General features: G+C 39.5%; 3 protein-coding genes, 2 long non-coding RNA genes and 1 pseudogene across 5 annotated transcripts; 3 read left to right on the forward strand and 3 right to left on the reverse strand.

The window, feature by feature from the left end:
* The first annotated feature begins 8,104 nt into the window (after positions 1-8,104).
* Positions 8,105-18,442, forward strand: LOC104243184 (casein kinase II subunit beta-1-like). The gene is made up of 5 exons (XM_009798340.2): positions 8,105-8,596; positions 15,307-15,525; positions 16,986-17,095; positions 17,284-17,449; positions 18,082-18,442. The coding sequence occupies exons 1-5, from the start codon at positions 8,359-8,361 to the stop codon at positions 18,234-18,236; spliced, it is 888 nt and encodes a 295-aa protein (XP_009796642.1). The 5' UTR covers positions 8,105-8,358; the 3' UTR covers positions 18,237-18,442.
* Positions 18,443-27,510: 9,068 nt separating this feature from the next.
* Positions 27,511-27,906, forward strand: LOC104243188 (uncharacterized). The gene has a single exon (XM_009798344.1). It carries the CDS (start codon positions 27,511-27,513, stop codon positions 27,904-27,906), a length of 396 nt encoding a protein of 131 aa, XP_009796646.1.
* Positions 27,907-31,955: 4,049 nt separating this feature from the next.
* On the forward strand, positions 31,956-35,768 carry LOC104243185 (uncharacterized; annotated as a pseudogene).
* A 695-nt stretch (positions 35,769-36,463) lies between these two features.
* On the reverse strand, positions 36,464-39,994 carry LOC104243186 (large ribosomal subunit protein eL43). The gene is made up of 5 exons (XM_009798342.2): positions 39,877-39,994; positions 37,349-37,388; positions 36,992-37,080; positions 36,816-36,898; positions 36,464-36,728 (listed from the first exon to the last, which is right to left on the reverse strand). The coding sequence occupies exons 1-5, from the start codon at positions 39,877-39,879 to the stop codon at positions 36,665-36,667; spliced, it is 279 nt and encodes a 92-aa protein (XP_009796644.1). The 5' UTR covers positions 39,880-39,994; the 3' UTR covers positions 36,464-36,664.
* A 23,071-nt stretch (positions 39,995-63,065) lies between these two features.
* Positions 63,066-64,023, reverse strand: LOC104243187 (uncharacterized). Its single transcript, XR_011401525.1, has 2 exons — positions 63,775-64,023; positions 63,066-63,567 (listed from the first exon to the last, which is right to left on the reverse strand). It is a non-coding gene; the product is annotated as an uncharacterized lncRNA (long non-coding RNA).
* Positions 64,024-71,490: 7,467 nt separating this feature from the next.
* On the reverse strand, positions 71,491-71,818 carry LOC138874499 (uncharacterized). Its single transcript, XR_011401463.1, has 3 exons — positions 71,764-71,818; positions 71,626-71,679; positions 71,491-71,557 (listed from the first exon to the last, which is right to left on the reverse strand). It is a non-coding gene; the product is annotated as an uncharacterized lncRNA (long non-coding RNA).
* Positions 71,819-72,089: the final 271 nt, after the last annotated feature.

Genomic DNA, 72,089 nt, shown 5'->3' on the forward strand with positions numbered 1-72,089 from the left:
AAAAATTGCTGGCACATCAGTATCCAGAAATGGGTACTTCTTCTATTGCATTTATTTTAAAGTCAACTTCCCACTTGGTTTATCTTGAAAAGAAGTGGATTTCGTACTCTGCTTCTTGCTCACCTTCGTTGTGAACTTCACAGGTGATGTGTTGACATTCACAGCTTCTTTGTTTTCAGATCTGGGTACAAACTTGCTCCATTTCCTGACTTCTTGCTTGTCGCTCCCTTGGCGAGGCTCATAGATAGGAAGCCTTTCGTTTCTAGCGGAGTCCATGCTTAACTCCATGTCATGGGCACGATTCGCAAGTTCTTCAAATGTGTTAGGCTTAATACCTTGCAAGATGTAGTGGAGTCCCCAATGCATGTCGTGGATGCACATCTCTATGCCAGAAGCTTCACTAAGCCTCTCTTTGCAGTTGATGCTTTCATTTCTCCAATTATTGATAACATTGATAACTGGTTCACCCTTTTGTTGACGAGTATTTGTAAGTTCTATCATACTCATAGTACGTCTCATGCTATAAAAGCAATTGAGGAACTCTTGCTCTAGCTGATCCCAACTATCAATAGATCAATCCTCAAGGTCTGTGTACTAGTCAAAAGCATTTCCTTTTAGTGAGCGGACAAACTGCTTGATGAGGTAATCTCCACAAGTCCCAGCATTGTTGCACGTCTCAACGAAGTGCGCCATATGTTGCTTTGGATTACCTTTTCCATCAAACTGTTGAAACTTTGGAGGTTGATAACCATCAGGCATCTTCAACATATCAACCCCTGCAATGTACAACTTTGCATATGTAAGGGAGGACTTGGCAACAACTTCATACTTGTTCTTTATGGTTCCTTCAATAAACTCCTTCAGTTGATCGATTGGAATCATCCTTAAGATGAGATGGGGATAGCCTTAGCGGATGCTACTTGTCTAGGGGGAGAATCACTCTCTGGAACTTCTGGGAGCTTGCCAGGTGCATGGGTGGATTCTTCTTCCATCAAGATTCCCACCCTATCTGTTAGCTTGTCAATTCTAGCATCTTGATTTTGCATGCACTTGGTCAAGCCAGCGATTGCTTCTGTCAAGTTTCCCAACTGCTCCTCTACAAATGAAGTGTTTGTCACCATGGCTTGCATGATTGTCGTGGACGATGGAGAGTAGCATGTATTTTCACACAAATTGATCCTTGATTGGATCACTCTATGTGGTGTAAGTGGGGAGGATCCATCACTTGAAGCATCATCATCTTCCTTTACAGCAGAGTGCTTGGATCCAAAGAAGTCAAGTAGAGCAAGAGTTTTCTTGATCTTTTCAGCAACATTGCTTCCTCCTTCAGGTGCGTTTGTGGAAGATCTTGCTCATTTTGAGGATGAAGATCCAAAAATATGGGTTGATGCGAACGACACTTGGGGTGCTTGTTGTCCTAACGAGCTTGCTTTGCTCCTTGTAACTGGTCCAAAGCTTTCAAAGGTAACATCGAGGATGCTTTCCACATCAGCATAGAACCTGGAATTAGCAGCCTTGGTGGAAGTTGAACTGGAGTTGATTTTCTTTGAAGCCATTTCAATGTTCTTGAACTTTGGTGATTGAAAAGTTGAGATGAGAGGTAGAGATTATCCCGCTAGGCATGCCAGAATTTGTAGACAATAAATTGCGTCGAGAAAATAAAATCAAGATCGAAAAATATCGCAACATCGTAGTATTTTATTTCAGATATTTGAGTGTTACAATCTCTATGAATCCTCTGATTCTTCTTTTTGATTTTAAATAAATTCAAAGGACTTGATCTTGATCTTGAATCTATAGTTGTTGCCATGAACAATGATCTTGTTCTTGAGCTTTAAGTTGATTGCTTGATCTTGACCTTGATTTGTTCGTCGTTCTTGAGTTTGAACTTGATTTGTTCTTCGTTCTTGAGCTTGAACTTGATTGCTTGAAACTTGTGGAAGAATTTGTAGTGTTTGATCCACGAGCTCTTTTTTGCTTCTTGTTATAACTTCTGTTGTTTTTTCTGGGTTATGAAGACCCCTATTTATAGTTTTGGGATGGAGAGTTGTGATGAGAACAAACTCTTTCCGACCAATTAGATTAAAGAGTGACAAGGCCCCATTTGATTGGTCAGAACATGTCACTTGTACACGTGGCATGATTTTATTGGCCTTTTAATTTGACTTGGCATGTGTTGTCATTTTGACACGTGACATGATCCCATTGGCTCTTCTGTTTGACTTAGCATGCCTCGTCATTTCACGCATGACACCAAACTGGGCCTCTAGGAAGATGATATCTTGGGCATGATGAAGTGGGCTTAATGAAGTGGGCTCATCACTTTAGCTCAATTAAATGGGATAGCCCAATGGACTAAGACTTATTTATTTAATCCATATACATTATATTTATATAATTAATTCAATTATATTCGCCAATAATATTTATTTGGCCTAATATATCTTGCATTTAAATATAGTCCAAATTCTTTAATAAATTTAATTCTAATAAAATTTATATGCCAACATAACCATAGAATCATAAAGTATAATCACTTTCATATATAGAACACTTACCCCAATTCATATGGTGAAAATCGCTTCAATCCGAGCGCTATAACTCCAAATATGTTAAAAATGGCCGAAACCTCGAAATATGGCTTCTGCCCAGGTATTTACTTTTCGCGATCGAGGAAAATGCTTCGCGATCGCGAAGCACAACTTTTCTTAGCCCAAAATTTTCCCTTCGCGTTTGCGAAGAACAAGTGCCCAGCTCTTCCAGACAACCTCTAGTATAATGGTCATAGCTTTTTGTACAATACTTCAAATTGCAAATGGTTTAACTTTTTGAAAACTAGACACCAAGGACTACAACTTTCATGCTTTGCTCATCTCTCAGTTCTTTATAAATTACGAGATATAAGCTTTCAAAATAAGCCATGTGCAACACAAATTTCTTCTTCGTGATTTCCAAAGTCTTCCCGAATAGGTTGTAGTGTACCAATTATAACTTTTCGTACACAAATCCAATATCTAAATAGTTTGATTTTCTGAAAACCAGACACAGAGGGCTACAATTTTTATTTTTGAATCATCTCCAAATTCCTTATAGATTGCGAGATATAAGCTTTTAAAATCAGGTTAGTGCAGTAGAAAGTTCCCTCTACGCGATCGCGAAAGGTCTTCCACGATCGCGAATCACTGGCCAATTTCTCCCATTTTACTCATCGTGTTCGCGTCCAATTCCCCACGATCGCATAGCACACTGTTGTAGCCAAAAACCAGCAACTAAAAATGGTCCGAAACCACCCTGAAACTCACCTAAGCCTCTTGGGACCCCGTCCGAACATACCAACAAGTCTCAAAACATAATACAGACTTAGTCGAGGCCTCAAAGCACACCAAACAACGCTAAAAATATGAATCACATCCCCAGTTCAAGCCTAATGAAACTAAGAAATTCTAACTTCTACATTCGATGCTGAAACCTATCAAATCACGTCCGATTGACCTCAAATTTTGCACACAAGCCACATTCAACATTACAGACCTACTCCAACTTCCGGAATCGGAATCCGACCCCGATATTAAAATGCCCACTCCTGGTCAAACTTCTCAAAACCCTTCAAATTTCTAACTTTTGCCAAATGACCTCGAAATGACCTACGGACCTCCAAATCCACTTTTGGACGTGCTCCCAATACCAGAATCACCATACGGAGCTATTCCCAGACTTGGAATCCCAAACGGACATCGATAACATTGAAATACACGTTAACCCAAATTTATGAAATTCTTCCAAAATGCTAACTTTCCATAATAAGCACTGAAATGCTCCCAGGTCACCCAACATCCGATCCGGACATACTTCTAAGTCCGAAATTATCATACTAATTTATTGGAACTTTGAAATCTCGATTCCGAGGTCATTTACTCAAAAATCAAACCTTGGTCAATTCTTCCAACTTAAAGCTTTTGAAATGAGAAATTTCTTTCTAAATCAACTCCGAACTTCCCAAAATTCAATTCCGACCACGCGTACAAGTCATAATACCCGAAGTGAAGCTTCTCATGGCTTCAAACCGCCGAACGACGTGCTAGAACTCAAAACAACTGATCGGGTCATTACATAGGAAATATTTGTTTGATTTGATAATATTTAGGTAACTTGTAAGTTGTTATATTTCACTTCCCGAAATCTAATTAATAGGTTCGAATACAAGGCTACCTTTCTTTGAGCCTTGCATGGAGTGAATCTAATTAATCTGTTCGGGAGTACCTGCCACATACAATAAAAAAGCGTTATTATTATTATTGTCGTCCTAAATTAGTTGTCATATTCGCTTCATACAAGTCAATTTGACTAATCTTCAAATTAAATTGGATAAGATTAATTTAATATATTAAAATTAAAATTTAAATATTTAAAAATCGCATAAAATATCAGCAAGTGGGCGGGAGCGTACAACTACATCGAGCACAGCAAATCAGCCACAGGTTTTGTTATCGGGAATTGGTACCTCCTGTTTTACTGTTTCCCTTTTGGTGTTAGCTAAATTACTGTTATTTTACTTCGCAATAGTTAAACCTTTGAACTAGGATACTAGCTACCACGTGTTTCCTTCAAGTTTGATTTGTGTACGTTGTACACTAGCGAGACTTCTCTAGATTGTTGTAGGTGTAGTGGATGCAGTCTGGGATGATAGAATAAGGGCATGTCCTCGGGTGGGGAAGAGTGTGGGGTGGGGTTCAGGGGGTGGGTCGGGTAGCAGGGGAGGTAGAGGGGGCAAGGGAGCCTATAGGTTGAGAATCGGGTCATGGAACATAGGTTCACTAACGAGTAAATCCATAGAGTTGGCGAAAATCCTGCAGAAGAGGAAGATTAATATAGCGTGTGTCCAGGAAACTAGGTGGGTCGGATCGAGGGCGAAAAACGTGGATGGGTATAAGTTGTGGTACTCTGGTGTCCTGAGGGGTAAGAATGGAGTGGGTATCCTGGTAGATAGCCATCTTAGGGAGTCCGTGGTAGAGGTCAGGCGGGTGAATGATAGGCTAATGACTATAAAGTTGGTGGTGGGTGAGGGTACTTTAAATGTCGTTAGCGCGTACGCACCACAAGCAAGCTTGGATGAGGATATTAAAAGGCAATTTTAGGAGGGGTTGGATGAGATTGTTCGTAGTATACCGCCTTCTGAGAGGTTATTCATAGGAGGAGATTTCAATGGTCATATTGGGTTATCTGTAGGTGGGTACACTAAGGTGCATGGCGGATTTGGTTTTGGAGAGCGGAACGGAGGAGGCATTGCGCTGTTGGACTTTGCCAAGGCTTTCGATCTAGTCATTGCAAACTCGAGTTTTATGAAGCGGGATGAACATTTGGTTACTTACCAAAGTTCGGTGGCGAAGATTCAGATTGACTATTTACTCCTCAGGAGATGCGACAGAAGGTTGTGCGAGGACTGCAAGGTTATCCCAGGTGAGACCCTCTCAACGCAGCATAGGCTTTTGGTAATGGACATTTGTATTAGGATAAGGAGGAAGAAGAGGTCAGTACAAGGACACCCCAAGATTAGGTGGGGCGCCTTAACTGAGGATAAAGCTAAAGAGTTGGAAGGAACGTTATCGGCAATGAGAGCTTGGAGAAGTAGTGGGGACGCAAACACAATGTGGTTGACGACGACGGACTGTATAAGAAAGGCGGCGAGAGAGGTGTTAGGGATATCTACGGGACACTATGGTGGACACAAAGGAGATTGGTGGTGGAATGCAGTTGTCCAAGGTAAAGTGGAAGCAAAGAAGGCGGCTTACCTAAGGTTAGTAGGGAGCACTGACGAGGAGGAGAAGAGAGAGAACAGTCAAAGGTATAAGGTAGCTAGGAAGGAGGCGAAGATGGCAGTGACAGAGGCTAAAATGACAGCTTTTGCTCGTCTGTATGAGGAGCTAAGGAACAAAGGTGGGGAGAAGAAGTTATTCCGACTCGCTAAGGCGAGAGAGAGGATAACTCGGGATCTGGACCAAGTGAGGTGCATAAAAGATGATGACGGCAAAGTTTTGATGGGAGATGACCAGATTAAGAGGAGGTGGCAGACCTACTTTCATAAACTTCTAAGTGAAAAAGGGGATCAGGATATTATACTTGGGGAATCGAGGAATGCCGACAGTCACCATGAAGTAAGTAATTGTAGGGACATTGAGATCGATGAAGTCATGGAGGCAATGCGTAAGATGAGAAGGGGCAGAGCTACCGGGCCAGACGAGATTCCGGTTGAACTGTGGAGGTGTGTGGGTCAAGCAGGCTTGGAATGGCTTACTGCATTGTTTAGTGTTATATTCAAGACTAATAGAATGCCTGAAGAGTGGAGGTGGAGTACAATGGTCCCGTTGTATAAGAACAAAGGTGATGTCCAGAGCTGTAACAACTATAGGGGCATCAAATTACTAAGTCATACCATGAAAGTTTGGGAGAGAGTGGTAGAAATGAGAGTGCGAAGGACGGTGTCTATTTCAGACAACCAGTTCGGGTTCATGCCGGGACGATCTACCACAGAAGCTATCCACCTTATTAGGAGGATGGTGGAACAGTACAGAGATAAGAAGAAGGATCTCCACATGGTGTTTATTGATCTGGAGAAAGCGTACGATAAGGTTCCTAGGAAGGTCTTATGGAGCTGCTTAGAGGATAAAGGGGTCCCGAGTAACTATATTAGGGTGATTAAAGACATGTATGATGGAGCTAAGACTCGGGTTAGGACAGTAGGAGGCGACTCTGAACACTTTCCAGTTATTACGGGGTTGCACCAAGGGTCTGCGCTCAGCCCATTCCTATTTGCCCTGGTGATGGATGCACTGACTCATCATATTCAAGGGGAGGTTCCATGGTGCATGCTATTTGCTGATGACATTATTCTAATTGACGAGACAAGAGGCGGCGTCAACGAGAGGCTAGAGATTTGGAGACATGCTCTTGAGTCTAAAGGTTTCAAGTTGAGTAGGACGAAGACGGAATACCTCGAGTGCAAATTTGGAGTTGAGCCGACGGAAGCGGGAGTTGAAGTGAGGCTTGACTCTCAAGTCATTCCCAAGAAAGGTAGTTTCAAGTACCTTGGATCGGTTATTCAGGGGATCGGGGAGATTGACGAGGATGTCACACACCGTATAGGGGTGGGGTGGATGAAGTGGAGGTTAGCGTCGGGAGTCTTGTGTGACAAGAAAGTGCCACCGTTACTAAAAGGTAAGTTTTATAGAGCAGTGGTTAGGCCTGCCATGTTGTATGGAACTGAATGTTGGCCGGTAAAGAACTCACACACCCAGAAGATGAAAGTAGCAGAGATGAGGATGTTGAGGTGGATGTGCGGGCATACAAGGATGGATAAGATTAGGAATGCAGATATTCGAGAGAAGGTGGGTGTGGCCCCCATGGAGGACAAGATGCGGGAAGTAAGACTCAGATGGTTTGGGCACATTCAGAGGAGGAGCACTGATGCACCGGTGAGGAGGTGTGAGCGACTGGCTGTAGTGGGCACGCGGAGAGGTAGAGGGAGACCTAAGAAGTATTGGGGAGAGGTGATCAGACAGGACATGGCGCGACTTAGGATTACTGAGGACATGGCCCTTGATAGGGAATTATGGAGGTCGAGCATTAAGGTTGTAGGTTAGGGGAGAGTGTGAATATTTCTACAGCACAAGTGAGAGAGACTATCTAGTTAGGAGTTAGACTAGGAATGTAAGTGGTCGTCTATTGATGCAGGGCTTTACCTTCTAGTTGTACTATACCAGCCATCTATTTTGTATTTTGTATTTCGTATCCTGTATTTCATATTTCGTATCTCTTATATATTGTTGTTATTTTTATTACGCATTTTTATGGTACTAATATATTATCTCCTATTGCTTTTTTGAGCCGAGGTCTCCTGGAAACAGCCTCTCTATCCTTCGGGGTAGGGGTAAGGTCTGCGTACATATTACCCTCCCTATACCCCACTTGTGGGATTATACTGGGTCGTTGTTGTTGTTGTTTGTTATGTATAAAATATTACTACAAATTATAATGTGCTTGTTATGTTAATATAATAAAAAATAAGTCCATGCAAACAGGCTTTAAAAGAGGAAACCCAAATAAAAGAAGAAAGAACTGAAGAGGAGCTCGTCGTGTCCTTTCCCTTTTCCCCTAGCTAATGTAGACGAAATGAAACCCTAGTTATATCCGTTTTTCCAACTCACTCTCTCCCTACACACGCACACAAATAATAAGAGCTTGGCCTTGTTCTTCTCTCTCGATTTCCCCAATTTCCATAACTTTCGGTGGTTGTTTTCTGTAATCGAATCATTCATTTCTCAGAACATATATACACATGAATTTAGAAGCATAGATATAGAAATGTATAGAGATCGAGGAGGTGGTGGAGGACCGTTGGATCGGAAGAGAATAATCAACGTTGCATTAGATAAGCAATTGGAGAAATCTTCAGCGGCACCTACATCCAGAGCGTTGAAGAAGAAAGCTGTTCCGTCCAACTCAGCTGTTATAACTGGAAAATCGCATCATCGTAATATTAATCAGCATATGGATACTCTTTCTTCTTCTACTCTCATCACCAAAACCAAGTGCTCTGATGGTATGTACAAGTGTTACCCTTTCCGTCCCACTTTATGTGACTGTGTTTGATTGACCTTGGAGTTTTAAAAAAAGATTACTTTAGAGATTTGTGACCTAAAACAATCATAAATATCTCTGTGACTGTAAATAATCTCACTGTCTGTAAGTTTATAGTTACAGAAATGTTATTTTTTTTGAGACCGACTAAAAAAGTAAAGTTTGCTACGTAAAATGGGACAGAGGGAATACTTGTTTTTCGTACTGCTACAACCAGCTTTTAAGTTTTTGAATGCATAAGATTTTGCTCTTTGCAGGTAAAAATTGGTTAGTTTAGTAGTTAATCATTCATTTCTTTTTATGATCTTAGAAATAAATAGCTGGAGATGAGTTTTGGGCTTTAGGTTTGGTTAAGTATTTTGATTTTCAAATATCAGCGGAGGCAAAAAAACTTCTTTCCATCTGCCTAAGCCTTTGTTGGCAGAGTTACCCGGTATCGGTGCTAGTGGGAGTTAGCATGTAACAGGTGGCATAATCGATGTGCGTGCAAGCTGGTCAGGACACCGGACACCACTGTCATAAGAAAAGAAATTAGGCTTAAGCGATTTCTTCCCATCTCCGACAGAGTTATAGGTACCCGATGGAATAGTCGAGGTGCGCGCAAGTTGGCCTGGACCCACCATAGTTTAAAAAAAAAAAGAATTTTGATGTCAACTGTTGGATTACAATTTTCTTTACTCGTGTCTACCCGATGTGCTGATATGTTTCTACATCATTTTTGTCTTGGTGGTGGCGGTAAATTTCCTTTCAGAGTTCCAGTTGGCTATCATTCTTCCCCTTCTAAATTACATATCGAAAATGGTTCTAAAATTGATCCAAAACTAAACAAGCTTCTTCCAAAGCATATGGCTTTCTGGATGTAGATGATGATATCTATGCATATGGATCTTTATATATATATATATATATATATATATATATATATATATATATATATATATATATATATATATATATATATATATCGTATAATGAAGTATCACATGTGTGGATATTATATGAATCCAAATCTGCCGAATCACTCATGTTATGATTTTCTATATCCCAGGTATTCCCTTTTCGTCATATGGCTTATGTTTTTCATATAGCATTCAGACCGAATGAGACTATGAAATTACATTATCTGCATGAATATTTAAAGGGGGCTCCTTTGGCACTTATTGTCAAAAAGGGACTTCTTTGGCACTTCTCAGCAGTGGCGGAGGCAGGATCTCCACGAAGGGGGTTCAAAAAAGTTTTTTTGTAGCTAGTGGGAATTGAATCTATGACCTTATGAAGATTTTGAACCCCCTTGAGCACTAAACTACACTTTTGGGTTGTGCTAAGGGGGTTCAAAACTTAATATATAAAGGTAAAAAACAGATTTTGCCTTATATATATAGTGTAATTTTTCGGCGTGAACCCCCTTCCGCCCCCCTAAATCCACCCCTGCTTCTCAGTAGAGTCTTAGATGGATCTATTTTCCTTAGTTAAGGTTTTATTTCCTGATAGAATGCATTTAACTTGGCTGGAATAATAAAAATTCAATTTCTCCTAATAAGCATGTAAATGAGATGTGAAAAAAGTTCTGTCAAGTATCAAAGGTGGAACGTGGCTGGAAAAGCTATTACTGGAAAAGTTCTGTCAAGTATCAAAGGTGGAATGTGGCTGGAATAGCTATTACTGGAATGTCATTCTATTCTGCGTCTGCTTCCTTGTGTATCTTATGAAGTTACATTGTAAAAAGTTCATAGATTCTCAAGACGTTCAAGGTAAAATGATATATGGTTTTATAGAGTATCCTGGTTCTAAGCATGATTCATTGTTGGTCATGGCTTACGATATTATGTCTTCTTTGCAATTGCTTCTTCTTTGGGAATCTTGGGACCTGCTTACCAGGCATTGTAAGAGGTGGATTCACTGTATATGGATCTACTGATGAATACTCAGCTGCAATATCTTGCTATTATGGTTTAGGGTGGTACGGGTAAATAGATTATATTAACTGATGGTTTCATTTGGTGTCTCACGGAAATTGAAATCTAGAGTATTTATCAATTTGTTTCGAGTTACTACCTATAGTTACTTGGAGAGCTAACTCATGTTTCCTCTCTATTTTCAGTTTTTCACTGCTCTTTTGACATCAACCTTGAATTTTGATTACCGGTATCTTCTAGTGCTATATCTTAGAGAGGTAGACTTATAGATTTGAGTCTTTTGAGTTACTACCTATAGTTACTTGGAGCTAACTCAGGTTTCCTCTCTATTTTCATTACTCTTTTGACATCAACCTTGATTTTTGATTACCGGTATCTTCTAGTGATTTATATTATAGAGGTAGACTATTATTGATTTGAGTCTTGGAAGCAAAGGCTCAAAATCTCTCTACTCTTCTCACTCTCTAACGTTTTCTCTAACGTTCACCTGCTAACGGTGCTCATCTCCATCGCCGCTCAATTGCCGGCGAGTCACAGGTAAGTCCCCCCTCCTTTCTCGTCCCTTCTCCCTTTCTTTTCTCTCTTTCCCTCTCTTGCTTTTCTTTCTCTTTCCTCCTTTTTCGTTGTCCTTCTTCTGGTGTGATCGGGCCGGCAGATTTCCGGCGAACACTGGCGACGACGATTCCCCCTTCGAGTTCTTTCCCCTCTTCTATCTTGCTCTCTTTCCCCTCTCATCTCTCCTTTCTTTCCCCTACGCCTTCTCCCCTCTCTATTTTCTCCCCTATCTCTCTTTCCCCCCTTCTTTCTTTCTCCTCTCTTTCTTCCCTGCTACCCCCCTCTTTTGCCTTCCCGTTTAAGCTTGCTGCCCACTGTATAGTGGCAGTAGAGGCAGTGGGACCATCTTTTTCTTTTTTCGTCTCCTCCTTTTCTTTGTCTAGGTCAATCAGAATAGTGCTTAGGGTTCACGGAGGCGGCGATTTCAGTAGTTGCACCTAGCGGCAGTGGTGGTGCGTGGCGGTAACCGACGTCAAGTCATATTTCCAGATTTTTTCCATCGGGAGTTGGTACCTCCCGCTTTCTTGTATCTTTCTTTATGCTAGTTAAATTGTGACTATTTAGTTAGCATCACTTCAAGCATATTATTAGAGCACTTGTAGTTGCTACGTGTTATTCCTAGTTTGGGTTTGTGTTAGTGTTTTCCGGAGTTTGTCATAGGTATAGTGGCTGTGGTCTGGGATGGTAGAGTAAGGTCATGTCCTCGAAGGGTGCCGGGGGTGAGAAGTGGGGTGAGGAGGGGGTCAGTAGATGGGACAAGAGGCAAGGAGGGTAAGGGGAAAGAGGGAGCTTGTAGATTGAGGATCGGGTCGTGAAACATAGGCACGCTGACCGGTAAGTCTATTGAGCTGGCAAAGATTCTCCAGAAGAGGAAGGTTAATATAGCTTGTGTCTAGGAGACTAGGTGGGCAGGGTCGAAGGCGAGGAATGCGGATGGGTATAAGTTGTGGTACTCTAGAGTCGTGAGGGGTAAGAATGGAGTGGGTATCTTTGTGGATAGGGATCTTAGAGAGTTTGTGGTGGAGGTTAGGCGAGTGAATAATAGGCTAATGTTTATTATGTTGGTGATTGGTTAGTGCACCCTCAATGTAGTTAGCGCTTAATCGCCGCAAGCGGGCTTGGATGAGGAGGTTAAGAGGCGCTTTTGGGAGGGTTTGGACGAGATTGTGCGCAGTATTCCACCTACTGAAAGGTTATTTATTGGAGGGGATTTTAATGGCCATATTGGGTCAGCTGCTGGTAGTCATGGCGAGGTGCATGGCGGCTTTGGCCTTGGAGTTGGGAACGGAGGAGGTACTTCGCTGTTAGACTTCGCCAAGGCTTTCGAGCTGGTGATTGTGAACTCGACTTTTCCGAAGAGGGAGGAGCATCTGGTTATCTGGTTACTTTCCAAAGTTCGGCGGTGAAGACTCAGATCAATTACCTTCTCCTCAGAAGGAGTGATAGAGGTTTGTGCAAGGATTGCAAGGTTATCCCGGGAGAGACACTCGCGACTCAGCATAGGCTCTTAGTGATGGACGTCGGCATTATGATGAAGAGGAAGAAGAGGCATGCTCGTGGCCGACCGAGGATTAGATGGGGAGCGTTAACCAAGGATAAAGCCCAGGAATTGGATGGGAGGTTATCCGCTATAGGAGCTTGGAGGAGTAGTGGAGACGCAAGCACTATGTGGTCAACGACGACGAACTATGTGAGGGAGGCGACAAGAGAGGTGCTAGGGATATCTAAGGGTTTTTCTGGCAGGCACCAAGGCGACTGGTGGTGGAATGACGTAGTCCAAGGTAAAGTGGAGGCGAAGAAGGTAGCGTACGCGAAGTTGGCAGGGAGCACGAGCGAGGAGGAGAGGAGAGCGAATAGAGAGAGGTACAAAGTGGCAAGGAATGAGGCAAAGCTGGCGGTCATGGAGGCTAAGAATGCAGCGTTTGGCCGCCTATACAAGGAATTAGGGGAGAAAGGCAGGGATAGGAAGTTGTTTCGGCTGGCTAAAGCGAGGGAGAGGAAGGCCCAGGATCTGGACCAAGTAAGGTGCATCAAAGACGAGGATGGTAGAGTATTGATGGGAGAGTCCCAGATTAAGCAGAGATGGCAAACGTACTTCTATGGTCTTCTGAACGAGGAGGGGGGCCGGGATATAGCGCTAGGGGACTTGGGGCATTCAGAGAGTCTCCGAGATTTTAGGTATTGCAGGCGCATTAAGGTGGAGGAGGTCGTGGGGGCTTTGCGTAAGATTAGTAGGGGTAGAGCGACCGGGCCAGATGAAATCCCGGTTGAGTTTTGGAAGTGTGTGGGTAGAGCAGGATTGGAGTGGTTGACTGGGTTGTTCAATGTAATTTTTAGGACGAAGAGGATGCCGGAGGAGTGGAGGTCGAGTACAGTGGTACCGTTGTACAAGAACAAAGGTGATATCCAGTGTTGTAACAATTATAGGGGTATCAAGTTACTTAGCCATACCATGAAAGTCTGGGAGAGGGTGGTGGAGGTTAGGGTGAGGAAGACGACGTCTATATCCGACAATCAGTTTGGGTTCATGCCGGGTCGCTCCACTACGGAAGCTATCCACCTTATTAGGAGGTTGGTGGAACAGTACAGGGATAAGAAGAAGGATCTGCACATGATGTTTATTGACTTGGAGAAAGCGTATGACAAGGTCTCCAGGGAGGTGCTCTGGAGATGTCTTGAGGCAAAGGGCGTGCCGGTAGCCTACATAAGAGCAATCAAGGACATGTACGATGGAGCTAAGACTAAGGTTAGGACTGTGGGAGGCGACTCAGAGCATTTCCCGGTTATGGGATTACACTAAGTCTCTGCGCTTAGCCCGTTCTTATTTGCCTTGGTGATGGATGCATTGACACACCATATTCAAGGGGATGTGCCATGGTATATCTTATTTGCTGATGACATAGTTCTAATTGATGAGACGAGGTTCGGTGTTAACGAGAGATTGGAGGTTTGGAGATAGACCCTCGAGTCTAAGGGTTTCAAATTGAGCAGGTCTAAGACAGAGTACCTGGAGTGCAAATTTAGCGCTGAGTCGAGGGAAGTAGGCAGGGACGTGAGGCTTGGATCACAGGTCATCCCCAAGAGAGATAGCTTCAAGTATCTTGGGTCGATGATCCAGGGGGGACGGAGAGATCGACGAGGACGTCACTCACCGTATAGGGGCGGGCTGGATGAAATGGAGGCTTGTATCTGGAGTCTTGTGTCACAAGAAAGTGCCACCGATTCTCAAAGGTAAGTTTTGTAGAGATGTTGTTAGACCGGCCATGTTGTATGGGGCAGAGTGTTGGCCGGTTAAGAACTCCCATATCCAGAGGATAAAGGTAGCAGAGATAAGGATGCTGAGGTGGATGTGCGGGCACACTAGGATAGACAAGATTAGGAATGAAGATATTCGGAAGAAGGTGGGCGTGACCCCTGTGGATGACAAGATGCGGGAAGCGAGGCTCAGATGGTTCGGGCACGTGCGGAGGAGAAGCCTTGATGCTCCGGTGAGGAGGTGTGAGCGGTTGGCCGTGGTGGGTACGAGAAGAGGTAGAAGGAGGCCTAAGAAGTATTGGGGAGATGTGATCAGGCAGGACGTGGTACGACTGCAGATTTTGAGGACATGGCCCTTGATAGGAAGACTTGGAGGTCAAGCATTAGGGTTGTAGGTTAGGGGGTAGTAAAGTTTTCCTTACTTCATACCGGGGGTGAGGCGGGGTTGGATTAGGGTTGATCTTAGATGGCTTGCAGTTTATGTTGAATCCACACTATTCTTGCTGTTTATCTTAGCCCCGGGCCTTAGTTACTGGTTACTGTTATTGCATGTCATTTATCTTTTGGTTGTTATGCTTCTGTTACTATTACGGTTTCTACTAGAGTTACTAATGAATTGTCTTTTCTTGTTTTCTGAGCCGAGGGTCTATCGAAAACAACCTCTCTGCCCTATCGGGATAGGGGTAAGGTCTGCGTACACATTACCCTCCCCAAACCCCACTTTGTCGGATTTTACTGGGTAGTTGTTGTTGTTGTTGTTGTTGTACTCTTGGTGTTTCACCCGAAGATACTGGAAAAGCCAAAGTATGTGGCCACTATGTTTTCATTACTCCTGGGGACATCAGCCATTTTATTTTGCTTATGCTTCGGTTTTCTTAATGATTTGACTTGTTTACTTGCATTTTAAGCAAGATATGAGTAAATGCCATGGATGTGTATTTTGCAGAGGAATCTGAATCAGACAGTGAAGAATCTGATGTTAGTGATTCTGATGGAGATGACACATCATGGATTACTTGGTTTTGTAACCTGCGTGGGAATGAGTTCTTCTGCAAGGTTGATGACGACTACATTCAAGATGATTTTAACCTCTGTGGATTGAGCAGTCAAGTTCCATACTATGACTTTGCACTTGATCTAATCCTTGATGTTGAATCCTCGCATGGTAAGTATAGTTGCTTCTTTAGATTGCCTAATATTTTTGGATAGATTGCACTAGAACTACATTTAACTTATCGTTTCAATCTAATGATGCAAGTTTTTGGTCTTCCATGGATAAAAAGGGTTAGGTTATTTTAGTCATAGTGGAAACATACTGAACATCATTAGTGTTGCCTGGTTATTGTCTTTGGCACTTCAAGGTTGTTGGAATCATGTTGTTATTTCAGGACTCCTGCAGAGCTATACAGTTACTGCATATAAGATCATTGGTGTAATCTAAGCTTCATCTCTATCTGATGGAAACAGTCGGTGATCTGTTTTAGCTTGTACGGCTGGTTAAAATATCAATCTGCCAAGTCCACCATCTAATTATTCTTTCTGTAGGACGTCTCCATTCCAATTCCAATTGTTATTAAACATATTTTCAAGATTTAACTGTGTAGTGCTTGGGCATCACTTCTGCAGGTTCCAATTTCAGGAATTCGGAAAAATTTCTTGTTTCAATAGATAAACTCTCACCTTATCAAAAAAAGAAAAGAAAGATAAACTCTCCTGGGATGGGTAGTTTCTGGTGGTGGCTATTGATAAAAAGTTAGCGCAAATAAACATTCAGTCTCTGTTGATAAGCCTGCTAAACCTCTGAAGAATAGTTTATCTGTTTTATGAATGCAACCTTAAGGAATTGGGACACCCCCCCCCCCCAACCCCCCCAAAAAAAAAAAAAAAATGAAAGAGGAAGTATGGAACTGGTCCCCAGCTTATCCCCCAAATCAGATACTTTGCTCAATTGGTTTGGGACGTCTGGCTTAACTTGGATGAAAACAGAGCCAATATCTATAGGGATTTTTTAGTTCTTTGCAAATTTCTGACTGAAAAAAGACTACTTTACCTTGAAATTAGATGCTACTATTAAATTTATGCATAATTCTGACCGATCAAAAAAACTTTGTACATAATTCTGTCTGCTTTGCAGAATATTCGATTTTCATTTGTTTCATTTTTGTGAAGAGGCATGCCGCTGTAATCACATATTGTGGTCACCGAATGAATTCTAATGCTAGGAAAATTGATGTGCTCTAACTTTGGGATTATTATTTTGCTTAATTAAACAGGCTTTTCGGTACAAACTGTTGAATCTTGTGTTAGAATATCCACATAGGTTGAGGAGATGAATTATTGTTCCTTGTATGGTCTTTGAGAATTACTCATCTCATGAGCTAGTTGTAGGAGTTGAATCAAACCAAGGTCCATTTTTCTTAACAGAATAAAATAATAACCTCTTCCTTGCTAGCTTGTCCTTGTACATATGGTGCCATACCAAGCTTTTGGATTCCTTTGTTTTTAATTTCGGCTTTCGTGTTGAGAAACAAGGCATTCTTCCCATTCAAAGTGCAAATTTTGGTCTCTATTTTACTGCAACTAAAAATGTTAATAGGAGTTTTTAATTTGTCCTGCTTTGAATAGGTGATATGTTCACTGAAGGGCAGAATGAATTGGTTGAATCAGCAGCAGAGATGCTCTATGGCTTGATCCACGTCCGATATATTTTGACCAGCAAGGGAATGGCTGCAATGGTAATGCATCTTATGTCAGGCTGTCGCCGTTTCTAGGTTTCTGGTGTTATCTGCTTTGGTTGCTTCCTCTACCGCCCCCCCACCCCCCCCCCCAAAAAAAAAAAAACCCACACACCAACCCCCGTATTTTCCTTTCCTTTGGTGGTCTTCGTTTTTTGAAAAATGATTTCCTGGTAAACGTTTTTCAGTTGGAGAAGTACAAGAACTACGACTTTGGTAGATGCCCACGAGTTTATTGCAGTGGACAGCCTTGTCTTCCAGTTGGTCAGTCTGATATTCCACGCTCAAGTACTGTAAAAATTTATTGTCCAAAATGTGAAGATATCTACTATCCACGATCAAAATACCAAGGCAGTATCCTTCACTGTTATCACTTTATGCCTTTTTCCCTAAAACACTTCCTCGTTAGCAAGTGCTATTAAAGGCAAAAGGCGAAAAAAACTGGCATCTATTTGCGCTTTAAGCCAACTGCAGAGCAAATTAAGTGCCTGACTTAAAGGAGAAAGACACAATTGAAGGGAAAGATGTAAACATATTTGTAGTTCAAAATTAAATAACTATAAACCCAAACGAATCATATACACAAAAGAATTTAGGTAAAATATTTATTGCTTGGTCACTGTCATCAAGATAGTGCCCAAGGGTAATGATGCACATGTCTTGGCTCCTTAGTGCCTGCACTGAAGGCGCCTCTCAAGTGAGGCAAATCACACAACTTGTTTCGCCCTAGTTTCAGGTTTTAAGCATGTATCTAATGATCCTTCAAACAACACTGCTCTTCTCATGTATGCTTTTCTTTTTTTGTTAGCTTGGATTGGTTGTGATTGAAGTTTCTTTTGTGATTCTGCATATTTTGAATTGCCTTAGGACATGGGATGCATATTAACATCCAGATTAGTTCTGCACACAGTTCATTTTAGTGTTTCCTCCCTTACTGTGACTAAAGTATTACTCATCCTTGGATCTGATTTCTTTAACCGGCCAAGATATTGACGGAGCTTACATTGGGACAACATTTCCTCACCTCTTTTTTATGACTTATGGGCATCTCAAGCCGCAAGAGCAATCGCAGAATTATGTTCCCAGGGTATTCGGTTTTAAACTCCACAGGACGACATTGAAGGCCCTCTGTGAAATTTGATGAGATTGCGTAGTTTCTGCCAGGAAATGGTTCTTACCTGTCATTTGTACAATTCGTCATGGTAGAATTGGGTAATGTAGAGTTAATGTCCACAATTGTTTTCATTGATGTAAAAGTAACTGTGGCCAATCTTTCAATTAAAATTTGTCCCCCAAATCTCTATTGTAATCTTATTTTTTTTCCAGTTTTATTGACGTGCTTCCTCATGTAATCCTGGCAATCTGTTAATCCCGTTTTCTTGCTGCATAATGGTAGTTAAGAAGGTACAGGCCTAATTTTTCATTGTTAAAAAGGAAAAAATAGATGTCTCAATATTTGGTAACAAAACATTACTAAAATGCTCGTTTTCTTTCTCCTTACTTGCACACAGAATGACCGAAAGGCATTTCTAAAAGTAGTTTTTCTAACACTATAAGCCAATTTTTATGAAGTTAGACCAAATACACGTTCCTGAAATAGAATTAAAGAAAAAAAATAAAATTAAAACAGAAGTGGTTGGCAATCCGACTTTCGCCTGGAGGAGGAAATACCGAAATAGTACATACATACAAGTAAAATTATTTTCCTGAATGGCTAGACAGTTATGGCAATTCAACCAGAAAAGCTCATCGCCTCATCCTCTAATAGCATTATGAGTATTTGTATTTGTAACAAAAAGAAGTATGACTTCGATTTTCACATAAGTAATAGAGTATATATAATTTTTTTTAAAAATTGAAATGCGGCAACTCTTGACCTACTCCATTGGAAAGGAAGTCAAGTCACGACAAGTTGTCAAAACTTTTAAGGGAGTGTGACTTCATCTGGAGTATATAGTTTTCAATGTTTCCTCTTCAATTTTTTTTTCGTCCGCCTTTGCTTCTTTCGTTACCTGCGTGTCAAGTATTGAAAGGTGGAAGATGCTTTTCCTAACTTTGGTAGCTTATAGGCTTTGTAACCTTCCAAATGAAGGCAGGATTTTCGTTTGAATATTAGCGGTGGAATTGCAACTTTTGGAATACTACTGTCCATGAAAGTCTAGATTCATTTGTTCCAATTCAAAATAAACGTTCAACATGAGCACAAGAGTTTCTTCATCCTTCTTTAAAATCATCCGGTATTTGAAACTTACTGGCTTTGATTAATTCGGCTTCACACTGAATAGGCTCACTAAGGAAGGCAAAATGATCCCTACTAAGAAACTTCCCATTTTTTAAATTTGGACTCAAAATATTTGGTTAAGAGTAGAGAGGATCTCAATCATCCAATAATATCCGTGCGGTTCTTCATCCTTTTCAAAATGCGATAGAGTAAATGAACAGAAAAGAGAGGCATGGAATTTGTGATAATTGTAAGGATATAAATTGGCTTAGAGTGGCTTATAAGGTTGTTTAATGTTATTTTTAAAACGAAAAAGATGCTCGGGAAATGGAGATGGAGTACGATGGTTCTGTTGTCCCAGAAAAAGGGTGATATCCAAATTTGCAACAACTATATGGGTATAAAACTGTTGAGTCATACTATAGAGGGTGTGGGAGAGGGTGGTGGAAGTTAGGGTGAGGAGGAACATGTCTATTTCTAAGAATCAGTACAGCTTCATGCCGGAACGTTCGACTATAGAAGTTATTCATCTAGTGAGGAGATTAGTAGAGCAGTATAGGGAAAGGAATAAGTACTTGCATATGGTGCTCATTGACCTTGAAAAGGCATACGATAAAGTTCCGAGAGAGGTTATGTGGAGGTGTTTGGATATTAGCTGCATTCCAGTAGCGTACACTAGGGTGATTAAGGATATGTATGATGGTGCTAAGACTGGGGTGAGGACTGTGGGAGGTGACTTGGAACACTTTTCAGTCGTGATGGGGCTGCACCAGAGATAAACTCTTAGGCCATTTTTATTTGTCTTGGCGATGGACGTGCTGGCGCGGCACATCCAAAGGGAGGTGCCATGTTGCATGCCAATGATATAGTGTTGATCGACGAGACAGGAGGTGAGGTTAACACAAGGTTGGAGGTTTGGAGACAGACCTTGAAGTCTAATGGTTTCAGGTTGAGCAAAACCAAAATAAAATACTTGGAGTGTAAATTCACGTGACTCATGAAGTAGACCTGGACGTGAAGTTTGATACTCACGTTATCCACAAAAGAGGTAGTTTCAAGTATCTCAGGTCTATTATCCATGATAACGAGGAGGTTGGTGAGGATTTCACACATCGTATTGGAGCGAGATGGATGTAATGGGGGCTCACATCCGGTCTTCCATGAGATAAGAATGTGCCGACAAGACTTAAGGGTAAATTTTGCAGAGTTATGGTTCGATCGACTATGTTGTATGGGGCTGAGTATTAGCCAATTAAGAACTCTAATGTGCAGAAGATGAAAGTAGTAGAAATGAGGATGTTGAGATGGCTGAGTGGATATACCAGGAGAGATAATATTAGGAATGAAGTTATTCGGGACAAAGTGAGAGTGGTCTCCATGGAGGATAAGATGTGAGAGTCGAGGCTGAGATGGTCCGGGCACGTTAAGAGGGAAAACATTGATACTCCTGTTAGGAGGTGTGAGAGGTTGGCCTTGACGGGTTAGAAAAGAGGCCGAGATAGGCCAAAAAAGTATTGGGGAGAGGTGATTAGGCAGGACATGGCGTTGATTCAGCTTACCGAGGACTTGACCCTTGATAGGAGGGTGTAGAAGTCAAGGATTAGGATAGAAAGTTATTAGGTAGTTGAAAGTTTCTCCTTTTTTACCAGTAGTATTAGTAGCACTCATGTTCTTTCATATTCTTTGATCTATATTACGTCATGTTGTTTAGTTCGTTTCAGTTATCGTATTTCCTTGTTTTTACTATTTGGTACTTATTCTTTTCTCCCTCTTTTTCTTCTCTCTTCGTTTTATTTCTATCTTTCTTTCATTTTTCCTTTCTTTCTTTCTTCTTCTTATCTTTTCTGAGCCGAGGGTCTATTGGAACAGTATCTCTACCTTTACTATGTGGGGGTAAGGTCTGCGTACACACTATCCTCTCCAAACTCTACCTGTAAAAATGTACTGGTTTTATTGTTATTGTTTTAAAGATATGAAAATTACGCCGCCTATTTCACCTTTAATGTCATTAATTATAGTTAGACAGATGCGTGATCAGGGCGGAGAAGTTACTAATGTAGGTCCCTAATCCTTTCCTATTAGAAAAATCAATACTTAATCAGCTATATCTCGAGACTTTAAAGAGAAGAAAAACTAGTTACCTTTGAAAAAGTAAAATGGATAATCCAGCTTTTCGTCCACGTGAAAAATCTTTTCGAAAAAGTCGTATTTTAGATTTATGTATTTATTTATCTCCTAGAGCATCTTTCAATAAATTGTATTGGTTAATTTGCGAGAGAGAACGAAGAAAGTGTAGTGCCTTTGAGGCTCCTGTTAGATATCTATTTCCACACATGTTTATAATGTCTCTAACTATATCAGTAATTGCATTAAACTTTGGATGATGCTCATATTTTGCACAAGATATTAAAGTCAAACTTAAGCAAATCTATTTTCACAATTGTTTTTCTCTATCTATTTTAACATGCTCACGGGCTTAATTTTCTCTATAACTCATAAATTCGTCAAGCTACTCTGAACTTCTTACTCACTTTGCTCCAGACCTACTTTTTAGCTTGTTGAGATATCTGCTTTCTCTTCTATATTCTACGCTCACTCTTCAATCTGTCGAACTTTTGGGTCTCTACTCCATGCCACTCTTCAATACGCTATGCATGTTTCTTGCTCTCTTTACGTAAAATGTTGAAAATAAGTTTATCATATGGTAAGCTACATTTCTCATTGATGTAAATTGTTTAAGACTAAATTTTCAAATTCTTCAATTCACATTCCTCAATCCAAACAATGAAAGGAAACTCACTCTCGCATTTCCCTTTTCATTGTTAATTGCTAGAAGTGTCGGGGCACTGTAGTAACTTAAGGAAAACTCAAACAGGTATGTTGGCTAAACTTTCTTTCTTAGAATCGAATTCCATAATGTTCCGTAAGTGGGTTGCTCAAGATTCCTAATTTCTATATTCTGGGTTATCCCCTATAAACTTGATTATTCTGAATGAGCCTTATGTCGGAAGATAGATGTTCAAAGTGTGGTTTGCATAGTAAAATGGTATGACTTTGAGTCGTGTTTTAAATGAAAACTAGTATACCAATTGGGTGAGAAAAACTCGATATGCTTAAGACTCATAATTGCTCATATGTGTACCTAAAGTCATGATTGAAAATGTCTTGTTGTTGATAATCTATAAAGATGCTTGAAAATGAAATAAGTGAATTGGGAAAATAAAGTGTGACCAACGTGCCAAGAATTTAAGTTATAATTGTGGCTAGTGATACCAATGAAATGAGAAAGATTATGAAATGAGCCTCGACTCAACTGTTTTAAAATGACTTCGAAAATAGAATTGCCTAAAAACTTTTGTACTCAATTCATGCCCATAAGTGGCTGTTTTTAACTAATGCCTTTCCTTATAAATACACCAAGTATGATTCGAGTTCTTACATACTCCGGTGTTGAAATTGTACATTGTCGTTGTTGGAAAAGAGTATTTCAAGAATAATTAGTGTATTGCTTATTTGTGACTTTGAGGTGTATTTCTATTGTTGGTTGGTATGTTCCCTTCTTTGGGAAGAAACCTTTTGTGTTTAAAGTTTCCATTACTAATAAACTTGAGGTATATGATTTCTGAAATATTCTATATGTTGGTATTTGGTGGTGATCCTTGAAAATAAAAGAGGTGAAAGTGTAGAATATGAAATACGGCCATCGTGCTAGGAATAAAGAATCTTGTGAATGGCCAAATAAGCCAAGGAAATATTGTTGTTGTGAATAACTGGAAATACTAATGAGAATTTATACAATGTGAAAGGTGTTGAGGTTAGTACAATTGTATTAATGTTACCTTTGTGGCAAAACCAAGGAAGGGTGGGTCATAAGGCCCACACCTGAAACTACATGTGCCTGTGTAGAGGTGGATTGTGATTATTCCCCTTATTTGGGATGCACTTGAAATATTGGTGAAATTGTGATTATTCCCCTTAATTGGGATGGCACTGGTAATAGCTGTGAATTGGAAAAGTCGACCCACACGGCATATGTGGGAAGACAGCCTAGCTGATCGGGTGGAGATCGGACGCCATGTTGTGCACATGATGGTACTACTCTTGGTAGGTAACAATTTTCTTTCGCATCCATGTCAAACCACATTGTTCGTGGGAAGATGACCTAGCTGATCGGGCGTGATCGGACTCTACGCTAACAAAGATGGTGGTATATCGGTGCTAATGATCTCCCAACCAAAAATATATAGAATTTTCGTATTTTGAAATTGTTATGTTTCAAATTGGGCATTTAGATATTGTTGATGATGATTTGTTGTTTCTATGGCTTTCCTTTTTCTTATATGGTCATTCTATTTTAAAAGAGGACTTTAAGCTATACATGCTAGTGCTATTCAACGATATTAACGTCCCTTTTGCTGGCGGCGCTACATCTTTAATGGATGCATGTGATTCCACATCAGACGGCATTGATCAGTGATAGTGGTACACTCTCTTCAGCTGACTTGGTGAGCCCCATGTCATTTTGGGGTCATGTATCTTTTGTTTCTCATGTACTGTGTTTTGAGGTATAGTCGGGGCCTTGTTGTTGGCATCTCCATATTACTCTTCAGTTGTACTTAGAGGCTCTGCAGATAGATTGTGGGTGGTGGTTGATGATGGGAGTCAAAACTAGAAATATTGGTATTTGGCAAACATATTTTTCATTATATTTATAAACTTGTAATATTCTGAAAATTATGAGTGAAGTTGTTAATGGACATGAAATGGATGTTGCTAATGAAATCTTATTAGTGTTTGATTAATGGAGTACATCTCCTCTTTATTGATGGAGGAGTTTGGGCAGAAGAAAATCTAACAGGATTGCTCGGCCAGGTTCACTCGGTTGAGCGCCGGTCGTGATCCCTGAGTTTGGGGCGTGACAGCAAGTTAAAGGTTTGGAAGGTTCATAGGTTTGACCAGGAGTTGACTTTGATGACATCGGGTTCGGATTATGGTTCTGGGAATTTGGACACGTCCCTTGTGTCATTTGGAAGCTGTGTGGAAAATTTGAGGTCATTCCGAGTTGATTTGATGTGTTTCGGCATGAGTTTTGGAAGTTAGAAGTTTATTAGTTCCTTAGGCTTGAATTGAGGGTGATTCGTAGTTTTGATGTTGTTTTGTGTGATTTGAGGCCTCAAGTAGGTCAATGTTATATTTTGGGATTGGTTGGTGTGATTGGACGAGGTCTCGGGGACCTCGAGTGTGTTTCGAATCATTTGGATTGAGCTGGCTTGCTGAGATTTTTGAGTTCTGGTGTTTTCGTATATGCGGATATTTAGCCACAGAAGCGGCATGGGATGTGCAGGTATGATCTTGTCTTGGCAAGGGGGAGTTCCGCAGATGTGGAATTTGTCCGCAAAAGTGGAGTTGTGTATGCGGCTTGGTGTCCGCAGAAGCGGCATGTCAGCTTTTTAAGTGAACTCACGGATACAAGATTTTGACGGCAAATATGGAACCACAGATGTAGTAATTGGACCACAAATGCGGAATCACTAGGCAGCCTATGTGATTTCGAAGGATTGGTCATTTTTTATTATTTAGAGTTGTAGAGCTCGGCTAGAGACGATTTTTGGGAGGCTTTTCACTGTAATTGAAGAGGTGAGTGATGTTTACTTAATTTTTATGTTAGATATTGATTACCCATGGATTATTACACCTATTTTATATGAATTAAAGGTGAAATTTGGGAATTTTTTACTATGATTTTAGAAAGTGAAATTGATGATTTGAGAGTCGATGTGAGGTTGGATTTGGATGAAACACATATATTTGGATTCATATCGGAATGGGTGTTCGGGATTTGTGAGTATTGACGGGTTCCGGGGTGGGGGCCCGGGGTTGACTTTGCATATTTGAACCAAGATCTTAGATTTATTGTTTGAGGTTGTTTCCTATGGTTTCTATTGATGATATTAAGTTGTTTTGACTAGATTTGAGTTGCTCGGAGGCCATTCGCGTAGGAAGGGCTTTTAGAGTATTGCTTCATGCGTTTTGAGGTAAGTAACATATCTAAACTTGGATTGAGGGTAATTATCCATGTAGGCTATGATACTTGGGATATGTTGGGGGTGAGCACGTGCTAGGTGACGGGCATGTCTGCGTACACCGGGGTATTTATGATCCGGGTAGACTTTAGGCTACTATAAGACTTATTTGGTTTCAAGCCTCATTATATCAGTATTTTATCTACTTGTATGATCATTTGAGCTATGATTCGTCTTAGAAATCATGTCTAGGCTATGTACTTATTTGTTTGAGATATGATAGGGCTATTCTTGTTGTTTTGAGTTGTTTGCCTTAATTGCAGTCCTATTCTCAGTCATAATTCTTCGTCTGCATGTTATGTCTCAGTCTTTGTACATTATTTGTATGTCCTATCACATGATGTTGTTTCCTTCTGTGTGTGATACTGTTTGGGCTGAGTTCTGTGAGATGTGAGCCATTGAAACTTGAGCAGTTGATGACTGATATGTGTCATAGAGCCGTATTGTGATTTATAGTAGATCGAGTTGTACGCCGCAACAAATTGATATTTGGATCGGATTGCACACTACAACGGTTATATTGATTATTGATTAGCACTTGGGCAAGGATCCGCCCCTTCGGAGTCTGATATTACAGTGACCGCAGGCATAGGGTTGTATATGTATTTTATGAGGGGAATTTGTGCTAGGCACCCGTACATTGTTGAGTATGGTTGTGTGTGATGGTGAGGGGCATTTGTGCCAAGAACCGTAAGTGTTCTCAGTAAGAGTATACGTGATGGTTTCACTGTAATGTTATTGACTTGACATGTATATTTGACATGTGTGCATAGAGATATATTTTTTCTCATGCTAGATGATAAATAAAATGTCTTATCTGCTGTTGAAAGTTTGGAAAAATATTGTTTTCTTGATAAACTCATATTTTAGTAAATTTGGTGAAAGATTGGGCTTTGACTGTTATACTTGAAAAACATGTCTAATTTTCTGTATTTGTGGACGAGCTGAACATGATATATGTTGAGTTATTTACTTTTACTGTCATCATTATATCATGTGTTATTATTGATTATTTGTGTTGGGCACTAAATTCCTTCCGACATTGCTTTCAACCCGAGGTTAGGTTTGTTACTTATTGAGTACATGGGGTCGATTGTACTCATACTGCACTTTGTACTTTATGTGCAAATCCAGGTACTTCTGAACATGGTAATTTCTAGAGCTCGCATCGGTACCAGCTTGTGGAAACTATGAGATAGCTGATATGTCGTTCGCACACCTTGAAGTTCTCTTTTGTGTGTCTTTGTTATCGTTGTTCTACCATTTAGAAAGTTTTTATTGAGGAATGACTCTGTATTTTGAGATTATGTAGTGCTCATGTATTCGTTGACATCAGATCATTGGAATGGTTGTAGTTGTGTTATTGTTTCTATCTTTAGATATTTTATAATATTACCGTTGTTGGGATTATTAACTTATGGTATTTGAGTGTATTATTATTGTGAAATTGTTGGCTTGCCTAGCAAGCAATGTTAGGCACCATTATGGCTCCGGTGAGAGTTTGAGTCGCGACAATGTTGTTAGCGATGCATTGATACATGCATGGGATTTGCGTAGTCGTGATAGAGCGCATCGTTTCATTTGCTCTATCTAAGCATATCGTTATATGTTTTGAGGTCAGCTAGGTGCTTACTGGATACATGTTAATTTCGTATTCATACTACACGCCTGCATATTTTTGTACAGATTTTTTTCCTGATACTAGCAGGACATAATTCGTGATGAGCTGCCATACTTGAATGCAGATGTATTATTCCGTCTTAGTCGATGACTCATATTACCAGTTTCAGGGTTGACTATATATTCTATATTTAGCCTAATGTATCGACTTATTTTATGATTTGTCTGTGAGGCTTGGTTATGAGTTATCTTGCTCTTGTGTACTTTTTGTGTTGAATCACCTAACCGACGATGTTAGGTATCATCATAACCTTAGTGGGATTTGGGCGTAACAGAGTGATGTGTTAATTAGAGCCTCGAATTCAAGCTAGGGAATGAGAGTGTTTTCTCATTTATAGACTATTTATAAGATACAAACCAAATTACTTAGGCCAATAAATTTCAGATTAAAGAAAAGAAAAAAAATTGTAATGACACTTTGAGCAATAAGAATGAGCCATCATGATTCATGGACAAAACTAAAGAATGTACATTTAAGGATATCGAAGGGTTTTTCCGGCAGGCACCAAGGCGACTGGTGGTGGAATGACGTAGTCCAAGGTAAAGTGGAGGCGAAGAAGGTAACATATGCGAAGTTGGCAGGGAGCACAAGCGAGGAGGAAAGAAGAGCGAATATGGAGAGGTACAAGGTGGCAAGGAAGGAGGCAAAGATGGCGGTCACGAAGGCTAAGAATGCAGCGTTTGGCCGCCTATACGAGGAATTGGGGGAGAAAGTCGGGAACAGGAAGTTGTTTCGGCTAGCTAAAGCGAGGGAGAGGAAGTCACGGGATCTGGACCAAGTAAGGTGCATCAAAGACAAGGATGTTGATGGGAGAGTCCCAGATTAAGCAGAGATGGCAGACGTACTTCTATGGATTTTTGAACGAGGAGGGGGACCGGGATATAGCGCTAGGGGACTTGGGGAATTCGGAGAGACTCCGAGATTTTAGGTATTGCAGGCGCATTAAGGTGGAGAAGGTCGTGTGGGCTTTGCGCAAGATGAGTAGGAGTAGAGCGACCGGGCCAGATGAAATACCGGTTGAGTTTTGGAAATGTGTGGGTAGAGCAGGATTAGAGTGGTTGACTAGGTTGTTCAATGTAATTTTTAGGACGAAGAGGATGCCGGAGGAGTGGAGGTCAAGTACAATGGTACCGTTGTACAAGAACAAAGGTGATATCCAGTGCCGTAACAATTATAGGGGTATCAAGTTACTTAGCCATACCATGAAAGTCTGGGAGAGGGTGGTGGAGGTGAGTGTGAGGAAGACGACGTCTATATCCGATATTCAGTTTGGGTTCATGCCGAGTCGCTCCACTACGAAAGCTATCCACCTTATTAGGAGGTTGGTGGAGCAGTACAGGGATAGGAAGAAGGATCTGCACATGGTGTTTATTGACTTGGAGAAAACGTATGACAAGGTCCCAGGGAGGTGCTTTGGAGATGTCTTGAGGCAAAGGGTATGCCGGTAGCCTACATAAGAGCAATCAAGGACATGTATGATAAAGCTAAGACTAAGGTTAGGATTGTGGGAGGCGACTCAGAGCATTTTCTGGTTGTTATGGGATTACACCAAGGCTTTGCACTTAGCCCGTTCTTATTTGCCTTGGTGATGGATGCATTGACACACCATATTCAAGGGGGTGTGTCATGGTGTATGTTATTTGCTGATGACATAGTTCTAATTGATGAGACGAGGGTCGGTGTTGATGAGAGATTGGAGGTTTGGAGACAGACCCTCGAGTCTAAGGGTTTCAAATTGAGCAGGTCTAAGACAGAGTACCTGGAGTGCAAGTTTAGCGCTGAGTCAAGGGAAGTAGGCAGGGACGTGAGGCTTGGATCACAGGTCATCCCCAAGAGAGATAGCTTCAAGTATCTTGGGTCGATAATCCAGGGGGACGGAGAGATCGACGAGGACGTCACTAACCGTATAGGGGCGGGCTGGATGAAATGGAGGCTTGCATCGGGAGTCTTGTGTGACAAGAAAGTACCACCGTTACTCAAAGGTAAGTTTTATAGAGCTGTGGTTAGACCGGCCATGTTGTATGAGGCAGAGTGTTAGCCGGTTAAGAACTCCCATATCGAGAGGATGAGGGTAGCAGAGATGAGGATGTTGAGGTGGATGTGCGGGTACACTAGGATAGACAAGATTAGGAATGAGGATATTCAGAAGAAGGTGGGTATGGATGACAAGATGCGGGAAGCGAGGCTCAGATGGTTCGAGCATGTGCGGAGGAGAAGCCTTGATGCTCCGGTAAGCAGGTGTGAGCGGTTAGTTGTGGTGGGTACGAGAAGAGGTAGAGTGAGGCCTAAGAAGTATTGGGGAGAGGTGATCAGGCAAGACATGGTATGACTGCAGATTTCTGAGGACATGGCCCTTGATATGAAGGTTTGGACGTCAAGCATTAGGGTTGTAGGTTAGGGGGTAGTAGAGTTTTGCGTACTTCATACCGGGGGTGAGGCGGGGTTGGATTAGGGCTGATCTTAAATAGCTTGCAGTTTATGTTGAATCCACACTATCCTTGCTGTTTATCTTAGCCCTGGGCCTTAGTTATTGGTTACTGTTATTGCATGTTATTTATCTTTTGGTTGTTATGCTTCTATTACTATTATGGTTTCTACTGTAGTTACTAATGAATTGTCTCCTTCTCTTTTTCTTTTTTCTGAGCCGAGGGTCTCTCGGAAACAGCCTCTCTGCCCTATCAGGGTAGGGGTAAGGTCTGCGTACACATTACCCTCCCCAGACCCCATTTTGTGGGATTTTACTGGGTAGTTGTTGTTGTTGTTGTTGTAGTATTAGTTTCTAGACTTAACCTCTTGATAAGCTTTTGTCACAAGAACTCGTACGCCTCTAGTTTTAAACTGATTTTTCTCCACGCGCAGAATTGAGAAATCTCTTTCACCCCACCCCCGCTCTACCCCACCCCAGTACCCCTTACCTTTTTAAACTCAAAAAACTTTTTCCTCCCATTACTATCTCTTATTTCTTTTCCAAAACACACATAGAGGGTGTTTGGCTAAGCTTATAAGCTGGTCAAACTGACTTATAAGCACTTTTTGGCTTATCTACGCATTTTGTAAAATTAAAAGTGCTTATAAGTTAAGTGCTTATAAGCCAAAAATAAGCCAAAAGTCATAAGTTGGTCTACCCTAACTTATCAAATTTCAGCTTATAAGCACTTTAAGTTTGACCAAAATATTTACTATTTTATCCCTAAAATACTTCTTTTTAAAACAAAACTTTTCGTATACCCAGTTCTTCAACTGCATATTATTAATTTCAGCACTTTTATCCAAATACGTAACTGCTTATTTTTTAAATCGGTTTCAGCACTTAAAAGTGCTTTTCAGCACGTAATGCTTATCAGCTACTCTAAATCAGCTAAGCCAAACGGGCTCATAATTTCACTTCCAACATATATCTATAAACACAATTCTATTTTTTTTTGGAAAATGGTCATATTTATCCCTGTACTCTTTAAAAATGGTTATATTTGTCCTTCGTTATACTTTTTTGATATATTTATCCTTACTATTATACTTTAGGATCATATTTATCTCTGTACTCTTCAAAGAGGATTACATTTGTCCTTCATCATACTTTTTGACATATTTATCCTTACACTTATACTTTAGGATCATATTTGCCCCTCATCCATTAAATCCTCATGTCCCACCTTTGTTTTCCTACATGGTGTCTATGTGGATTTCTTTTTCCTCCAATTTAAATATGGTCAACTATTTAAGATAATTTAATTTAACCATAAACCATAAACCATAATTTGGTTGTCTGCACTTATTTGTGTCTTTGGGCAGCCAATATATAAAATATAGTGGCTTTATTCTGATAATTCACATTACTCTAATATTATTCGTCATTGTAGATTTATGTTAAACCAGGTCGAAGATAAGGGGTGGAGCTAGAGTATTAGGTATGGTTTGAATGAACTCTATAGCTTTTGTTTAGATTTGTGTTCTATTAGAAAATACATTAAATATGTATAAATATTTAATTATGAACTTAATAACTAAAATGAGCTATGAGCAAGATCATAACCCATAAACTTTAAATCATGACTCTGCCATCCAAAAAGTTGAATTATTTAGATATACTTTTTAAAATATGTAATTTTATTTTATTTTTGAAAACATGAAAATTATATACCCAAATCACAAAAAAAACTAGATGTTTTGACCCTTGTAATCGAATTCTTTCATATAAAATGAGAGGAGGGAGCAATATTTTCTTTTCGAGAAAAAATATGTTTGAGGAAACCATCCTAGACAATATTAGGCTTCTAGCAATGCTCTATTTTAAGCACGGACCTTTGTCATTAATTTCATTGTTGTGCAACTTCTCGTAATTTAATTTGGTTACTGCAATAATTGTAAGCTGTATCAGATTAGTGATTTTGAGTTCAAAGTTCTTGTTTGCCAATATGTTGCCGCTGCTATCCGAAAAATATGGAGCTGAAATAGTGTCATTATCTTAAATAGGTGACCATATTTAAATTGGGTGGGCGGATTAAATTATCTTAAATAGTTGACCATATTTAAATTGGAGGAAAAAGAAATCCATATAGGTAGGAAAACAAAGGTGGGACATGAGTATTTAATGGATGAGGGGCAAATATGATCCTAAAGTATAAGTGTAAGGATAAATATGTCAAAAAGTATGACGAAGGACAAATGTAACCCTCTTTGAAGAGTACATGGATAAATATGATCCTAAAGTATAATGGTAAGAATAAATATATCAAAAAAGTATAACGAAGGACAAATATAACCATTTTTAAAGAGTACAGGAATAAATATGACCTTTTCCGTTTTTTTTTTTTTTTTTTTTTGTGTAGAAGAATATTACCTTTAGCCTTTAGGGAGAAATTTTTTTTTCAAGAAAGAACCAACCCATTTTTGGAAACATAATTTCAAACGAGAAAAGGAAGAATTTTTGGTGAATTTGGAGAGTAAAGTTTGTAGATAAGGAAGATTCTTCTCCTCTTTTTCTTTTCTTTGATTGGTGTTATTTATAGGTAATGCATCAGAAGAAATCTGAATTGCAAACTGGAAAAGAAAGCATTTGCTGCATCTCTTCCGATTGCAATCCTACAGCGCCCCTTGTTTCTTCTTCATCTTCTCTTCATCAGAAACACCCTTCAAATTCCCATAATTTCAACTCTGGTCCCCAACATTTGATTTTCTCATCTTCTGTGTCACCTTCTTCTTCACCTGGATATCAGGATCATACTGCTATTCAAATATTCATTGATAATGACAATAATGACGCAATTTCCCCTACCACCCCACATAAAAGACCCCTTTTGGGTGTTTCATCAAACAACCCTTCAAAATCTCTCATAAAGACTCCAACTTTATCCAATTCTCTTCACAAATATCAATTTTCCTCTGTAAAGGGTCAACACCCATGTAGAAACTTGAGCAATTTCCATTTCTACCCCTGCCATATTCGGCTCATACTCCTCCTTTCTCTTCCCTTCTTCTATTTCTTGGTTTCACGTCCAAAATATTCTTTCTTTTTGGATTTTCTTTCTGCTTTTGCTTTTTCAGCAGCCCTTTTGTTTACACTGAATTTAGCACTTCCAAAATTCCCCTCAATTCGTTTATTCTTGGCTAAGTCTTTGCCTCCAATTAAGGTTTTTTCATCAAAACAAGTGTCCAAGAATGCTTTACCAGTGTTTTGGTCAATAGGGTGAAGGCCAAGAATTGATAAAAAGGTAAATACTTCAGGTTGTTATGTGCAGGCATACAGTAACGGAGATGTGTTTGAGGGGGAGTTTCATAAAGGGAAGTGTAGTGGAAGTGGAGTTTATTACTATTACATGAGTGGGAGATATGAAGGGGATTGGGTTGATGGGAAGTATGATGGTTATGGGGTGGAAACATGGGCAAGGGGGAGCAGATATAGGGGACAATATAGGCAAGGACTTAGGCATGGATTTGGGGTTTATAGGTTTTATACAGGTGATGTATATGCTGGGGAATGGTCTAATGGACAAAGTCATGGGTGTGGAGTTCATACTTGTGAGGACGGGAGCAGGTATGTTGGTGAATTCAAGTGGGGAGTTAAGCATGGCTTTGGACATTACCACTTCAGGTAATTTGTTGTCATTGATGTTTTCGGTTTCATATTTTCGTGTGTGAATTTTTCCTTGGTTGAATTTGGTGGCGTCTTTTCATCAGCAAATTGAAGTAATCCTGTTAAATCTTATTGGGTATGAGATGTTTCACAATGTCCATATGTGTTATATGCATAATGTATTGATCATGGCATTTTATCTAGTTGTTTGCCTATTGGGAAAGGTGGTGCAAGCCTATTGGGAAAGGTGGTGCATTTTTGGTGTATGCAGACAGTTTAAACACCTTAGATATACGTACATCATCTCAAGCAGTAAAGTTGAGTTTAGTTATTGCTGTTTTGTGGATAATATATTATGTAAAGCAGATCATGTGACCTTGAAATTCTTATTAATTATTATCATGATTAGAGGATGACGACGATATTCGTTAAGCTTTTTGCTTTATGTCCCAATGGAGTGAAGGGTAACTTTTTTCTACTGGATGTCACTGTATAAATTTCTATTTGTATGGTTGTTCTTTTCTGAACTAACAAGAAGGATGTGGTTTGTTAAAAGAAGCAGGAGTAAATGATCATATTGGTGTAACTGAAAGGGAACAACCTTTATATGTTTACTTCTGAATAGATTAAAAAGAACAGTTATTCTCCCTTTAGAGAAACTAATTGCTGATGGATCATCTCATAGTACAGCATGTATGGTTCTAGAAGATTCATAATCAACTAATTATAAGTCAAAGACAGAAAGAGCACGATCATTTCAAGGAATAACAATTGTTTGGCATTTCTTTTTTATAAAAAGATTTCGTGAAGATCCTTTCTGAATTTGTTTGCCTCAGCAACTTCATTTATTTATGTAGTTTCAATTGCTAAATTAATTATCACTCCTAGGAGGTATATTGTGCGACTTAAGGAAAAGTGGCGCTGGTAAATTCCACCTAATGAAGGCACATGTCCAGATTTCTTATAATTTAAGCAAATCGCTAATCACCTATAGAACCTGAAAAGCACCATGAAATGTACACATAGTACATTGGGAAACTTACACCATAGAAACGTCCGCGTCCACATTTCTTGACAATTAATTCCATTCTGTGAGTCTAAGAGATCCATGCTTTAAGTGGTATATTTGGATCAAGTTGAAAGGTTGAAGTGGTCAGTAGAACATTATAATTATTTCGAAGAGCTTCTTTCTCATTTTAGTGATTCTAAGTGCTTTAAAATTGTCAATGACTCTGGCTGTATGCCTATATCTGACGCTTGAAACTTTTGAGTTAGATATGTTTATCACCAATAAAGCTGAAAAAACGAATAATTGAGACTTATGCATAGTTTTTATCTGAAGAACCCTTCAGTTTGCGGTAGAGTAATATGTTTTTTTTGTTTTTGTTTTTCCTGCCATTGACTTGGTTTTATCTTTTCAAAAAAGGAATGGAGATACTTATGCTGGAGAATATTTTGCTGATAAGATGCATGGTTTTGGAGTATATTGTTTTGCAAATGGGCATTGGTATGAAGGAGCCTGGAGGGAAGGAGGCAAGGGCTTGGGATGTATACTTTTAGGAATGGGGAAACCCAGGCTGGTCATTGGCAAAATGGGGTCCTCCACATTCCAAGCACACAGAATACCTCCTATCCTCTATCTCCTGTTGCGGTTTACCACTTCAAAGTACTAAATGCTGTACAGGTAAATTAGATATAGCAAAAGAGTAGCACTAGTTTTCTTGGCTGCTCATATCTTCTTTGCCAACACATAATAAGGATTATATACTGACGTAATTAGTCTTTCAAGTTTTTCGATGGACTACTTGTCCTAGTCATTTTATTCTATAATCCGACACTCTAAAAGATTAGGTTCGGAAAAGGAAAATGCAGGTTTAATTTGACCAAACGCTGGTTGCTTTTCCATCAGGAGGCACGACGAGCAGCAGAGAGGGCCTACGATGTGACTAAGGTTGATGAGAGAGCGAACAGGGCAGTTGCAGCAGCCAACAGAGCAGCCAATGCAGCTAGAGTAGCTGCGGTGAAAGCTGTGCAAAAGCAAATGCATCATCGGAGGAACAGTGATGACCTTCCAATGTTCAACTGAATGTTATCAGTTTAAGCCATCAAATGGTCATCCATTTTCCCAAGCAGATGCGAGGGAATTAGTCCCTAAAATACCCTCTTAATCACACCTTTTTGTCCATGATGACTCTCTTGTTATTACCTTTTAGCGCCACAAGGGGTAGCTGGTCATATAGTTTGCTGGATTTTTGCCTTGTCTAAAGTTGGGCAAATCTTCAAGCTGCTGCATCATGGCCTTGTTAATGTGAACAAAGTGGATGATGCTATCCGCTAGCCTACCTTTTTTCATTCATCTGTTTTGTATATTTAGCTAGTAGTAAATCTGAGTGCTGGTGTCCAGAGATAATCTCTACCCAGTCGGCATTTAGTGTAATAGTGACTTGAGAATCTGTGGAAGTGCCAATGAAACGGAAAAAAGAAAAGAATATAGAAAACCTAGTCTGTAGCTATTCTCTGGGGCTGCGGTTGAGGATTTAAACATAAACTTTGACCAACATTTTAACATGTATTTTTTCGCCACATTGATATGAGAAAAATTACAAATTATAGTACTTTGAATATCTAAATTTTAATTTAAAAATATTAAGAAAATTTAATCCAATTTAACTTTAAAGATTAGTCAAATATTCTCTTCACTTGACAAGTGAAGAGAGGAAGTACATTACTTTTTGTTTTCTAACCTATTATTTGGCAGTTTCGAGAAGGAAGAACTCTCTCTTTTTGGAACAGACTAATAAGGAAAGTGTGTCATTCTTTATTAGTCCATTCCAAAAAGAATGACACATTTCTACATTGGGAAACAATTCTAACTTTAAACTTTTCGTTTTACATACGTTACCCATAATGCGAATCTTTTATAGCCACAGAAATGTCATGACCCAATAAAGCTTTTGCCCTATAAGCTTTTAGGACCACATAGTTCAAAAGTTTTTTTCCCTTAAACTTTGTGTCAAGTCAAACTACTTCATCTAAATTAAAACGGAGGGAGTATGTAATGAATAACTACTTTCAAGTTTTGAATTATCATGGAGGTAATGAGATTTTTGTTGGAAGTAGACTAGGCAAATATTTTGCACGTAAATGCCAAATCCAGATTGCTCAAACGAGAAAATAAGGAATGATATGGCAGTTCATGGAGGACATTAACTTCTTGAAGGCCTTCAGAATTCAGATTAAGTAAAAAACAATTGCGTGAACGGCCTAAACAAGAATAATTCACCTTCTGGAAAGGAACCAGGAATGAACATTTGAGTCTAGGAATAGTGTTCAGATGTTAACAAAAAATCAAATATTTCAGAACACCGGTACATTCTTTTAGATAATAAAAACATCAGGACAAAATGCAGATCACTACTGGCAAGATGAAGCATTTAATACAAGCTCAAGTGTTGCATTAAACAGTGAAAGTATCTCCAAATTAAATACCAGAAGAACTAAACTGGGCCTCTTAACTCTCTGTCTGCTCCCTAAGCCTTCGAATGGTGCTCCTAACAGTCACAGCGCTCGCGGTGCTGCAAAAGAAGGGAAGTAAGTCATTAGTGCTTCAAAGCTTGCTTAACACAAGAAACATAGAAGCAATCAGTTCAGATAAAAATTACTTCAATGTGTAGGCACCCCCTGCTTTGACTTTGCCACAATCTTTGCAACCCCAAATACCAACAGCCTTCCTCTTCACAGCATACTACAATGCCAGAATCTAATTAACATTATTATCAATGCAACTATGAATACAGGGTCCAGAAAACTAACAAATAACATATAAGCAAAGCTGTACCTTTCCACAGAACTCACAGAAATACTTGCTGTGCTGACTGACCTCCATCTTCTTAATCTGCTTCCTCAAACTAGCACCATAACGGGTACCTGAAAAAACACAATGTTATACCAAGCCATGAATTAGACGTAGAATGGACTAATCTACATGCAGATATGGAAACTATGTTTTTACAGCAAACTCTTAGGGAATTCCGCTTGTGGTCTCCAATGCATGGTTAAGGACAAATCTATATGCAATTTGGTGAAAATCCATGTTTATCAGCTCGGAGCTTCAACTCGGAAATTTCATACAATTCTCTTAAACATATTTAACTTTCCGTAATGACACAAGTACAATAGCATTTTAGAGACATACCATACTTCCCGACAATACCGGCCTTCTTGGTTCTCTTGGTCTACATATATCAGGAAAATGTTGTTTAACAAGTATATCAAACTAAATCGAGAAGGAAAGAATATAATGCAGCCTCTCCAAAACAATATAATGGAACACTACATGCTAAGACATTAAATTTACTGGAAAAACAGCAGCAACCTGTGAAACCGACGGTTTGAGTCTATGACAAATCTTTCCAACTCAGTAAACTCTTCCACCCACGCAACGAAAAAATACAGAGCCATGCCCATAATTTATAAGCCTCTCCTTCCCCATAACCTTTTTCAAACACAAGCAATCTAAGGTATAACAGCTAATGTCGTAAACTGTACACAATTTTCCAACAATCCTGATTACATGTTGGAACCTAAGTTGCTCGGACACGAGTGCGGGTGTCCAACATGGGTGCGGATCTAGAAGTCAGATCCTTCGAGATGTAAATTCTAAGATTCGGGGATACGGATATGGGTGTGGAGATCCACCTAAAAATAATTCAAAAAAAAATTAAAATATAAAAATATCTCGAAATTATGATAAATTTTGTGGAATACTTACGTATAGCTTGTAGAGTGTGAATTTCTTTTTTATTACCAAGTGGTAGATAAGTAAAGGATTAATTTCCTAGATAAGATATGCTATTTTTTTCAAATTTACCCTAATTTGGTTTTGGTTTTGATTTTGCGAATCAAATTGTATCTCGACTCAAATTTTTCTGTCTGTCGCGGTCAAAGTACCCAAAATTGTTTGACCAGATCCGGTACGGATCCCATACCAACACCTATACTAGTGTCGTATCGACATAGGTGCGGCACCTAAACTACCATGTCAGAGCAACTTAGGTTGGAACCAATCACCATAAAGGAATTTAAACATTGAAGACATGCTTGAGCCTCCACTAAATGATTTAGAGTCCCCACACATATTAAATAGATAACAGGTGGACTAGCGTGAGGACCAACTACGTACAAAAATTGAAACAATCCAAGATGCATCACAAGCCGGATCCTAGCTATATTTCTCTCAAGAAAAAACCCCGGTTAGCATCTCAAACAAAGTTAACTTGGTAGAAACTTATACCAAACAAATAGATGCATGATATGTGTTTGCATATAGACTTCTTTTACTTAATCATTGTTAATTAATGCATATTATCACTTTATTAAATCACTTCGTGGTAAGTTGATAAGGTTCACCGATTACGGGTAAGTTTTTACCATCTAAATTCCATATCTTGTAGCAGTTTCCATACGATCAACCACATTTCTAATTGACTTCTCTTTATTAGTCAATCAAATCAATGTCAATCAACTACGTCTCAACCCCAAACTAACAAGGTACTCCCTCTATTCTAATTTAATGACATAGTTTGAATCGGTACGGAATCTAAAAAGGAAATAAATACTTTTGAAACTTGTGCTCTAAAACATATCATAACATTTTGTTGCTATAAAACTTTTAAAACTTATGGTCTAAACATATCATAATATTTGTGTGGTTATAAAAGCATCATACTAAAATGAGAAGCGGAAAAGTTAATTGTTTTAAAGCTTAAAAGTGTTATTTTTTCTAAACGAGCTAAAAAAAGGTGTTTAAGATAAACTGGAAGGGAAGAAGTATTTCCACAAGCAGTCAATCAATTACGCATCGATCCCAAACTAATAAGGCATTACTTCAAAGATTCATCATAATTTCACTAGTTTTGATACTGATTGTATCGCGACACTGAAGTATCATTTGAAATGATAACCCATTGCACCTTCAACAATTTGTCATCTATTTATTCTCGTAGAAATGAACCAGTTCAAACTTCGAAGTTCTGAAAATCTTAGGGCATCTCCAACTTACTCCAATCATTCCCCTATTTTTTTTTTTCCCCAAACTTTTTTATATTCTTCCCTATCTTCTATATTATATTATTACCTTTCATTTCAATTTTATTTTTTAATTTCCATTAAACAAATTATATCTTTTATACCATTCATTTTTGAGATAATTATATATTTTTTGTACAATTATAACTTATAATAAAATTAAGTTACAATTTTACATAAAAATAATAAATGCACAAAAATTAAATTATCAAAACTATACACCAAAGTTGATGTAAAATTAATATTATAAAGTCATTACATAAACATAATTAGGTATATATAAAGAGATAAATTAAAAAATTAAATAATAAAATAATAATAATAGAAAAGTGATGAACAGTAATGGGGAGATGAATAGCGTACCCCATGTTTGAGGGAACACTATTCATCCCATTTTGAGGACAAAAATGAGGGAATGTGGGAGCTAAATTACCCCAAAAATTGCCCCCATTATGGGGAATGAAGGTAAGGTTGAAGATGGCCTTAGTAAAATATGAGTGGTTCACAAAATCATAACAGTAAAGCGAACGAATTTAATTGTTTCGTGATTAATTATGATTTTGACGAGTATTTCTCAAAAATCTACAAAAATTACTAAGTCTGAATTTGCTTGTAGAAGAGTAAAAGAGAGATTACCATTTTGACGAATTACAGAAGTACCCTGAGAGAGACGCAGCAGCGGAACAAACCCTAGAATCCGCTACGAAAGAATCTGTTAAATCCTTGTTAGGCGTTTGAATAGGTAGCCCAAATTCGAGTGTGATTTTGCCGTAAAGCCCAGTGTCATGTTCAGGCCCATTTACCAATTATTCCTTATTGGCCAGTTTGTTGGATAAAATTCACCTATAGCCACTTTTCAATACTCGTAATTAAAATTAGTCACGCCTATAATATTTGAGAAATTTTCATAAAGCACTATCTTTTAGTGGTAATTAGTTATCTATAGATACCATTTGCTATATTACGGATTGTAGATACGTTTTCTGTTGTTATAAGAAGTATTAGATGTATTTAAGCTATTGTATTCATGAATACAGTAGCAAAAATAGGCGTGAATCAGGGAAGTCCAGCTAATCAGTTGTTGTATTCGAGTATATTCGACTATATTCATGGTGTGAAATATTGGATTACAGCTGGACAGATTATTGTATTCGACTGTATTCGATTGTATTCACGGCGTGAAACAGAGGATTACGCTGTTTTTAAATGGAAAGTGAATCAATTAACATAATAGACTCCTAATATAACTCAACAAACTCAATTATAATACACAAAATTTGTATTTTCAGTTATAAAAAAGATTCTTAACCGAAAAATACCCCAAAAATATAGCAATCTTTAGAGAAATTATATAATACATCTGAATACATAAATTATATTAATTAAAAAAAAACAAATGAATACATTCATGGCATATAGCGAGACAGTGAATACAATGAAATATATAGAATATAGCGGGATATATTGAAATACAATGGAAAAAAAGACAGTGAATACAATGAAATACATGGAATACAGCGAGATACATTGAATTATAATGAAAAAAAGACAATGAAAGACATGAAAATACAGCGTGATACGTTGAAAATACATTGAAATATATTAACAGAAAATCAAGTTGCTCAGCCCCAAACTCCATCGTCTTTGTTCAAGAACAAACCCTAATTTCCGGCGAATCCGCCGTCGAGCAAAAACCCTGAATCTCACTGTTCTCACGCATCCTATACAGTAGCCGAGCAAAAATCATGCAAGACGTCGCATATCATTTTTGATAATGTTGCATCTTAGAATACTGAATGAGAAAAAGAGGAATATAAGAACAATAACGGTTAAAGTAAGAACCTAGGCCATCGATAGATTCTTTAGGAACAATGAGTTTCAACTAATTAAATCCTTAATATATCCACTCTCAGCAGCTTATCAGAAGAATAAAGAGAAGGCAAAATCACCGTTTGTGACTAGCGGTAGGTGATGTGGGTGAGAGGAATTTTGAGATTGAGCATCGTGTTTTCAGGGAATAGGGGAAGAGAATGGCATGTATCAAAGTAGAGAGAGAAAGAAAATAGTGTAACCGAATAACATATTTAGTGGCTTAGGGATAGGAGGTAATCAAAATTAGATATTTTGCTATAAACATTAAAAAATATCTATAAAATATAATTTTTTAAAATGATATTTATTTAAAATAAATAAGGTGTTAACCTTTGCTATAGGAGGTAAAAATTCCATAAAATTTTAGGATATTATCATAGTTTTTCACCCAGGGAATTTAAAACTAAAGGAAAGTGATTATTTTTCAATTACATAGCTAAAATGTGGCTACCCCACGCTATTACTATCTATAGACAATAAATTTGCGTCAAGAAAATAATCAAGCCCGAATAATATTGCAACAATCATAGTATTTAATTTTAAGTAATATGAATCTTACAATCTAATATGTTTGGTTTGTGAGGTTTTGGGGTGGGGCAGATGTTTGGTTTCAATTGTATATAATAAACTTTTGAAGTGGTAATGAGGTAAGCAAATAACTAATAAGTAACGCCCACTTTATAGCCACTTACGCATTCTTTTCTTCTGACATTTAAATTATGTGAATTTTGATTAATATTTTAAAATATATTTTTTTATCATATTGACATAAAAAAATTACAACTTATAGTATTTTTTATATAGCTTTTAAATATTTTAATTTTAATTTTTAAAATATTAAATCAATTTAATTTAATTTAGCTTTGAAGATAGTCAAATTAATTTCGGAAAAGAGAAACGTGACAACTTAAAAATCGTCTGTCTAAACAACTTGCTGCGACTTGCACAAAAAACTCAAAGAACATCTTGATTATATCTATTATGTTATCAATATATACTACTCCTAGTACTTAAGAAAATCTTTAAAATAAATGCTTCATTGCTGTAAAATTTTACAGTAATAAGTTCCATAATACACTATGGATCATATAAACAAATTGCATCTAAGTTTATGTTAGTTTATATGAGTCCACCAAACAATAGAGTAGTTGGTCCTCTATGAGATGATACGTAAAATGCAATAAAGACTGAATATAAAGAAGGCAAGAGATTTTCTACGTGGAAAAATCCCACGCAAGGGGATAAAAAAACCACGATCTACTCTTGTAGGCTTTTAACTCTACTGTCACGACCCAATTCCCGAACCCGATCATGATTGCGCCTCTCGTGAAGACAAGGCCAGCCAAAACAAACGAGACACCTCTTTTACAATTAATTAACATAAACAAGTCTAAAACATTATTAATATAGCCATAATTGCGGAAACAACGATAATAACAAAAGGGAAACCATCCCGACACAGCCCAAACCGGGGTGTCACAAGTCATGAGCTACTATAGAATCTGCTATAAGTCTACGAAGTATGGAATCCGATACAATAGTCTGAAGAAAACATAAATGATAGAGGATAGGGGAGACAAGGGGCTGCGGACGTCAGCAACTACCTCGTAACTCCAAATCGCTGCCTGGTCTGGAAGGAATCAGTGCTCAGGTGCGGACTCTGCTATGCCTGAATCTGCACACACGGTGCAAGGAGTAATGTGAGTACTCCGACTTAGTGAGTAATAATTATAAATAATGACTGAAAGCATGAAACACGTAAAGGCACAAAGTAATTCTATATTAAAGCAGTAAAAATCATTTAAGGCAGTGAAACAGTGAGAAATCAGTAGGAATCCCTTAAAACCAAGTAAAACAGGTAATTTGACATTTAAATAACAAGTAGAAATCCGCCCCTTGGGCACAGTGTAACTTGCTCAGAACAGTATCAGCCCCTCGGGCTCACTCTCAGTCCCTCAACATAGTATCAGCCCCTCGGGCTCACTCTCAGTCACTCAGCATAGTATCAGCCCCTCGGGCTCACTCTCAGTCACTCAACATAGTATCAGCCCATCGGGCTCACTTTCAATCATATGGGTACCAGCGCTCACTGTGGGTGTGCAGACTCCGGAGGGGCCCCTTACGGCCCAAGCGCTATATCAAGCCACCTCGTGGCAACATCACTCGGCACTCGGCCTTGCATCACTCGGCCTCACATCACTCAAGCCACCTCGTGGCATAGAAAGTATCTCATATCACTCAGCATGTCCTCACATATGGCCTTCGGCCTCACTCAGTCCAGAAATCATCACAAGTCCCTTGGGCATCAGTAAAACAGTAGTTCTCAGCCCAAACAACATTTGAAAGATCATTTAAGTCTCAAATTCAAGTAAAAGTGGTTGAGTTTGTAAAGCAGTGTAAATCAATAGGACTAAGTTCAAGTAGTATGTCAAAATAGTGAGGAAACAGTGATAAAAGTCCACGAAGGATTCAAATAGTCGGCACGAAGCCCAAATATGGCAATAAGCCCAAGTCATGATGATAACAATTAAGTCTCAGTCAAATACGCGGTAAAAACATCAATCGGGATGGACCAAGTCACAATCCCTAATAGTAAACGACCCTGCGCCTGCCATTAAGCGCGTGTCTCACCTCAATATAGCACTACATTGTGTAATCCGGGGTTTCAAACCCTCAGGACATAATTTACAATCATTACTCACCTCAAGCCGGCCAAAACTCTAGCTCGCTATGCCCTTGCCTCTTAAATCGGCCTCCTCACACGTCGAATCTGACCAAAACCACAACGAATACGTCACAATAGGCTAAGGGAACAATACCCAATCGAAAACAATCAAAAAATATCAAAAATTCCGAAATTGGCAAAATCCGAGCCCCGAGCCCACTTCTCGAAACTCAGAAATTTTTACATCATTAGATTCCTTATCTCGCCACGAGTTCATACATATAAAAATCACAAGAATCGGAGTTCAATTGATCCCTCAAATCCCTAATCTTAACTCTCTTAAGTTCAAGCCCTAACCTCCATTTTTAGTCCATGATCCTCTTAAATTTCCGGTCTTAATTCATGTAATAACGCCATAGGATTGTGTTTTAGATCCAAAAATCCTTACCCTATCGAAGCTCCTTGAAATCCCTCTTCAAAATCGTCCAAAATTCTCCAAGTCCGAAGTTAGAAATGAGAAACCCTTCAAAATTCGCGAAGAAGAACTTAAATACCTTCTGCCCAGCCATAACCGCATTTGCGGTCAAATAGCCGCTTCTGCGGTTGATACTCTGCATCTGCGGAACCTCATTAAGTTCCGCCTGGCCGCATCTGTGGTCCAATAGCTGCATCTGCGGCTCCGCAGGTGCGACTCCCTATCCGCATTTGCGGTCCCAGCCAATCCTTGCCTTTTCCGCTTCTGCGACCCCCAACCCGCATCTGCGACACCGCACCTGCGGTCCCCAAACCGCAGGTGCGAAAATACCTGAAGCACCAGAAAATCTGCAACAACACAAGTCCAAACTCTTCCCGTTAGTCATCCGAAACCACCTCGAGGCCCCCGGGACCTCAACCAAACACACCAACGCATCTTAAATCATCATTCAAACTTGTTCCAATCATCAAATTACCTCGAACAACAACAAAACCGTCAATTCACATCGAATTCAAGCTTAAGTTCTTCTAAAACTTTCGAAACACGCATTCGATGAAAAACCCTACCAAACTACGTCCAAATGACCTGAAATTTTGCACACACATCCCAAATGACCCAACGAAGCTATTGCAACTCTCGGAATTCCATTCCTACCCTCAGATCAAAATCTCACCTACCAACCGGAAATCGCCAAAATACTAACTTCGCCAATTCAAGCCAAATTCTACACCGGACCTCCAAAACCAATTCCGATCATGCTCCTAAGTCATAAATCACCCAACGAAGCTAACCAAATCATAAAAATTCCGTTCTGAGCTCATATACAAATAAGTCAACTCTTGGTCAAACCTTTCAAATTCAAAGCTTTCAACTAAGACTGTTCTTTCAAATTCATACCGATCTCCGCGAAAACCAAAACCAACAATTTACATCAGTCATAATACATCATACAGGGAAAGTCATGCCCGAGAATGGGCGATCAAAGTGTAAAAGCTCAAAACGACCGGTTGGGTCGTTACATCCTCCCTCACTTAAACACACGTCCGTCCTCGAACGTACCCAGAGTTGTTCTAAAAGCCAACCCATAGCTGAATAACTTTACCATTCATATACCCGGGGGTGATCCCATGTCACCCTATCTCATATAGGTCCGATATCACATTGCAACTAAAATTACGCAATCCAGTATGGCCCATAAGCCATAGAACCACATTTCCACTTCCGAAACCATCAATATGATCAAAACATCACACCTATACTCTGAATAGACCCGAATCGGCTATAATAACCCATGCCTGCAACCTCGGGAGCAATCCCATGATATACCACATAACTCAAACACTCGTAGCGATAACTTTTATTCATAGAAGCTGCCCACAACAATCGAATACTGGTAGAAAACCTCTTATCAACTAAAGTCTCATTCCAACACTTTCATATACTGCAAACGATAAATGAAATACGCACTAAACCACGACCATTTCTCAAGTCAACCATTCATGAAGTTACTTCTCCTTTGGCAAATACCATAGCAAATTTCCGAGCGGAACCTCGATATTATCCTTCTAACATGCTGAAATCGAATCCATTCATATTCATTAATGATCCCAACGATCTCCTCTAATCCAACACACCACTCTGGCGACATGACATGTCAATATAGGCCTAAGCCACAACTTGCATAATATGCGCACCAATAAGCAACGGTCCGAACATACTCAAATCATGAAAATGACTCAAATGAAGAGTTGTACCTCAAGCTCACCCGTACTACCACAACACAAAACTGAGGACCCGTCTCACATCATAGAAATAGAACACCCGAATCTAACCCGCAAGGTCATATCTCCACATAGCTTCGCTACAAAATGCGCGATCCTATCCAAACACTATTCCACATGAAACACTTCAAGTCACTATGCTCGAAGTTGACAACCGTGCACAATTTGACGCCTGGAACCAAAGCAAATCACTACACCCACGGTGAAACAAGGAACATATACCTCGCAGACCCGATAGGACGTAACTTATACGCCATCCACCGAGCAACACCCAATTACTTTTCCCGCTCGACTTCCACTATGAACCCCAATAGAACCGCACCATATGTGCCCATAACCAACAAATCATAACGTCTCGCAACACAGAAAGGCAACTCATAGATCTCCCAGATCGTTAGTAAGCTCAATAATGGTTGAATCAACATGTCCCTCAACAATACAGGTTGGGGCCAACTAAGCCGACTCAGCTAGAACACGCATCCACATTGGCCTGCCAACGAACTCCTTATCAATGAAGCCTGAAGCTACTCCTTCCACTACTATAACTCCTGCCAGAGCCATACGATATGGTGCTCGGCACCAAATTAATACCGAAATCACAACCTCGCCCGGCGACATGCCCGGCCACAAGAAGCACATCCGAAAAGTCCCTCAACACCGGAACTGAATCAATGGTAGAAACCTCTGCACTGACATCCATCATGAAGGCCCAATTAAGAAAGGCAATCCTTCCCAGCCGTCCGCTGGGTCCTTGAAATATAAACCACTCTACTAGAACATAACCCGACGCACCTCGCCACTCAACCCGTGGCATTTCCGGCATAGCCCAAAGCGCAATAGTCCGGAATAACCCAACATGGAGACAACCAGTCTAAGCCCCAACATCACATCCAAAATCTAATATACCAAGCAAAGAAAGATCCACTCGGGCCTCCAAATCCCGGTAGTTGCTAAACAGTGCCGATACATGCGATCTACAACCACATCATAACCTGAATATGAGAACTTCCGTCTCCACATCCACATGGAACATGAATCACCATATTCGATCCCAATTTCGTCGTCCGAACACATGCCACACCTTTAATAACCAATCATCCCACGATAGATACTTTAAAATTTCCCTGTGCCACCAAGCAATCCCGAATATCACCAGTCGGTCTAACAAGAAAGTGCCGCAATACTACCGAAATGCCATTAACTTAATCACATTGCCCTTCTACTAAAACATATACTCTCGTCAAATCACTTCCAATTAATAGTACAATTTCCTTAATCATCTGAGGCTACCTGCTGCTTAAGGGTTTCATGAACTTCCTTTCAGAACTGCCCGTAACTTTACACATGCAAATCTCAATCCTCACAACATACCGCATATACCATACCATCCTAGGATAACATGAGAACTTTATCTCCCTTCCGAGCCACAGACATCTACGTACTCAACTAGTCACGAACTTTCCATTGGTCCCATCTAGAAGAAAAATCACTATACATCCCATGCTCAGCATGCCCATAGAAAATATACATCTCCAAACCGCAGTAAAAACCATCAGGAACTCTTCGAATTCCCTTTGCACAAATCAGGCCTGCCAGGACTGAATCCTTCTAACTCGACCAAGCTAAGCAAGTCATCAAAACCTAAAAGCATCGCTGCAAAATGCCCGCAAGAACTCATTACCCCGAACACACGCACAGAATTAACCCGGTCTACTATCGAGCTACTCCATCTATCTAATTTCCTTCTGATTCATCTTCAACTGGATATTCCCTCTTGCTGTAGCACTATAATTCCTCAACCCAGGCTTACCATACGAGACCCAAGCACAAGACCACACTGTCTAAGACCTATAATCCGTTGAATACTCACTCAATTACTCCCAGAAACACCACATTCCAGAACACTTTACTCTGAGGAACTTCCTGCGAATCTAAATCTGTTACCTTTGCTTTCCTGATACTGATACATAGAGTCCTATATTCAATATAAAAATATCACAAGTCTTGACCTCTTCCCATGAAAACACAGTTTCTAACCCTATATACAACTTTAACATACCCAATTGTTACATGTAGAACCTCGAACACAATAGAACCATTCTCGAGAGTCACTCACTCTCTTCAAACTGCAATTAGCCTAATCAAACAAATAGAGTCACCCATGCCTCATTAGCACTCTGACACCGCAGAATGAAATCCTCGTCCCAACACATCCAGGCAACTTCCTGCTCTATGCACCGAGCATTCCTTACCAACAACAACTTAAGACATCCCGTGATTTTTCTTACTCTATGAAGCATAATATAACCTTTGTCAAAAAATTTCCTCTACTCGAGTCATCATCGGTCTCAATTTCCGCAAGCCATAACTGATTCGCCCGTACGCCTCAAACTGGAACCAACATAGCGCCTAACCGTGCAACCAACTACTCACATCAGACTCCCCCACTTGGCTCGGTGCCATAGATCAAAATACACTCGATAACTCATAACACTTATACTCTATTAATGACACAATACCCTAGTGAGATTAAGCTCAAATCCTTTTGTAAGCTTGTGAAAACACAGATCATCTAGTATTTTAAATCTTCTGCAAATCTCGTATTCATCCCTGCAATAGTTAAGCCCACTCTCTTAAGCGACCCGAAATTTCAAATTTCAACATGCACTTTTCACTTACACATGAGATATTCTAACATACACATAAGGATCACATCACTTCAGAATACTCCGCAGGCGATAACCCACCTGTTTTGCCTCAATCTAACATTTCTGTATACCTTCCACTGTCATACACATTACACAGTCACTTGGTCTTCCTGAGTCTGAACTCATACCACAACATAAAATTTACTTCACTCTCAACTGGAAAACATGAAAAGATCCTTCACGCGCCTATAACTCAGGGCTATACTTCGAATTAAGATGGAATTCAAGCACCTAATAGTTCTTCTATCCTCCAGCCGGCCTTCCTCGTTACTTCCAAGTCGCATAGATACATCTCGCAATACTAACATACTCACCACACAGTTATCCAGCAGTCACTTCCACTAATAGGGGCAATACTAAATATATAAGTGCAACACACTTGCTCACACAATCAGCACCTCGGTGCTCAAGCCACAGACAAAGATCCGGCCTCAAGTTTTCCAGACTGGCCCAACATCAAACTCACAGAGATCACATCTCGCCCCTCGATCAGGGAATCACAATCCATCAAGGCACGTCTGATACTGCGCGCTCATGCGCGCATGCGAACGCGTGGAAGGAATTTCAAGAGTTACTTTTCAAGCTTAATCAAGGACACACGATAAGAATTCAAGAATATGAAATTTTCCTAAAGGTTCTGCAGCCTCTCGAGGATAAATACACACGTCTCCGTACCGATTCGCAAGACTCTACTAAACCTGCTCATGACTCGTGAGACCTATGTAACCTAGGCTCTGATACCAACTTGCCATGACCCAATTCTCGAACTCGGTCGTGATGGCGCCTCTATTGAAGACAAGGCCAGCCAAAACGAATGAGACACCTCTTTTAACAATTAATTAACATAAACAAGTCTAAAACATGATTAATATAGCCATAATTGCGGAAAAAACGATAATAACAAAAGGGAAACCATCCCGACACAGCCCAAACCGGGGTGTCACAAGTCATGAGCTACTACAAAATCTGTTATAAGTCTACGAAGTATGGAATCCGATACAATAGTCTGAAGAAAACATAAATGATAGAGGATAGGGGAGACAAGGGGCTGCGAACGTCAGCAACTACCTCGTAACTCCAAATCGCTGCCTGGTCTGGAAGGAATCAGTGCTCAGGTGCGGACTCTGCTATGCCTGAATCTACACACACGGTGCAGGGAGTAATGTAAGTACTCCGGCCCAGTGAGTAATAATTATAAATAATGACTGAAAGCATGAAACATGTAAATGCACAAAGTAGTTCTATATTAAAGCAGTAAAAATCATTTAAGGTAGTGAAATAGTGAGAAATCAGTAGGAATCCCTTAAAACCAAGTAAAACAGGTAATTTGACATTTAAATAACAAGTAGAAATCCGCCCCTCGGGCACAGTGTAACTAGCTCAGAACAGTATCAGCCCCTCGGGCTCACTCTCAGTCACTCAGCATAGTATCATCCCCTCGGGATCAGTCTCAGTCACTCAGCATAGTATCAGCTCCTCGGGCTCACTCTCAGTCACTCAGCATAGTATCAGCCCCTCGGGCTCACTCTCAGTCACTCAGCATAGTATCAGCCCCTCGGGCTCACTCTCAACCATATGGGTACCCATGCTCACTGTGGGTGTGCAGACTCCGATGGGGCCCTTTACGGCCCAAGCGCTATATCAAGTCACCTCATGGCAACATCACTCGGCACTCGGCCTCACATCACTCAAGCCACCTCGTGGCATAGAAAATATCTCATATCATTCAGCATGTCCTCACATATGGCCCTCAGCCTCACTCAGTCCAGAAATCATCACAAGTCCCTTGGGCATCAGTAAAACAGTAGTGCTCAGCCCAAACAACATTTGAAAGATCATTTAAGTCTCAAATTCAAGTAAAAGTGGCTGAGTTTGTAAAGTAGTGTAAATCAATAGGACTGAGTTCAAGTAGTATTTTAAAATAGTGAGGAAACAATGATAAAAGTCCACGAAAGATTCAAATAATCGGCACGAAGCCCAAATATGGCAATAAGCCCCAGTCATGATGATAACAATTAAGTCTCAGTCAAATATGCGGTAAAAACGTCAATCGGGATGGATCAAGTCGCAATCCTCAATAGTAATTGACATCGTGCCCGCCATTAAGCGCGTGTCTCACCTCAATATAGCACTACGTTGTGCAATCTGGGGTTTCAAACCCTCAGGACTATCATTTACAATCATTACTCACCTCAAGCCGGCCAAAACTCTAGCTCGCTATTCCCCTGCCTCTCAAATCGGCCTCCTCGCGCGTCGAATCTGACCAAAACCACAACGAATACGTCACAATAGGCTAAGGGAAGAATACCCAATCGAAAACAGTTGAAAAATATCAAAAATTCCGAAATTGGCAAAATCCGAGCCCCGGGCCCATTTCTCGAAACTCAGAATTTTTTACATCATTAGATTCCTTATCTCGCCACGAATTCATACATATAAAAATCACAAGAATCGGAGTTCAATTGACCCCTCAAATCCCTAATCTTAGCTCTCTTAAGTTCAAGCCCTAACCTCCATTTTTAGTCCATGATTTTCTAAAATTTCCGGTCTTAATTCATGTAATAACGCCATAGGATTGTGTTTTAGGTCCAAAAATCCTTACCTTATTGAAGCTCCTTGAAATCCCTCTTCAAAATCGTCCAAAATTCTCCAAGTCCGAAGTTAGAAATGAGAAACCCTTCAAAATTCGCGAAGAAGAACTTAAATACCTTCTGCCCAGCCATAACCACACCTGCGGTCAAATAGCCGCTTTTGCGGTACCGACGGTTGATACTCTGCATCTGCGGAACCTCATTAAGTCCCGCTTGGCCGCATCTGCGGCTCCGCAGGTGCGGCTCCCTATCCGCATTTGCGGTCCCAACAAATCCTTGACTTTTCCACTTCTGCGACCCCCAACCCGCATCTGCGACACCGCACCTGGGGTCCCCAAACCGCAGGTGTGAAAATACCTGAAGCACCAGAAAATTTGCAACAACACAAGTCCAAACTCTTCCCGTTAGCTATCCGAAACCACCTCGAGGCCCCCATGACCTCAACCAAACACACCAACGCATCTTAAATCATCATTCAAACTTGTTCCAATCATCAAATCACCTCGAACAACACCAAAACCGTCAATTCACATCGAATTCAAGCCTAAGTTCTTCTAAAACTTTCGAAACACGCATTCGATGAAAAACCCTACCAAACCACGTCCAAATGACCTGAAATTTTGCACACACATCCCAAATGACCCAACGAAGCTATTGCAACTCTCGGAATTCCATTCCGACCCTCAGATCGAAATTTTACCTACCAACCGGAAATCGCCAAAATACTAATTTCGCCAATTCAAGCCAAATTCTACACCGGACCTCCAAAACCAATTCCGATCACGCTCCTAAGTCATAAATCACCCAACGAAGCTAACCAAATCATAAAAATTCCATTCCGAAATCATATACAAATAAGTCAACTCTTGGTCAAACCTTTCAAATTCAAAGCTTTCAACTGAAACTGTTCTTTCAAATTCATACCGATCTCCGCGAAAACCAAAACCAACGATTTACATCAGTCATAATACATCATACGGGGCAAGTCATGCCCGAGAACAGGCGATCAAAGTGCAAAAGCTCAAAACGACCGGTCGGGTCGTTACATCTACTAACTTGTAATCTACCTATTACAAGCCACTTTGCAAACACCCTATTGCAAAGACTTCAAACTAACTTGTGATGCAACCATCACAAGCCACTCTATAACTCTCCTAGTTACAAAGGATTTAAACTTATGACTATCCCTAGTCACAACATAAACTCAGAAGTTTACGAATTTGATTTGATCCTAAGACAACGCTTCTAAGAAATCAAACTAGGAATTACAATGACGAACAAATAACAAGATTACAACTCAACTATGGATGTACATAAACTCATTTAGAAACTGATCCTTAGTGGAGGTGTCTTCTTGTTCTTGACACACCAGTGACTTCAATGTCGGATGAATACTTTTGCTTCTTGAGGGAATATCACTGAATGCACAAAGAATGGTGTGTCTTGTACCAGGTTGTTTTATCACATAAGATAGCACAATGGATAGTGATGTCAACTCTTGGTGTATGCTTCTTCCCAATGAGAAGTGACTACTGTACTGTCTGCACAGCCACTTCTGGGCAGTTGCGTTCCAGCTAGATAGTGGACTTTATACTTCTGTCAGGATACACCAACGAACTAGGTCCTAGTTGTGTTCCTCTTCTGTGATAGTTGCCAGATGATCACTTTCTTCTGCTACATTCCAGCTGTGTACTTGACTTGTACTTCTATCAGAGAACCCTAAGGGAGCAGGTCTGTATTGTGTTCCTCTTTATATTGATTACGTACAGTCACTGACTTGTTTGTGTCAGAGAACCCTAAGGGACTAGGTCACCAGGTCCCTGATGTTTTCTTCATTGTGGTCGTTCATCCATTTGCTGATTTTCAGACTTCGACCAGTTCGCATGAAATGTATCCTGTGGGCCAGGTTCTCTATCTGGTTCTTCATGACAAGTTTTTTAGAACATCAAAACATAATAAGCATAAGGCTAAGACATTGAAAACCCATCAATTTTCCCCTTTTTAATGATGACAAACTTAGACATGGATAGTATTTGTTTAGAGTAGAAATAACCAGATGAGATGCCAATTCCCCCTTAATCTTAGATCTCCCTCTTTGTGATTTTAGTTCCCCCTCAATCTCAGACTTGATTTTTCCCTCACCTTTACACAAGCATATTACCCCCTCATATTACCCCATCAACCTTACCTTTACACAAGCATATTACCCCCTCAACCTGTGCTTTCCCCCCTTTTGGCATCATTAAAAAGTATAGGTATGAAGAAGAGCACAAGAAGGTAATAAGCATAAAGAAGTCTAACACAGCTAACTCATGCCACATATGTGCACATAACATGACAGAAAAGAGAAGCCAAAGGAACACAGTATTTTACAGGCAAAGATGAAGAGCTGTTTTATTAATGTTTACATTGGACTGAGCAATTCAGGAGCAGTAATGGTTAAGTTCAACATGCCATCAAAACAACAAGCAAACAAAAGTAAAACAGCAGCCACAAGATGTTAGAGCAAAAATAGCTTGATACTAGGAGGATCCTAGGGGACACGAAAGGAAGGAGGCTTGGAGGAAGAGACAACAATGGTTTTAAGAACCAGGTCCAGTCTAGCATTTTCAGACAGTTATTCTTCAAGTAATAGAAAATGGTGCCTCCAAACAGTGATGCCTTCGGACAATTTGGCGATCTTTCAGCCCATGAGATGTAGAAGGAGGCAATCTTTCAGCCAATGCAAAACATGTAAATGCGGTGGCGGTATTTCAGCCGATGAAAGATGTAAATAGAAAGTGGCGATATTTCAGCCATGCAAAAAATGTAAACGCGGTGGTGGTATTTCAGCCGATGCAAGATAGAAAGTGGTGATATTTCAGCCATGCAATAAAAATAAAGGCGGCGATATTTCAGCCGTGCAAGATGTAGATGAAGGTGGCGATCTTTCAGCCATGCAAGACATAAATAAAGTGGCGATATTTTAGCCATGCAGGTAGAGACAGGGCTTAGTCTCGAAAGGCAGAATGCTAGCTTTATGCAATGCAACGAAATGCAGATGGAGGTACAGGTTAACCTCGGAAGGCAGAATGGTAATCTTATGCAATGCAAAGAATGTAAATGGAGACAGAGCTTAGTCTCAGAAGGCAGAATGGTAGCCTTATGCAATGCAAAGAATGCAGATGGAGGTAGAGCTTAACCTCGAAAGACATAATGGTAACCTTATGCAATGCAAAGAATGCAGATGGAGATAGTGCTTAGCCTCAGAAGGAATAATGGTAGCCTTATGCAATGAAAAGAATGTAGATGGAGACAGTGCTTCGTCTCAGAATGCATAATGGTAGCCTTATGCAAGAAATAAAAGGCAGGTGGCAGTAGAGTTTTCTTAGCTGATATCTGATTTCGATATTGTGGCTGTTGGGGATATTATGTGCGTATAGCAACTGTGAGTAGGTGACGGTTCTGAGAGTTGTATTCCTGATCAGTATGAGTGTATAGTATATTCGATGATTTTCCAACTTGGGTGCCTGCATCCAAAGAAAAATCATGAGTTTTGTAAAGGGAAAGGTTAGTTCGTATCCCCGCTGACTTTTCTTGACCTACTCGGCTCTGTTTCAGTGATACTGTGCGTATCATTGGGGTAACATTGCTAAACAAAGAAATTTTGGTTACAGACATGCATGATTTAGTAAAAGCATAATATAAGTGCATAATTAAGAATAATTTTTTTTAGATGAACCGACGACTGCGACGTGGTTCAAAAGTTGCAACTTCGCTTGCTTCGGAATTTTGAGGGTCCTCCTCAAAATTCTGTCCCAGTTTACCGGGCTGCTGCTCCTGACGACTGTTAATGATAAATGGCTGGAATCGACTTCGGAATTTTGAGGGTCCTTCTCAAAATTCTACCCCAGTTTCCAATAGCGGGGAAAATGGAAATTTTATTGAATTGTGACCGAACCCATAGGGCTGCCTATTCAAGTAATTGAGCCCGAAGTCTCTCATTTTCCTCTGTCAGACGACAACCTCCTCATGTACAAAATCAGGTCCTTTAGCTGCTTGACTGAGCTGAGTTTCCAGTATGGCATTCGAGCCCTCAACCTTCTTATTTCCTCAGAGGATGCATTTTGAGCATTGATCAGCTGAGAAATGGTCGAGATGCTTCCACCAACTTTTTTTATACATTCACATTCTTCTAGAGTGGTCTTAGAGAAGGTCTGCTTGCGTGTGCCCACTCTGGGATTTTTCAAGAGGACCTTATAGAATCTGAACACCTAAGTTAGGAGAAAGCCATAAGGTAACCCATGATTTCCACCCTTAAAATTTTCCACCTTCTGCATATGGTCTATCATGATTGTTGGCAAATTGATTGGGACAAACTCATCAAGCGCTTCCATTAGGACCATATCCGATTTTGTAGCAATAGAGTGCCTCTTAGAGCGAGGTAATAATACTTTATTGACCAGTTCAAAAAGAAGCTGGTACTCAGGAAGCAATACCTTCTTATGGACCTGTCCCCCCATTGAATAGCTTGCTCTTTCATGATAGCTCTCCGAAAGTTTATTCCACAGACACCCTTAACTGAGGACACGCCTTCACACGGAATTCTGAGAACCTTTCCCAACGTTGAAGCGTCGAGTACAATGTCCACTCCATTTACGAGCGCACAGATGTGATCCCCCTCAATAGTGAAAAGAGATGCGTAGAAGGTTTGTACTGCATCTTCGTACACCAGAGGTGTGCTCCCTTCAAACAGGTGTTCCCATTGTTGAAATTCCATAATCTCCAGAATTTGTCTCATGCCTGCCATCTCCGAAATTGCTGGATCAAATGTACGACCCCACAACACTTTTTGAGTTCTTAATCTCTGCTGCCACAGAACACCATCACAGGTCATGGACCTTGTTGAACTAGGTTCCTTACCAGTTTCCCCTTGTTGTTGGCTAGACCCTTCGACAGACTTTCCTTTCCAGCTTGCCATCCCCACAGTATTATCTTCAGACACGGCTAGCTTAGTTGGACTCCGTTTAGACTTGCTGTTGTACTTCTCGGATGACCCTTTCTGTTCTTCAATAGTTTCCTCAACTGTCATAGATTGTTGTACTAAGGAACCAGTTTCCCTAGAAGCATCTTTGTCTGTCCGGTTTACTGACACACCCTTGAAGAAATCCTTTGGATTTATTTTCCTCTTTTTCCTTATCTTGACACTCCTCTTACTTTTCTGCAATGAGGATTCAAAACTCTCCTGCTGTAGTGACCTGGTGGTGGGTGATTTGGAGGAAGACTCTAAGAGATTGGAGTGAACATGAGGTGCAAGAGTGAGTTTGCATGAAAGAGAGTCAGGTTCATCAGAAGGCTTTTCTAAGAATATCTCATGAGCCAAGGACTCGAGAAGTGTTGTGGTTTTTACATCTCCTATGAATGGAATTTCTTCCCCCTAGTACTTAGAATAGAGATATGCTCCTTCATTCATCAGACTCTCATCAACTATAGCCATGATGTTATGAGCTGCTTCCTTTTCTGGTGACTCCTTGAGAGCCACTGAGTCCAACATGGAGGAGTTCAGATACTGGTCAGGATCATCCTCAGGGGCTTCTAACACTCGAGGAGTAAAACCTAATGTGTGGTCTTTGATGAGATCGTACGATTGACTAGACATAGGATTCTCAAAATAGTGGTAAAAAGGTATCAGAAATGGAAAAACTATAGGAGTGGAGGAGGAACTAGGAGTGGGTAAGGTGGTAGAAGGCGTGAAATAATGACGCTCTAGGGATGATTTCAAGGATAATGACGAAGTGGGAGCGGTGTTAATGGCGGGAGAATGAGACGATTGTTCGATGGCCATTAGATGAGTACTTGGTAGACACGTAGTGAGTGAAAGAGAGAGATATGGAGAAGATCCTAGCTATACAAAGGAGATGAATGTTCATGGCTTGCCGTGAGAAAGAAAGTTTTATTGGAAGAAGGGCTAATGATGAGTAGAGAGCGAAACAGGCTCTGAATAGTCCTGAAAACGGTGGTAGGTTTGTGGGGAAGTGTTACCGTGCAGAGGGGATGAAAGGATTTGAAAGACAAGACATGACATGCAAATGTTGAAAAGTCGGATGATGTGGCAGCTGAATTACAAAATATTTATTTATTTTGTTTAGAAAGGGCATGCATAATTAAGCACATTACTACTAACCTAAGATATAGGAACTTGATGCTAGAGCAATCTTTTGAACAAGGTTTTAGCAGTTCCCCTCTCGTAGTTCATAACTGTACCTTTAACTTCTATGATCGTCATGCGTGTTTACCTACAACGGTATTGATATAAGTTAGGCTTGGTCAGAAAACACTTTAGCTACCTTTACCTGACGGTGTCTTACACAGCCAACAGATGGAGGATCAGGTTCTTCATTAGATTCTTTGTGACCCCATCTTCACCTTGATTTATCCAGAATACTCTCTGCTTGAGGCTTTGATGCAGATATTTGGAGTTTGGTCTTCTATTCTGCAATGTTTTCCACCGATCAATCCCTTCTTCATATTGACCCTCAGAAGAAGATCTCACCCTTCAATGTGTTTGATCCTCTTGTTTTTTGAAATTTCTCTCCAGTTGTTGATGAGGCCATTCCGTTTTGCTTCCTTGTCTCCCAGAAGATGAGGCATGAAACATGACAGGTGAACCGTTCCAAAAAGCACTTTTCTTTTCCATAGGACAACATTCTTATCCATCTCTAAAGTGAAAGGGAGTAATTGACTTGTTACACAGATGGGAACCTTTGGTTTTCCAATTTGAGACAGAAGTCGATTGAAGAGGGAGAAGTGGAGGTTGATTTTATTTCCCCACACTTCGTGTTCTGCTGCTTGTGCAGTGCCATGAGTTGCATCTTTACTCTTCCTTCAGCTTCAGTAATAGTAGGTAATGTACCAGGTTCTTTGTGAGATGTGGAGGATGATGCTGCGTTGTCTTTCGCCAATCTCCTTCATCTTGCTCACTTTATCACCCCCCTATTTGAAGCCTCATATATTTCCCATAGATAGGATTGGTTCATCATATTGATCCTCACCGTTTCTTTCTTGGAAAGGGGGAATGTCTTGTTGAATACTCCATGAGCACATCCTACCATTTAGTGTGCCCTTTGTTGGAGACTTTGTGGCCTTATTTTTTGGATTGTACCCCAGAAGGATTCCTTCGCTCGTCTTTTTGCATTGAGATTCCCAAGCTGATCCTTCCTGTTGTCAAAAGCAAGGCATTTTCTTCCATTAGGCAGCTCCTAGTGGGTTTTGATTTATAAGGGACCTGGTGCGACACTTGTTCTCAAAGTAGAGAGCAGTATTCACTCCTTTTGCCCAGAATTTCTTGGCGATTCCATAGGCAATGAGCACTATCCATGCAGTATTTTTTAGTTCCGTTCTTTCTTTCAGCTAGACCATTTTGCTGTGGAGTCCTTGGTGTTGAGAAATTGTGTGTGATCCCTTCTCCCCCTCCTCTATCATTTTGTGAACTCATGTACAGGTGACACTTGAGTTTGGCAGACCACGGACCAGGTTCGGCTGACTTAATTTATTCGGAGGTGAGAAGTTTGCATATACCAATCCTTCATGCTATGGTTGCGACTTCACTCATCTCATACAGCCAACTTGTGGAGATTCATGATTAATAGGAGTGAATGTTCTTGTTTCCTTTGTCCACTGAGACCACTTGGCGAGTTATCAGATTGGTGGCTGCACTTTTTAGGCCATTCACATAGTGCTTGTTCCCACTTGAGTGCCGAAAGAACCTTTTTACCTTTTCATTCACTAAGAATTTACCATTTACTTCCTTCTCAAGGATACATTCCCTTCCTATAGGGCTTTCAGTGAGAAGAAATTCATGATGTATTTAGCTGCATGCTTTAAGCATCCACTGTCCATAGTCCATCGCAGTCCGCTTCCTCTCACTATTCCCTGCTCATGCACATCAAGGGTTAGATTTAGGAACCAAAACTAGTTTGGGTCCCTTGTTATTATAAAAAGGATGAATGAGGGATTTCCTAGTCCATGCAGGCAACATCCGCTTTTTGTGAGTGGTACCTGATCCTTTGCTAGTAGTCACTCTATCAGTATACATTTTGTACTTCTAAGTAGACTGAACCCTGGCCTGGCAATTTTCTTTAAAATGCACATTGTTCCCACAGTGGGTATAGCTAGTTATCAGGTACAGTGACATACTTGATGTGCGGGTTGTAGGGACTTTTCTCCCTTTGGAACCTGATGCCCTGCTTGTTCCCACTATTGTTGAGATACATGGCAGTGACAACATCTGAGGACCAGGTCCACTTTAGGAATTTCTGAAGATCATTTCTTACTTTCTCCAACTCAGCTTGGAGTTGCTGATTCCTCTCGAGTTCACTACAGAGACTGTTTTTACAATAGTTAACTCCTTTTCAAGCATGATGTGCGACTCACTGGCTACTTACTTCCCTTTTCCAAGACTTACATTCATATGTTCTCTATTGAGTCCCTCAACGGTTTCCTCTAGATTAGTGCATATTACTAACAGGTCATCCCTTTCCTCTTCAGTAGATGCAACGTTTTCTTCTAAGGTGTGTTTCTCATTGGTAAGACCTTCTATTGTTTCTTTTAGATCAACAACTACTACCATCAGATCGTCTCTCTCATTTTTCACACTAGTTATTTTTTTATTCAAGGCTTTCTTCTCTTGTTCAAGATGAGCTATGGTCTCATTTAAGTCCACTACACAGACCACTAGATCATGTCTTGATTGTTCGACCTCTCCTAGTTCTACGGTCAGGATCTCCTTATCATTTACAAGGCTATAATAGGCATCAATTAGGATATTAGATAAAGACATTAGCTTCTTAGAAGAATAGGATTTTAGATTTCTCTGAACATCCCTGAAGTTTACCTCATCTTCTTCATCTTCTTCATCATCATCATCATCTGACTGTTCCATCAACGCGAATAGTGAATCGTACTTTGTTGCTTTAGTTCCACTGCTATCATGGAATTGTTTTCTGCATCTGATTCCTTTTCGGATTCACTCGAGGAGTCTCCCCAAGCAGCAAGAGCCTGCTTAACAATATTGTCTGCAGCACTTTTTCGATTGAACCTTTTATCTGGAACCAGATTCCTTTTTCCTGCTTTGTCAGGATTTTGCTTGTATTGCTCCTATTTTGCGAGGGGGCAGTCCTTGATGAAATGCCCTGACTTTCCACATCTGTGACAGAGATCGTTGTTCCTTATTTTACTTGAACTTCCCCACTTTGGTATACCACCATTTCTTCGAACCATCTTTTGAAATCTCTTAGTAAGATAGGCCATGTCACTATCTTTATCACTTGAATCGTTGCTTTCAGCCTTAAGCACCGGGTTGTTTTCCTTTTTGGGCTCTCTTCTTTCACTGTCTTTCTTTCTTTCATTTCATATGTCTTCAAATTGCCAATCAACTCATCCATGGTCAGAGTCTGTAGATCTTTAGCTTCAGTGATGGCATTTACCTTACTTTCCCAAGACCCAGGTAGAACACTGAGGATTTTCCTTACAAGCTTGTTTCTGGGAATGACATCTCCAAGTGAGTGAAGCTCATTTATGATGGAGGTGAATCTAGTGTGCATATCTTGTATGGACTCATCATCCTTCATCTTGAAGAGCTCATATTCAGTGGTGAGAATGTCGATCTTGGATTGTTTGACCTGAGTAGTTCCTTCGTGTGCGGTTTGTAAAGCTTCCCATATTTCTTTGGCAGTTTCACAAGCTGATACTCTGTTGTACTTATCAGGTCCTATGCCACACATCAAGATTTTCTTGGCACGATAGTTCTTTTCTATAGCTTTTCTGTCAATGTCGCTGTACTCTCTTATCCATTTGGGCACCAATGGTCCTGTTTCTTCAAGTTTTTTCATGGGAACATGTGGACAATCACAAATGATGTCCCATCGCTCTGAATCTTCTACCATCATAAAATCATGCATCCGGGTCTTCCACCAGCCATAGTATTGACCATTGAATTTGGGAGGTCTATAGGTTGATTGTCCTTCTTCAAAGTTTGGTGGAGCATCCATTTAGGATCCTTCCTAGGTGTTAGCCTGATAGGAGAAACTTACTCTGATACCAATTGTTAGTTTATATGAGTCCACCAAACTATAGATTATTTGGTCCTCTATGAGATGATACATAGAATGCAGTAAAGACTGAATGTAAAGAAGGCAAGAGATTTTCTACGTGGAAAAATCCCACACAAGGGGATCAAAAAATCACGACCTACTCTTGTAGGCTTTTAACTCTACTAACTTATAATCTACTTATTACAAGCCACTTTGCAAACACCCTATTGCAAAGACTTCAAACTAACTTGTGATGCAACCATCACAAGCCACTCTATAACTCTCCTAGTTACAAAGGATTTAAACTTATGACTATCCCTAGTCACAACATAAACTTAGAAGTTTACGAATTTGATTTGTTCCTAAGACAACGCTTCTAAGAAAGCAAACTAGGAATTACAATGACAAACAAATAACAAGATTACAACTCAACTATAGATGTACATAAACTCATTTAGAAACTGATCCTTTGTGGAGTTGTCTTCTTGTTCTTGACACACCAGTGACTTCAATGCCGGATGAATACTTTTGCTTCTTGAGAGAATATCACTAAATGCACAAAGAATGGTGTGTCTTGCACCAGGTTATTTTATCACAAAAGATAGCACAATGGATAGTGATGTCAACTCTTGGTATATGCTTCTTCCCAATGAGAAGTGACTGTTATACTGTCTGCACAGCCACTTTTGGGCAATTGCATTCCAGCTGGATAATGGACATTGTACTTCTGTCAGGACACACCAACGGACCAGGTCCTAGTTGTGTTCCTCTTCTGTGACAGTTGCTAGATGATCACTTTCTTCTGCTACGTTCCAGCTGTGTACTTGACTTGTACTTCTATCAGAGAACCCTAAGGGAGCAGGTCCCTGTTGTGTTCCTCTTTATATTGATTGCGTACAGTCACTGACTTGTTTGTGTTAGAGAACCCTAAGGGACCAGGTCACCAGGTCCTTGTTGTGTTCTTCCCTGTGGTCGTTCATCCATTTGCTGATTTTCAGACTTCGACCAGTTCACATGAAATGTATCTTGTTGGCCAGGTTCTCTATCTGGTTCTTCATGACAAGTTTGTTAGATCATCAAAACATAATAAGTATAAGGCTAAGACATTGAAAACCCATCAATTTCCCCCTTTTTTAGATGGGAAGACTAGCGATAGAGTTAGTATATTTCCACCCTTTTACATCACTTTTATCGTTAATTAGTTTGTGTATCAACGTAACTCATGATTTTCAAAATCAGCTCATCATGGACCACATTTCAAGCTGGACACCTAATATTGGAAACAACTTTAAATGGAGCTCTAGGCTGGATTAATTTTACATGTCAAAATACTTTAGGAAAGAAGGTTCAAATCTATCCATTCACTTTCGACTATGATTTAAAATTGCTTTTCGATATGATTTGCCAAAAAATTGAGTTGTCACAAAATATAATAAAGGGTAAAATTAAAATAATTGGTCTTTTAAATATTTTTCCTTTATTTTATGGATCAACATAACTTATGATATTTGCCACACACACAACGACAACAAAAAAAAAACTATCATGGACCACATCTCCAGCTGGATGCATAATTTAGAAAGAACTAAATGAACCATATCTTCATAATTTCACGACCTCGGAATCTAGGATTAGCTTATAATATGAAAGCAAGGATTGTTAAGATAGGAGATTAGACATTTAAAACCATCCCAAATATGGATGCCCATTTTACAGACATATTCCACAAGATTTAACGAAAGGAAAAATTAGAAAAACAAAAAAGTAAGGATTCAAAATTGTTCGATGGTTTTCATTCTCTTATTTTCTTGATTCCCATCATGTCTTTAATTTACAGATGATTTTGTACTCGAAATTATTTTTTGGCATCTTCAAATGACTTGCAGTAGTAGTCTTTTTTCCCTTTTTTTTTTGGAGTTGTAGCCTCATAGTAATAATTCATGTCCATATATAAGAATATGGAGTATTGAAAGATTCAGGAAACAGCAACTGTGCCAGTCCGTACAGCTTTATTTGTGTCAGTTTCCTTGGCGGGGGTTTCTGTTTTTGTTCTGTGTGTATTTTTTGAAGATTTCTTAGAATAAAGCTTCCATTTTCTCTCATTGGCTTCATCCATCTCCATTTGCTCTTGCCTGCATTCTTGGCTACAAAATGGAGTGTTCCCTCTGCACTCACAATAATTAAATTTAAATTATTTAATTAAGTGGGTAAAGAGTCAGTTGCTTTAATGTGAAATAAAACATAATTTTGTTATATTGGATAAAATAGAATGACCATCCCATGTCCCAAAAGAAAAGGGATGTAATTCCCTTATTGAGTATCTGAGAATAAACAGAAAAAGAGATAATGTAAGATGATTATATGAATCTAACCTGTACATAAAGATGTCAGTGTTGTGACCCAAGGGTCTCTGGCAAAGAAAGCAAGCATCAAGGAAGTGGGGTTGATATTGGTGTTCTTCACATCCAGTGTAATATAGTGCAGATGACTTCTTCATTGTTTTGTATGAAGAAAAGAAATTAATTACTTGTACAAGTAAAGGAAGTAGAAGAAACTAAAAGAGAATTGGAGAGTGCAAGCAAGTGGTGGAGCTTCTTATACATAGATGGCTACCCAAGGATAGTTGAGTTGCTTATGGACCATTATTTAATGCAATAAGTTATATACAAAATAAAAATTATACTCCCTCCACTTTTAAAAGAATGAACATATTTACTTTTTAGTTAGTTTCACATTTTAACTTTAAAATTCTCCTTATACGTTTAATAAGATGATTTATAGAGACACAAATATATATATGAATTATTTTAGATCACAAATTTCAAATATTTTCTTTTTTTTTCTTAAACTCGATATCTAATCAAATAAGTTCAAACAAATTACAACGGTGTAAGTATACATTATCAATATATGTTAATATGTAAGTAACATATTGTTTGTCTTATTTTTCAGACAAGTAATTTCATTTTCTGCATACGGTTAAGTGACCCGATAGTATTACATTTAACGTATGAAAGTTAAACTAATGTAGTAAAGTACTGACCACAAATCAGAATATTACTAGTGTCCAGATTCCAGAATAATACTTTGTCAACTTCATGTCCTTATTTGATTGGTTGAGTGGAGACCACCTTATGTTTAATGTTATTTAGACCAATAGAAAAACTATATAAAAGCCTCAATTATTGTAAATTAGCGACTGAGGAGTACATATAATACAGCAGGTGGTATGTGATAAAACAACTGGCTGTTTCTCCAGGATTCAAGGGGTGGAATCTAATGGCTATAGTACATTGCATCTATTGGCCAACTTGACTATCATAAGTAAATGTACTTTTTATAATTGTTTTTATCGCACAAACTTCTTTAGCATTTTGCTCCCTTATGTTTTAGAGAATCTTCATAAGTGCATAAACTTCACTATTTTATTAGATTTTGGTGGAATATTTTTCTTAGATTTACTTTATGAGTACTTTCAAGGGAAGATTGAAATCTAGGGCTCCAATTTAGAATGAGGAACCTTTGCAAAACATAAGTACTTTTTGCACATTGGCCTTAAGGTTTTTGATACAAATAATTTAATCCTCCGAGCCGTTTGCTTTCTAGAAGTTGTTATAGATACTTAATTACTTAATACTTATATTGGTAGAAGGTAATACATATTTAATAAATTAGTCGAAGTACAAATAAGTTAATTCAACGTCATTGGTATAAATAAAAGCTACATTTTTTCCAACTACTATATAATAAACTACTTCATATCATCTTTAGATCTATGTATCTATAGGAAATAAGAGAAATGGAATTAGTCATAAAACATGGTACCTCAAGCAAATTTTATGAATTTTTTTGGATGAAGCTCACAAAAGCAAATTAATAATAATAAATGTCCAGACCAAACAACACAATCAAAAAACTACTCTTCTCCATTCAATCATTACACAACATGGCTTTTCATATATTTTTTTCGAGAGTTTATTCTCGAAGATGGTTATAGGATGAATAGAATTCTTCTATTCTTAACTTGAAGTCTTGCGTTTAAATTTTAAGAATATAAAGAAAATCTTATAAAGTATATTTCATTTAATGAATCTTATGTGGTAAATTTGAATAAATCGAGTCTCCAAATTGAAAATTGAATATGCCAAATCGAAAACAAAAAAGAAAAGAAAAACTTCTCATGGGGTTTATTTGGTACAATTCTCCCATGTTTGATTAGATTAAATATTTTGAAAAATATCTTTCTCGTGAACTCATTTTCCAATTGGAAGAAAATAACGTTCCTACCAAAAAGAGGAAAAATATTTTTCAAAATTATTTGTCAACATTCCCCACCTCACCCTCTATCCCTTCCCACCACCACTCCTTCTAACCTTACTATCCTGATCCCTAAACTTCGACCTACCACACTTACCTATTTCTTCTCTATAGTATTTGTTTAATCATATATGTATACGATCGAAATCGGGCTCGTATATTACATGACAGATTGGGATTGAAACGTGATGGGTTGAAAATCGACCCCGGGTTCCATCGAACCAAGATACGAGGTCAGAATGCCCGTCCTTGAGAACATCGGGTCCATGGCCCTGGCATCGACCCTGACCCCGAATGAGCTCGAGGAAACATTGCCAAACCAAATAAAGGAAGGCGAAATATCTGTAACCGTCAGGGTATCGCGGCGGAAATCTCGACATGTATCAATGAGAAATCGGCTAATTAGCAAATCATGGGATTTTTAGCTTTTATAGAATTGTACCTAAAGTAGGACTCCCTACTATATAAAGGGGGCCTGATTATTTGTAAAACACATTATTACACGCATCCCAAAGTAATGTAATATTATTTTCTTTCTGTAAGCTATTGTTCTTCTGTGCCTGATATAGTTTGAATTGTTTCAATTCAAGTGAGACTCACTTTTCAAGGTTATAACTGTTCAAGTCGCACGGTTTGAATTTATTTTATCATTGTTCGCTTTAATAATAATTCAATTTATCGCTTTGTGTCAAATTAATCTACGTATGATGTATCCATACACCACTTACAAATTCAATTGTTATTCGATTTTGAGGGTAAACAATATATTTTTCAAAAAATATTTTCCGTCAGTTAATCAAACGCTAGAAAATAAGTAAAAGTATTACTCATTTTTGGAAGAAAAATATTTTCCAACATACCATGCACACCCATAATTATTACTTTTAGAGACTCAACTTTCTCTCGAGTCCGGTACCAAAATGTGGTTCTTTTGGATTCAAACTACATAAATAGGTGGTAAAAAAATGACCTTTTTATATATAGCGCCATAATACCTGACGCTATATACTAACAGTAACGGCACCGTTAAGGTATAATGCCAGGTATTGTGGCGCTATACTGTAAAAGCTGACATGGCCAGGTATAGCGCCACAATACCTGGCGCTATATATACATCATTAATGTATAACGCCAGGTATAGTGGCGCTATACATAGATATCCCTGGCCCCACCAATAATTCGTGACTTCAACAATTCAAAAGCGTATAGTGCCAACTTTTTGGGTGCTATACCTATATAAAAAAAAAATCCCGGCTAGCCATTTCCTATATAAAGAGGTTAGGATTGTATAAAAATTCATTCAAAAATTTTGTTACCTCTTGTTGAAACGTTTATTGTTCTTAAATTCTCCAGCATTTTTTCATTATGTCTGAAGAGCGTAGAATAAGAGTTTCATTATATTGGGGGGGGGGGGGGTGAGGTTGTGATGGAGAATAACTTCGTGGGCTATAATTTACCTGCTCAGTGTCATGTTAAATTGCCACTTACAATAGAGTACAATAAATTAATATCGTTGTTATGCAAAAAACTGAGTGTGAGGAAACGTTCAGTGATACTTAAAGTAATCAGAAGATATCTGTATTCCATCACTCCGCAAGGGGTTGCTTTTTACTCGGAGTTTAACATCGATGATGATGAAAATTTGAGTGATTTTCTGAGGACTCCGGACGAATACCGGGAATTTCTTGTAATCACAATGTTGGAGATGTACGTGAAGGTCGAAGACGTTCCAAAAAATGAGGTTGTGCGTAGCAGAGATAACCCCCAGTCATCGGGTGGTTATTATGGAGTAGTTTTTGCCGGACAGGTTTCGGATGAAAGAGTTTTCCTTGATTTAAACTTATCACTGCCGGCGAATGAGCAGCGAGAAAATAATTTATACCCTGCTTTCCATAATTCACAAGACGAGTGGTAAACTTCAATTTTCATTTGTGTGAATTATGTATATTTTTGACGTATTGAATTTATATTAACGCTCATATATTTAATAGGGGGTACCGACCGGATATGAATTTTACAAGTGGCCCATCCGGTAGTCATCACTTAATTAAAAATGTCCATCATGAAATTTCATCACATTACGACTTGTAAGTGAAGTGATATAGCCATATGAAAATCATTTATTAATTTAGTAGCTTATATTTTTGTTGGTTGTGCAGTGAAAACGAGCAAGTTGAACCACCCGTACTCACTTAATTGACCAAAAACGACGTATTACATCGGGATCTGGCAGATGCACAGAGTGAGGAACAAAACAGTGATTACGATAACAATGCCGATGAATCCGGAGATGAGATACCCTTTTTTCGTGAGGATGGTGATGAGCAGGATGAGGAGGAAGGATCTGATTTGAAGAGAGACCCTCCTAGACGAAGAGTGTATGAGTCCGAAGTGTCGTTTCATTCAAAGGAGATTCCTTACATTGATAACTTGCCAACCGTGCCGGATGTGGAAGCTCTAACAAAGGATTTTGATGAAATCTGGATAGCAATGTGGGATGAGTCTAGACCAACGGTGGTTGCAAAGAGGATGCTTTTTCCTGATAAAACGCGTTTAAGCAGGGCTTGTAAAATGCACAACGTAAAAGAGTGTCGTGAGATGCAGGTATGGGAGTCAAGTCCGATGGTTTACAAGGTTGTTTGCCGCAGGTGGTTTTGGCCATGTAATTGGATGTTGCGCGCGACCAAGAAGAAGACAGGTATGTGGAAAGTGGGTAAATATATTCCCACCCATACATACGAAATGGACACATTCAACGGGAATCACTTCAACTTGGATATTGACTTGATTTCTCTTGTACTTATTCCGCATATCGAAGCGTCCATAAGGTATACAATCAAAGAGTGCATTACATCGGTCCACCAGGAATATGGCCATACCATTACGAAAAGAAAGGCATTTCTCGGGCGCAAACGAGCGTTTGAAATTGTCTATGGTAATTGGGATAAGTCATTTGCATCTCTGCCAAAGTACATGGCCGCACTGCAGCACTTTAACCTCGGGACAGTTGTTGAATGGAAGCTTGAGCAGAGTCCGGGAATACCAGAATACATATTCAATTACGTGTTCTGGGCGTTTAAGCCAGTAATTGATGGTTTTTCGCATTGCCGGCCAGTAATATCCATAGATGGAACTCATGTCTATGGAAAGTACGATATCAAGCTATTGATAGCTGTGGCAGTGGATGATAATGGACAGATATTTCCTCTAGCTTTTGCTATTTGTGCCAATGAAAGCACAGAGACGTGGACACTATTTTTGAACCACATGAAAGAGCACGTTGTCACACATCGTTCAAGTATTTGTCTAATATCTCATCGGCACGGTGGTATATTAAGTTCTGTGGAGAACTTGCCTGCATGGCAAGAACCTTATGCATACCACTGTTACTGTGTGAGGCACTTTAAGGCTAATTTCCAGAAGGCACATCCCAACAAGGATCTATATGATTTGATGTGGATGGCAGCAACAAACCACCAACAGCATAAATTCCGAAGGCATATGGATTCTATCAGGCAAGAAGACGAGGCAGCCTATCATTGGTTAATGCGACATGACCCTAAAAAGTGGACGTTGCATGCGGATGGTGGCAGACGATGGGGAATTCTTACTACAAACGTGTCAGAGTCCTTCAACGGGTTATTGAAGACGGCAAGAGGATTGCCCGTCACAGCCATGGTGCGGATGTCGTTCAAGTAGATGGCAGAGAGGTTTGTTCAATGGTCTGCAGCTGCAACGGAATTGATGGAGAGAGGTGTTGAATTTATTCCAGTGCCTATGAAGAGATTTGAGAAATACAAACGACGAGCACATTGGCATTCATTTTTGCAGTATGATAACGAAAGAGGTGTTTTTGAAGTTCGCACCGCTATCCATAATAATCGGGGTAATAATGTACATGTTGTAAATGAATCTGTAAGGTTATGCTCCTGTGGCAAATGGTCCATCTACCACATGCCTTGCTCACATGCCATCAAGTGTTTTCAACGTGTTGGTTGTGCGGAGACCAACTATGTTGATCAACAATATAGTATTTCCAAGTACCTAAACACATATAGTGGTCAGTTGCAGCCAGTGGGTGCTGAGTATTATTGGCCTCCGAAACCATTTAAAATGGTGTGTAACAAGTCCAATTTGCATAAAAGACAGGTGCAGAAGAGAACACGTATACAGAACCAAATGGATGTTAGTGACACCGTTTATGCGCGCAAATGTGGTATATGCTCGCAAACAGGACACGACCGTCGTAAATGTCCTTTAGCTGGTTTGGGTGGCAAAACTAATCAAGCTCGTGGTGGGTGTTCTTCTAGTGTACCTAACTACCCATGAGTTGATGTTGTAATAATTGGTTGTTATATCTATGTTGCAAGATTTATGAAATAAAATTATGCTTGTTAACTATTATTTGTACTTTCCTATTTTACCTATTTAAATAATAATTTAATAAAATTATCTGTATATTTATTATGTGTGCGTTGTCTTGTCGAACTGAAAAAGCTGACTAGCTAATATAAAGTTATCTTGTCAACATCATGATATTTAACACGCAAAGTATAGCGTCATTAGATAGTCTGTTATGTGTGTGTTGTCTTGTCGAACTGAAAAAACTGACCAGCTGGCATAAAGTTGTCTTGTCAACATCATGATATTTAACACGCAAAGTATAGTGCCATTAGATAATTTGTTATGTGTGTGTTGTCTTGTCGAACTGAAAAAGCTGACCAGGTGACATAAAGTTGTCTTGTCAACATCATGATATTTAACATGCAAAGTATAGCGCCATTAGATAGTACGTTATGTGGGTGTTGTCTTGCCTATAAATAACGGGCTCATTGTAGTTATGCTGTGTGCTCAAAATTTACTAAAAGCAAATATTTTATTAAAAGTAAGGTTTTTTTTTACTAAAAGCAAATATTACACAAATGGCTCAACCTCTTCGTCCACCAAAGTGCAACTGTGGAAAAGCATGCTTGATGCAAAATTATTGGGAAGGTGGTGAAGTTGGACGCCGCTACTGGCACTGTATGAACCAATTTTACAAGGTTCCCAGCGAACCTATTTGTGATTTTCAAGAATGGGTTGATGAACCATGTTATCAGGAATGTTACAGAGAACAACTCCAGTTTCTTCATAATATGTGTTTAAGACAACAGGAACATGAAAAAGAAAGCAATAGAATTATTGCAGACTTGAGGGCGAACCTGAAGGAGGTGGGAGAAGAAAAATCGAAAACACAATAGAATTGTGAAGAACAAAAGGATCGAAAAAAAAAATATAAACTGGAACTTGCGGAGGTGAAGGCGAAACTGTAAGAGGTAGAAGAAGAAAAAGAACAACTGGAAGAACGATTTAAGTGGTTGGAGTGGAGAATAAATAGCAACCGGGGCTAAACATTGGCATATATGTGTTTAGTGTATTTTTCATATTTCATGTATTTTTATTATGTTGGCCTGCTATGTTTGTGTTTGTGATTGTGTTTGTGCTGTAGTAATGTTTTCCTTGTGTGTTGTACTAAATTTTATTTTAATTGAAGTAGAAGTTAAGTTTAAGTGCTTGTGTTGTACTAAATTTTATTTTATGAAACTATCAAACGAATGGAGAACTAAAAAAAGTAATGCGCATATTCGATTAAATAATATTGTTAATGTATACAAAAATATTATTTACACTATGTCAATGTGTCCCGCATCCGGTGTGTCTCAATGCAGCCGCTGGCCTGAGGCGCATCCCCTCCCGCCCGGGTACGCAATCAGGATCATCATCATCAAGTCATCTCCTTATAGCTGGATGCGGCGCAGGATGACATGTATCGGTGGTGCTGTCAGCTCCAGTAGAAGGCTACATAATAATATGAAACTTAGTATAGAAAACTACATAACAATTCACAATAATTTATATTGTCTTACCATCATCGTCTCTAGATCCTGAATGTAGTCATCTGTCGCTGCATCGCATGAAGCCTTAAAAAGGAAATTAATAAAGTTAAAGAAAATAAATAAGTTACAGTTAACACAAATTCAAATTCAATACTAATAAACTCATACCTGCGCATGTGATGTGGAGCCATAACTCAGTCGGCGCCCACTATAAAAATCTCGGGTCAGTCAATCCTCAACAGTGGTAGACGGGCCTAGGAAGTATCTACCCCAATCCACTCCTTGAATATCCGAGCCCGTGATCAATAACTGACCCGATGGAGTCACCTGCGATGACACTGGAGTGCGATAAATTCCAAGGCTGTAAGACGGCATGTCCGTCTCATGCATGCCACCTGCCATATCAGCAGCAACATCATCAGCAGGAGCCTCAACGCCCCCTTGCTGGGGACCACCTCCTCTCCGCCCACGAACACGTCGTCCGGCACCACCAG

Source organism: Nicotiana sylvestris, chromosome 8, assembly GCF_000393655.2.
Source record: "Nicotiana sylvestris chromosome 8, ASM39365v2, whole genome shotgun sequence".
Classification (NCBI taxonomy): Eukaryota; Viridiplantae; Streptophyta; class Magnoliopsida; order Solanales; family Solanaceae; genus Nicotiana; species Nicotiana sylvestris.

Coding starts and splice junctions, on each gene's coding strand:
- LOC104243188 (XM_009798344.1), top strand. CDS start 27,511: ATGAGCCATCATGATTCATGGACAAAACTAAAGAATGTACATTTAAGG.
- LOC104243184 (XM_009798340.2), top strand. CDS start 8,359: ATGTATAGAGATCGAGGAGGTGGTGGAGGACCGTTGGATCGGAAGAGA. Junction 8,597..15,306: donor CAAAACCAAGTGCTCTGATG/GTATGTACAAGT, acceptor TGTATTTTGCAG/AGGAATCTGAATCAGACAGT. Junction 15,526..16,985: donor TGATGTTGAATCCTCGCATG/GTAAGTATAGTT, acceptor TGCTTTGAATAG/GTGATATGTTCACTGAAGGG.
- LOC104243186 (XM_009798342.2), bottom strand. Junction 36,899..36,991: donor TCTGTGAGTTCTGTGGAAAG/GTACAGCTTTGC, acceptor CTGGCATTGTAG/TATGCTGTGAAGAGGAAGGC. Junction 36,729..36,815: donor GGGGGTGCCTACACATTGAA/GTAATTTTTATC, acceptor CTTCTTTTGCAG/CACCGCGAGCGCTGTGACTG.